Genomic DNA, 72,089 nt, shown 5'->3' on the forward strand with positions numbered 1-72,089 from the left:
CAGCCATCGCGCGGTGGGCGGGGTGAGCGGCGTGCCGGACCAACCGTGTGGGGGTGCGACGCGAACACGGCAGGCTTTTCCTTTTGAACTCGTAACTTGTAAATTTTGGTTCTGCTCCATGGCGCGACCGATAGATAGAAAATAACGATTTTGCATAGAGTAATGAGAAGTTTGGTTCTGGCGCTGTTCATGCATGGAGTACGTACGAAAATTATGAAGTTCATGCGAAAGGTAAGATAATTACTGTAGTATCATATACTACTACATGGATTTGACGGAAAGGTAAAAATACATACGGATCCATCAACGACATCCTCACGCCCTAGTGCGCCGGGTCACCAACCGACATGTGAGGAGCAGCGGCGTTGGCGGCGAGCTCAACATGCTTCTGAATAGTGCCGTCCGAGGTTGCCCTGTGGTCCAAGAAGGCCAGCGTCCTATTGTCCTCCTCTTGTATGTAGTAGTCCTTGTGGATGATTTCCGCGTAGACGTGGGTGATTATGTCGATGGTGTCTTGCTGCGCCAGGCGCTGCGCGGCGAGCGCGACCTCGAGGTGGACATTCTCCGGCGCGACGGTGGGCAGTCGCAGGGCCACCAGTGCGTCGAAGAGGTTGTCACCAAAGTGGCCGTTGAGGGTGGCGGGCATTGTAGAGCCTGGGCGCGTCGGCTGGAGGCTTATGTCAAAGTCGTCCACAAGCTTCTTAACGACGGTGAACTTGTCAAGGAAACCGACGAGGACCTCGTCGAACAAGGAGACAAAGCTGTCGTCCAAGCGTCCCCTCGCCCTAGCGGCCTCAAGGAATACTACCTGGAGACATTCTTCGGTGCCGAGCCACAGGCCGGTGTCGTGGACCATCTGGCACAGCCGGCTGATGCTCGCGCTCATCGCCTCCATGGGTCTAGATTAGCTTCTAGTCAACCGATCTTGCGATTCGAGTGATCAATCTTGCCCTTGGTTAGTGTGCCTAGGTGCGTAGGATTTCGTACTACTCCTCAGCCCTGTACTGCACCTGCCTTTGGCTGTATGATAGGTGGGCCAGCCACCCCCTGGGCCCACGTGTCATTCACCCAAAGGCAGTTGCTGTAAGTCAATGAAGCTGCGCCCCCCTCCGTGCCGGTGCAGTATAGTCATCTCACCGGACCTCTAGTTGGGGCCAAACGAGAGAACTTTGATGTTTACTTGTTTATTGGTCCCCTTTGCATTTTGAGCCAAGTTTTGACCTTTGATTTAACTAATAAAATGGTAATGCATGTAAACAAAAATGTTGTGTAAGTCACCTTACGAAAACCAAATAATCCCAAAATACTTAGGCACGGTGCATTAACTCCCTCCTTGTTTCTTATTTCGTAACATATCAACCAATGAGAGATGTGGGCCGTGCATGCTTTCAATGACTTGAGACTACCAAACATGACATGCAGTGTTTAGTTCATTGCATGTAATCCTATTAGTACTCTAGTTAGCAAAAAAAACATTAAGTTCTCTAGCCGATAGGAATAAAACACCATGTATTTATTTACAGAGGGAGTAGTACATTTTTTGTGACATGCATTACTAGATATTGCTAGTCGAATACTAAAATCCAGATGGACGTGGTAGTACTCCTAAATCTAGATGGTGGTGCTACTAGTACTAGTAGTAGTACTACCAATGTAGTAGTACGAGTACTAGCACTGTACTACCCGTTGGTCAAATTATTACGTGCTGCTCCTCACAGTGAAGTGACAAGACCCTGCGCTGAAGATGACACCTGAGTATAGGCGCCGTGTTCGGCATACCATAGTCAGCCTCACCATCTGCAGTCACTATCATCATGGCTGTAGAGCTAGCCTGCTTACAACTAGCCCTGTTCGACATAATTTCCCGTGCATAGATGCCCGTGCATTGCACGGAACACCAAGATTGGGGGTGGATGGCTCCGGCAGCGGCCATCGCGCCAGATTTTTCCACGGACTTCTAGATGTGGTGGGGAGGAGATAAGGCTGATTGTGAGAGACAAGGAGTTGTTTGTAAATAGGGAACACGTGCGGGCATCTTTTTTGCAAAAATGGAGAAGCTTGGTTCGTATGCGTCAGATCTAGATCCAACGGCTATTGGTGAAAGATGGGAGGCACAACATCATCACCAACTCAGGACCTGTTTGATTCGAAGGATTTTGAAAATGCTGGAATAGGACACGACAATATTACAAGTTTCAAACTGATATTACAAATGTGAGGAGTTATGCTGCACCTACGAAGAGGGAATTACTAGGAAGTTCATGTAAGAACTTTCGTTACTTTAGGTGGATGCAGCATTATCGTACAAACTAAAATCCACCGCCCTGACAAGTCACTAATGGGCAAATAAGTTTTCGAGTCTCTGGCCACTTGATGTTTCAAAAACAAATTCAACTTCTACGGAGACTCTGTCATTTAGGCTTAGACGCTTGCGGTGATCAGCACGCCATTCATTGTTGCGCCAGAGAACGCCAAACCTCATTACCTTGAGCACACTTGCCTCCAGAACAAAGAACCTGGCCAATTTAATCTCAGATGTGCTGCCTCGGTAGTCGATCGAATCAATTTATGTAAGATGGAGATCAAGGCATTCGATGAGATTGTTATAGTGCAGCACATTTTTCACTTTCGAGTCTTTTTTTATCTGCAAAAGAAGAGAACATATTAGAGTAGCTGGGTGCATAAGATTGCCGTGTCATCAAGAGGTACCAATATCATTCGCTCATACGATAGGGTTGACTGGCTAGTGATATTTTTTCACTCTCTCTCTCTCTCTCTCTCTCTCTCTCTTTCTGTTTCCTCTCATTTAACTAGGAGCACGTGAAGAGCTTGGGAATTTGTTGCCTTCCACCATGTGGTCGATGCCATATTTCACAAAAGTATGCCACATAATACGCATTGATGTCAAATCAAAAGATTTTGGCACCGCTCTCGCGATGTGAGAGAGTTGGCACCGCTATGCACACAGACCTACATGTATAAACAAATCAATCAAACCAACTACACCAGCCTCTCACTCTCCCAAACAAGTGTTTTTTATTGCCTCAGTCCTCTCTCTCTCCCACCCAGTGTTTTTTCATTGCGTGAGTTAATTTGGCACCGGAGCGAAGTATGTGATCCAGATTGGGGCACCAGGTCAGCAATGGAGGGGCATCGATGCCAAATGCATCACAAGTGAATTTGGCACATGTTTTCGCCTACATAGCCCACTTTTGTACTCCCTCCGTCCCAAAATTCTTGTCTTAAATTTGTCTAAATACAGATGTACCTATTTACATTTTAGTGTTAGATACATCCGTATCTAAACAAATGTAAGACAAGAATTTTGGGATGGAGGGAATACTACCTCGTATTTAGTATAAAATTTTGACCATAGATTTACCTAAGAAAATGCCAATGCATGTCACTAAAAATTACACCATTTGAAATTATGTTCAAATACGAATCCAACGATATAGTTCTTAGTGACATGCATTAACATTTTGTCAGTTAAATCTATGGTCAAATTTTGATACTACAAAATTGGAAGAGTAAACCAGGACGGAGGTAGTACTTGCTCTTAGGGTAACCATAGAGTTACTGGAGTAGTCTAAGTTACTTTCCACTATGACTAGCCTAGGCTACTATAGTAGTACAACATAAAAACGATGCAGGTGATCACGTGAGAAAAAAATACTAAAAACATTTCTTTCGGTGCAGTGCGTAGATGCAGTTTTGAACACTACATTGTCATCGTAATTTGGGAAAATTACGAAAAAATTGAGCTACGTTGTGATTACCATTTACTTATAGGAAAGAAGTTTCACCTCGATGAGTAGCTTCTCCGTGCACGGAAAGCATGTAAGAAATCGAACAACTTGATCTAGATTGCGGCCGATAGATTTTAGTGCTAAGATCTTCACTGTGCGCATGGACTGGGTCAAGCTTGTGGGAATCATTTTCTGGAAGACGGTCGTAAATACATCAAGAAGAAATTTAAAAATGTGAATTTCAAGAAGACGGAGAAGAAGATGAGTGATGTACCTGAATGATTACGGATCCAATAAAGAGTTTGGAAAATTTGGCAGACGAGTACACCAACGCTGTCAATTTCGCGCGTCAATGACCCTGATTTTTGTTGGACCTTCTAGATCTGATACAAGAAATCTCTCAAGGAAAGGCGCATTCTCAATGACCATAACATGGAACAACTGGAGTGATCTCTTCCTAATTGATGTCTTGTTGCGGGGCCAGCAAGACACATGATGAGTAGCATGTCGTCGGGGAGGCTGCTGATGAAGTCCAGGCTCGCCGGATGCGGTTTTGGCTCGAGCCGCCTCCACTTGTTGGCTGCCTCGCCGTCCATCTCAACCGGCGGCGACGCCGGTGTACACATGTGCTGGTGTTTGTTGTGTGCTGGGTGTGCGCGAGTGTGTCCTTCTGTGCATGCCGCCGCGCAGTGGTGAATTGTGCGCGAGTGCGTCCCTCACGCGCAAGAAGTTTGTCCTCAATACGCCCACAATTTACTAGCGTGCAGGGTGCTACCCCGAGTGGTTTCAACTTTGTTTACTTCACCGCGTGTCAGATGGGCCTCTAGTTTACTTATTTTCACCCACTGCCACATGGGCCAGCACACGAAGATACAGAACACGAGCTGAGAAGGCAGCATGTGGATTGGTTGACCGGTCAACTAAACAATATACGGAGCTAAACGCTGACACAGTGAGTGTATAATCCGTTGGTATAGAGAGTTCGAGAGAGAGGGGAGCCCATGAGAGATAGCAGAGAGAGAGAGAAAGAGCTACTCCCTCCGTTCGATAATGTAGTTCCAACATTTTTTTAAGTCAAACTTTGACCAAGTTTATAAAGAAATTACTTATATCTACAATACCGAAGATAAATGATAGTATGAAGTAAGTACATGTTGTGATGAATCTAATGATCGTTCCAGATGTAAATGTTTTTCTCCATATATACCTGGTCAAACTTTTCTGAGGTTTGACTTTTCAAAACATCCATATGCTTATGGATATGATAGAGTCCCTAACTAGAGAGAGAGTGTGTGTGTGAAAAAAGTGTGTGTGCGTGTGTGAAAGAGACATGGACAACACACGATAAAAGTAGAGAAAAAGCATGCGTGTCTTATGCAAACATATCACACATGCATCTTCGACAACAGAGGCAAGGTGAGGAGATAGTGTGTGGTTGTTTGGAACCGAGAGAGCAAGACCCCTAGCACGTGGCCAAGAGGGGTCTAACAAATAAGGGAGAGAGGTCGAGAGAGACGTACGGAGAAAATGCAGACATGGGGAGGAGAGAGTGTATGTTTGTCATAGAGAGATCCCCTGGAGATCGTGATGGGACTACATGGGTGGGAGATCGAGTGACAAGGTGTGTGCGCAATAGAAGATGCCCCGAGAGATATCGAGATAGACGTATGGATGGAAGGAGACAATACGTGTGTTCCTGATGGCTAGTAAGAGATAATCATACTTAGGAGGGGGGAGTGCTTGCGCCTATGATGGAGTGAGGGATTATGGTACTTAGGGGGGTGCGTGTCACATGGAGAGAGAACAAGGGCGGAGAGTGTTGGATGGGTCTATATGTATAGCGCGAGCGAGACATGTGTATGTGTGAACCAGGGAGATATAAGGCCAGTTTGGCTTCCGTCCTGGGCATCTTTTGCCTGGCCTGGGGTTGTGGCTGGATTTCATGCACGCTTGTTTGGTTGCTGCCCTATGAAAAAGAAAGCCCGCCGGGCCTGGGTTCCCTTGCACTTTAATTAGCCTGGCTGAACTCCAGACACTGCAAGTAGCCTGGCCCAGGCGACGGATTTCGAACGCCTGGCCGTGCCTGGTCGTGTGGCCACGACGCTAACAGCAACATGGATGGATATTAGCATTAAATAATTGATGCATGGACTGATTGATGGGACGTTGATGCTTTGCCTGGCCAAGGCATGAACCAAACACTTCAGCACCACACAAGCCTGGCCAGGCAGAAATATTTTACATTTCACGTCCACACCAAGCAGTACCGGCCATCAAGGCATGAGGGTAGGTCACGAAACAAACTGACAAATAAAGTTTGAGAGAGATTGAGGAGCCCTGATAAGGCTGAGTGGTGCATCAGATAGCTGAGAGGGGGAAAGAGATATTCCATCTGCTCGATAATGCAGTGCATGTAAAAATTTTAGAAGTCAAACTTTGGAAACTTTGATCTGGTTTACGCAAATGTTATTTGTATCTACAATACCAAAGATACATCATACAAAACTACATCTCATGGTGAATCTAATGGTATATGTTTGCCGTACATGGTCAAACTTTGTGATGTTTGACTTTTCAATAAATCTATATGCTATGGACCGAGGAGAGTGCCTCAGTTGAGATAGATCAAGTGCGTGTGAAGGAGAATGAGTAAGTGTGCAAAAAGAGTATGTGTGTGAAAGAGAAAGTGACAACAAATGATAAATTAGAGAGAGTGTGTTTTTTTCGTTTCTTATGCGAACACATCATGCATGCATCTCCGAGATGGAAAAGCAAGGCAAGGAGATACACGAAGATAGCTAGTGTGTGATTGTTTGCAACGGAGAGAGACACCCCTGTAGCACATGTCTAATAGAGGTCTGGCCAACAAGTAACAAAGGTCGAGAGGGACACATGGATGGCATGGACACATGGGGAGGGAGAGAGGGTGTGTTTGTGATAGATAGATCCCGTCGAGATCGTGAGGGGACTATATGGGTGGGAGATCGAGGGAGTGCGTGCGCGATAGAAAGATGCCCCGAGAGAAATCGAGATAGACCATGCACATGTTTGTGATGGAGACTAAGATTAGCTAGTCATATACATATAGGGGGGACTGCATGTGCCTACAATTGAGTGAGAGACCATCATACTTGGCTAGTTGTGCATGAGATTGTGTGTGTGCGCGTGTGAGATGGAGAGAGAACGAGGGGGAGAGATAGAGTTTTAGATGGGCCTATCGAGTGCGAGTGAGCTATGCATGTGTATGTGTGACCCAGGTGGATGGAGAGTTTGAGAGAGGGGGGAAGAGCTCCGAGATGACATAGTGGTGCGTGAGAGAGTTACGGGCAAAGAGCCAAAGAATTTGTGTGCGTACGATGAGTGCACCAAAGATATCTAGCTTGGACTAGCTAGAGTATCATGCATAGTGTGCGAGAGAGACCTATAGATGGTGTATATATGCATGCGAACTAGAAAGACCCCCCCCCCCCACACACACACAATGAGAGAGAGAGAGGAGAGATGGAGAGAAAGGGAGAGGGACCAACAAGGTTTTTGTGTCGGATGTGTGCGACAGAATTGAAGATTGTCGGCGAGAGAGAGAGAGAGAGAGAGAGAGAACAGGAGTCTGGGAGAGGGGGAGGTCGCGTTTTATGCATCAAAGACTGATATAAGCCATGTTTCAATATAAACTTGCATTCAAATATTTAAATTAGAGAACATGTTGTCTGCAATCCAGACATGAACGGATATATGCGTATATCAAACAAGTTCATTAATTTGACTTTCAACATGTTCATGGAGTACTATAATACTGTACAACATGCTACTCGATTGAGGTGTTCAATTTTGGATTTAGTTCACTATTTTGACCTATTGAACGAGCTATTTCATTGAATCGAGATATTTCATTTTGGGTTTGATTCGTGTTTTTGAGTGGGTCAACTATTTGTCATATAGTAAATCGCTAGCAACGAGCATGTAAAAACAGATTACTCCAGAGCATCATCTCTCCATCTAAAAAAGAAGTGGCAAGCTAATATTTCAAAATTTGATCCGAATCGACTTGGTAAGGTAGACGTGGATGCTCGTTCTCCCAAAATTTGAATGAACCGTTAAACATCCTCTCCGCTCGGTGGAATTCGCCCGAGCAAATAAATGGGAGAAGCGAAATTACCGCCCCCCCCCATTCATACCTCATGGGCGCCAAATCACCTTCTCCCCGGGAAGCTCCCTTCTCCTGAGCAGCGAAACCTCAGCCCCACCTCCATGGCGCCCCCACCGCACCAATTTCACAGCCGCCCTCCTCCCTAATGTCGGAGACGCTGTCCATTTGCCGTCGTGCACTTGGCCGTGTGCCTCTTACTCCGTGCTGCTAGTGCTGCCTCGACGACGGCCGCGCGAACCGTACCGGAGCCGATTCACCCCCACCGTTGTTCACGGCGCTAGAGCGGCTCCAACTTCGGATCCGTCCAGAGTCCTGGCGCTGCTTCTGCGTAGCCATCGACCGTCAGGACATCGCTCTTTCCCTACCGCAGGTCACCACCGCAACCACGCCGGCATCACCGACTCGGCAGCTGGACCTGCCTACTTCACCATGCCGCCATATAGGTCGCACCGTCATGTCAAATCACTTTATTTAGGCGTTAGTTGTTTGAATTTTTATTCTGGGCCAATCGATTCCCAATGGGAAGCAGCACCCCTCGAGGCGGCGGAGCTCCTAGGCTGCCGGTTGGCTGGTGTCTAACGTAAGGGTGCGGGGCCGCAAGTTCGCCGCGAAAGCAGCGCTTAGATGGCTATCTTTTAGAGTTGCGTGGGTTGAAGGTGCTGCCGCCGCCAGATCTAGATGACGGGGAGTCTTTGTGGATTGGCTCGGGGGCGGCACAACCACGGCAGTGCGGTGGGGCGAGGAGCGGGGTTTTAGCCGGGGCCACGGACGGCGGAGGCAGGCTGCTCTGTCATTGGTCGCTGGCTCTTCGGGAAAGATTCCGAACAGTGTCAGTCGGGAGGCACAAGACGGCCAGCCATCCGGTGTAGATCGGACAGTACCATAATAAAATAAAATCGTGTGACCCCAATTTAGTCTTCAGTCAACAGACATGTGACCACTCTCGTACCTTGCTGTTGATCTCTTAGTGTATTTCTTCATATCAAAGAGATATGTCGTTCTTAACATTATGCGTTTTCCGCATCTTCAGACACACCGTCTTCCGACTCACCGCAGCTGCTCCAACAAGGGAAGCATACACCAGAAGGGAGCTATAGTCCCCACTCAACAGTTCCCTGCATTGAATGCGCGTGCCCGACATGGACAGCCACAACAACTGCAGGGCCATCGACAAGTCAGCACATGATGCTCACTCCTATGGATGGCAGCCAGATAGGTTGTACCCTCAACTTACTTGTGTGCAACATTTATGGCTTTGGTATTGATCTAAGCATGGAAAATAGATCATCACGTTTCACTGTATATTCATGCTGATCTCTTACGAGTCTTGTTCAGGAGTTAACGCTGTTCCATAGTTCAGCTAAGATACTTGTTCCTTAGGTAACGTTGTTCCATAGTTATCATCCATCAGCCAATGCTATCCCACAGGCTGGTGATTATAGTATTATACCACTTCTAGTACTACCTATGTTGTTCTTTAATACTTTTGTGTGCCATCTAGTTAATCTCGAGTACAAACGATACATATTCTGTAGCTTTCATCTGTGTTCTCCCTTTAGTTTATGTGACCTGTTGCTGCTAGTTAACCCCAGTCCTACTATTTATGTCGTCTCCTATAGGCACTCATTACATAAATCTAACTACTAGTTGTCTTCCATGCATGTCAAATATAATTGCACACACTGATATATCCACAAGAACCTCACGGAGCAATGTAAAGGCCAATAAACATGATGTCAATGATACCCAATATGATGGAACATGTAAAGGCAGTTCTTCAGAAGACTTGCAGAAAGATGATGAATCCTCCTCACCCCACAAGGTCCTTGCTCTAACTTGTCCTGTGATATGGGTAAACATGCATATAATGTCCTGGAGTGTATCTACTCTATTGCAATGCCATGTGCTTAGCATGCTGATCATGCATGTAAATATGTCATGCCTTCCTGTTTTTCAGTACCTATTCGATTCATGATAACATGTTTTCAAATTCAAGTACTGTCATTCTACTCTATCGCAATGCCATCTGCTTAATTTGGACATCATGCTTCTGAATATCTTATGCATTGTTATTCATCAGTATGTACTTCATCTATCTACCATACCATGTTTTTTTACATTGAAGTGTTGTTCTAGTGCTCTGTTGCAATGCCATCTTATTTTCCCAATCATACACGTGTATGTTGCCTTAGTTATTTCTGTAGGTATTCCGCTAGCATACAGTTTTACATTCAACTAGTGTTTTTTTGCTGTGTTGTCCTGTCATATCCCTAGCTCGTACACCATACTCCCTCCATCCGGATTACATGTTGCTGAAATGGATAAAAAAGTATGTATCTAGAACTGAAATACGCCTAGACCCATCAATTTTTTTCCGGATGAAGGGAATACATGTCAATATGTCATGCCTTTCTATTCTTCAATACCTATTCCATCTCTCTGTTGTCGCATGTTTTATAGTTAAAGCACCATTCTTCTATACAAGGCACGCAAGGGGAAGACGACTATGTTAGAATCTGAAGGGTTACAAACAAGGCCTTTGCAAAAGATCCAAACGCCTGGAGATAATAAACCAACTCCAGTTTTTATAGATACTCCTCCAGCACAGAGAAACCCAACTCCTACTGATAATAAGCAGATTCTAGTGGCCAAAGAACTAGTCCGCTCCAGTCCAGCAAAAATATGTCAACTCAATTCTAAGAAGCGTCTGCGTATCCTTGCATCATGAAATTTTATAGCATGCTGATCATATTTTCTACATGTTTCTTACCCATCTCTCTTTTAGAAATAAGCTTAACAGATAGAAGAATTTCTGCAATGGTATCGTTTATGAGGAAAGATTCTTGCAGGAATTCTATGTGCTCCAATGTAGATGTAAGTACCTGTTGTATATCACTATATTTTTACATCAGCATGTATTTTGTTAATCGGCATGAATCCAGCCTTTATCTGATCTAAATTTAGTTGTAGCAAAAAGTATGATTAATGGCCACAATGTTGATTTTTGCAAGGAAAACTGCCTAGTAGTTTTGCATCCTGAGCTGCATGAGTGTACTATCTCATATCAGTGGGTTTGAATACTTTGGTTCTGTAGTGGGGTTTTTAGTGTTTTTTTACTGTGTTGTCCTGTCGTATCCCTAGCTCTTACATCATACTCCCTCTGTCCGTATTAAATGTCGCAGAAATGGATAAAACTAGATGTATCTAGAACTGAAATATGCCTAGACCCATCCATTTATTTCCGGATGGAGGGAATACATGTCAATATGTCATTCCTTTCTATTCTTCAGTACCTATTCCATCTCTGCTATAGCATGTTTTATAATTGAATCACCATTCTTCTATATAAGGCATGCAAGGGGAAGACGACTATGTTAGAATCTGAAGGGTTACAAACCAGGTCTTTGAAAAGATCCAAACGCCAGGAGATAACAAACCAACTCCATTTTTCATAGATACCGCTCCAGCACAGAGAAACGCAACTCCCACTGATAATAAGCAGATTCCAGTGGCCAAAGAACTAGTCTGCTCCTGTCCAGCAAAAGAATGTCAACTCCATTCTAAGAAGCGTGTGCGTATCCTCGCATCATGAAATTTTATAGCATTCTGATCATATTTTCTACATGTTTCTTACCCATCTCTCTTTTAGAAAATAAGGTTAAACGATACAAGACTTCCTCCATTGGGATCGTATTCGAGGAAAATATCTTGTGGGAATTCTCCGTGCTCCAATGCTGATGTAAGTACCTGTTGTATATCATATATTTTTACATCAGCATGTATTTTGTTAATCGGCGTGAATCTAACCTTTATCTGATCTAAAATTAGTTGTAGCAAAATGTTAAAGGCGCCAATGTTGATTTTTGTAAGGAAAACTGCCTGGTAGTTTTGCATACTGAGCTGCATGAATGTACTATCTCAAATCACGCACATTACTGAATTGTAGTGCTTCTCTGGTTGCCCATTCATTCATTGTGTCAATGTTGCTTTCGTATTACCTTACCTGGCTAATGCTAGCTGTGCCATATTGTGTTAATTTGGTGTAGGATAGTTTCCCAAATGTTCGTTGTGTCAATGTTGCTTTCCAATTATCTGACTTGGCCAATGATAGCAATGCTAGTGTGTTAATTTTGTGCAGGTTGCTGAAGATAAGAAGACAAACTCTGTAAACAACAAGGCAACCCCATTGTTTCTTTCCAGTAAATCTAGGCTAGGTAATATGGCAATAACTCATGATTAATCTGTTTGGTTCCCATCCTAATCTATGTTATGATGCAGTGGTCGAGACACTCTCCACTATCAATAATACAAGCCTGCCAAAATCGCCATCTGAATCTATTCAGTATCCTCTGTCTCGAATGCAACGGAATAAATGTATGTTTGTGAACCAATTAATGGCTGAAGCAATGATGGAAATGGTGGATGAATCAGAGGTGCAGAGTCGTGCGACACAACAACTGATCAATGTTTTCAGAGACAGTGTAGCAAAGCAGCAAGAACTTGCCCACATGCTTATGGGCGTCATCTGTGCTGAGGTTGCAGATTGTGATGTTGTAGATGGTTAGGTTCTGCTCATTTATTTGCACTAGCGTCATTCTTTGATTGCCCAGTGGATGTAATTTCCTATAATATATGCTGGATGTGCAACGTTATTCCCTGTATGCCATACCTTTGCTTGATCGGTTTTGGTCCTGTGCATAATTGCTCGTCGTAATGGGCTCAAATTATCTAATTTGGCCTAAAGACATGAACGAACTTTAGTGGGCCCATTAAGTTAATGGGCCGTTACTAGGACAAAAGTAATGGTCGGCCCTCTTACCTCCCAGGTCGTTAACAGGCCGACATCGAAGCGGGCAACAGGTGGCCCCAATTTTTTTCACGGGCCGTTAACAGGCCGTTACTAAGTTTGGGCTACATATGGCCCAACTATACTATAGGCCTTTAGCAGGCCGAAAGAGACAGCGGGCTTGTACTGGACCATGAAGAGCATGGGCCGCTAAGAGGCCGAAAGTCAGGTCGTATTGTAAACGGCTCAACTGTGTTGTGGGCCTTTAGCAGGCCGAAAGAGAAACCGGGCTGGTATTGTACCATGAAGGGCATGGGCCGTTAAAAGGCCAAAACTAAGGTCCGACTACAAATGGCCCAACTCATTGATGGTCCGTTAACAGGCCGAAAGGCACACAGGGCCGGGAATTGGCCCAACACTTAAATGGGTCGCTAAAAGGCCAAAACTCAGGTCCGACTACAAATGGCCCAACTGATTTATGGGTCGTCAATAGGCTGAAAGTGACACCGGGCCAGAAATTGGCCCAACACTTAAATGGGCTGCTAAAAGGCTGAAACTCAGGTCCGACTACAAATGGCCCATCAGATTTATGGGCCGTCAATAGGCTAAAAGACACACCGGTCCAGAAATTAGCCCAACATTTAAATGGGTCGCTAAAAGGCCGAAAGATGTACATCCTGAAAATTGGCCCATCCATTAAATGGGCCGTTAACAGGCCGAAATCTCATCAGGCCGATATTGAGCCCAAATATATAGCGGGCTCTTAACGGGCTCGAACTGACGATGGGCTGCAATGGTGTCAAATCTTTAATGGGCCGTTGACAGGCCAAATTGGCACATCTCGTATGGGCCGTGGGCTTAAATGGACCTGACACAAGTAGGCCTTATATGGGTCGGTCTACTAATTTTTACTGGGCCAACCTTTTTCACCGGAATGGCCCACTGTCGGGCCGTGCCATGTGTCGGCCTATCATAGACGCCTCCTGTCCAATGAGTGGATGACATCTGTCCCAATGGTGAGGCAACACGTGTTTCCTTCGGCCAATCAGAATTTTACACGTGGAAATTTCCCATTGGTCAGGGCTGTTAATGGGTTATCGGATCCAAAATCTGACCCGGTAGCTTAACGGTGTTTCATTACGGTGGATGCCACGTGTCGGTCACCCTTGACGAAAGCACTTCTGTGACGGCGATTTATCGTCATGGAAGTGGACACTTCCGTGATGGTAATTTTGGTAATGTCATGGAACACTTCTACGACAGCACAGGTATGACTATCTTGATTCTGTCATAAAATCGTCATGGATGTACATGCATGACAAAAAACGTGACCTACTGTGACAAACATGTATCATCATGGAAATGTATTTTTTGTAGTGATTGCTCCAAATCCCTCAACCACTTTCTCATTCCAAATATGTCAAAACCCTAAACTCCAACTTGGCCCCATTGATTCATCCTATCCGGAGCCACCAAGTTCATATGACATAGCCAGAACCAGAAACCCTAACAGTTCAGTCACACCGATATGGATATCGGTCTCACCAAGATGGCCTTGCCAACTCTTTGTTTCCTGTTGCAATTATTTCGGTCTCACCGAAATAGCGATTGGTCTCACCGAGATGGCTTGACCAACTCTTAGTTATCTTGTTGCTTCACTTTGGTCTCACCGAGTTGATGCAATCGGCGCCACCGAGTTGAGGTTTTTCCTAATCCCTAGCACATCGATCCCACCGAGTTGTTCCAGTCGGTGCCACCGAGATTACTAACGTTCACATTTTGAACTAAAATGGTGTCACTGAGTTCATCTATTCGGTATGACCGAGTTGGGTAAAATGTGTGTAATTGTTGGATTTTGTGTGGAGGCTTATATATAGCCCTCCACCCCCTTCTCCATTTGTGAAAGAGCCATCAGAACATTCCTACACTTCCAACATACATTTTCTGAGAGAGAACCACCTACTCATGTGTTGAGATCAATATATACCAATCCTACCACAAGAATATTGAATTCTAGCCTTCCCCAAGTTGCTTTCCTCTCAAATCATCTTTCCACCATATCCAAATATGTGTGTGAGAGAGAGTTGAGTGTTAGGGAGACTATCATTTGAAGGACAAGAGCAAGGAGTTCATCAACACACCATCTATTACCTTTTAGAGAGTGTTGTCTCCTAGATTGGTTAGGTGTCGCTTGGGAGCCTCCGTCAAGTTGTGGAGTTGAACCAAAAAGTTTGTAAGGGCAAGGAGATCGCCTACTTCGTGAAGATCTACCCGAGTGAGGCAAGTCCTTCATGGGCAATGGCCATGGTGGGATATACAAGGTTTCTTCTTCGTGGACCCTTCGTGGGTGGAGCCCTCTGTGGACTCGCGCAACCATTACCCTTCGTGGGTTGAAGTCTCCATCAACGTGGATGTACGATAGCACAACCTATCGGAACCACGCTAAAAATCTCCATGTCTTCATTGCGTTTGCACCCTCCAAACCCTTCCCGCTACCTTCATATGCAATGTTTTACTTTCCGCTGCTACACTCTTAGAATTGCATGTGTACGTTGATTGCTTGACTTGTGCTAGTTGCTAAAATATTCCCACGACTAAAATTGGGAAAAGGTTAGATTTTTATTTGGTCAAGTAGTCTAATCACCCCCTCTAGACCTACTTTCTATCCTACATATTATAACAACAACAAACTTTATCATAAATCTCTATCATATAACTTCTCATGAACAAGTAACAATTCATCACAACATCAAAGTAAGAAAGCATAAACTTTTTTGAAAAGCAACAAACTAAGTTCTCGGTCAACTTTCCAACTACAATTCATCATATTGTCAGGAAGGGTCACGTATCGGAGCCTTTTGGCAAGTCCAAATACTCAACCATCATTTAATCTTCTATGGTTGCTAACACTCACAACATATGTATGAGCAAAAAATTTCAACCACACACATAGAAAGATAGGGGCTTATAGTTTCACCTCCCAACTTATTCACCTCAAGGGTGATGTCAACAATAATAACTCATGATCACTCAAATCCAACTGGATATATGTGCCCAGATCTTTCCCCACCACATGATTCTTGCCAAAGAGAAAAATAAATAAAAAGGATAGAGGAAAATACTTTGACTCTTGCATAAAAAGTAAATACATAAAAGTAAAAGATAGGCCCTTCACAAAGGAAGCAGAGGTTGCCATGCGCTTTTTTGGTTTGTATGCACAATCTCTTGATGCAAAAGAACATCATGTTATATTGCCCCTTATGATAGGAACCTTTATTATGCAGTCCGTCGCTTTTATTACTTTGCCATCACAAATTCATACAACGCTTAATTTCTCTTACACTAAATGATCAAACACATTTAGAAGCAATTTTTATTGCCTTATTGCAATGATGACAACTTACTTGAAGGATCTTACTCAATCCATAGGTAGGTATGGTGGACTCTCAAAACAAGAGTTTGGGTTTAAGGTTTTTTGTGTGCACAAGTAGTATCTCTACTTAGTGTGGAATTTTGGCTAGCAAAGATATCGAGCAAGCACCACATGTTGAAGGATCAATGACAATATAACTTCTATGTGAATATGAACAAACATAAATCATTACATTGTCTTCCTTGTCCAACATCAACAGTTTGGAATAAGATATTTAGTGGGGGCTCACAATCATAAAAGATGTCCAAGATAGTGTATTTGCATGTGAATCTTCTCTTCCATTATTAATTCTTTCATGAATTGCATTATTGACTAATGCTATGGTTGTCAACTTTCAACAAATTTTACCACTTATAATTTTCCGTATGTGATGTCATTACTTACCATAAGATTAACATATGATCCTTTTTTATTATTTCCTTTTATTTTGATTGAAACATAAAAGTAAGGAAGCAAAAACTCAAACTAAACTTTATTATATAACTCTCACTCGATTACATAGATAGATAGATCATGAAAGTAGCACTCAAAAATAGATCATACTAAACTTTTATTCAACTAAATCATGAAATAGCTAAAGGTCGAACTAAGATAGGTAAATATAAGAAAAGTGAAGGTGATATGATACGGTACCGGGGCATCTCCCCCAAGCTTGGAAAAATCCAAGGGGAGTGTCCATACCCGTGTACTCAAGCCTCCTTTGGTGGGGAAGATGATGATGGTGGTGATGGTGATGAGGTAGTAGTGTTCTTCTTCCTCAACTTACGCTTGAGGATGAAATCCCCCCCTCAAGCCTTTGATCTCTTGCTCGAGCTTCAATATCTTTTCGCATAATGCCTGCTTGTTTTCTTGCAGAAGACGAAAAAAGATAAACTGGATCTTAGGTTTCTTCGCTTTGTTAGGGAGACTTGACTTCTTGAATTCCACATGCATCTCCCCAGGTTGAGGTAGTGGGACCTCGTCCTCATCCGAGCTTGTCTCTTATGTTCCCTTCAAGTCATAATCTTCTTCTTCCTTCGTGGTCCAGCCGTAGCGCTCCACATCCCCATAAACCTTTGGGTTTATGATTTAGTCTGCGACATAGCTCTCTCCATCCGAATCTTGAGACGACACATTTTCATATCTGTCAAAAAAACAACACGAAACAAGAACATAGGATTTCTCCGTGATATGGTGGTCAAATCGTCCGGGAGTATATATTATTTTTTATCATGGGAAACAAGCATACGGAAGGAAAACAGAATCGGGAAGGGCCCAAGGGGCCCACCACCCACCAGGGAGCGCCAGGTGGGGCAAGCGTGCCCTGGTGTCTTGTGGGTACCTGGATTGCCTTTCCAGTTGTTTCTTATTTTCCTATTTTTTCAAATATTTCAAAACTAACAAAAAATATTTTTGCGGATTTTTCGGAGTCTGTTTACTTACCATATCATGTGCCTCTTCCTTTTTAGGGTTCTGGAGTGTTCTAGAAGGTTTCTTTTATGTGTTCCTCCCGTGTCATGGTTTGAAAAATATTGGTTTCAACATTAATAGGCGTACCTGAGATATAGTGCTTAATTCTTTGCCCATTGACCACCTTCAGGTTAGTACCTTCGGCATTATTGATCTTAATAACTCCAGAGCGGTAAACTTCTTCAATGATATATGGTCCTTCCTGATGTGGCTAGAGACCGTGTCAGTATTTCCCCAAAGAGCAAGCGATGATGCAGCATAGCTACGGTAAGTATTTCCCTCAGTTGTGCAACCAAGGTATCAATCCAGTAGGAGAACCAAGCAACGCTGTGTAAATGGTACCTGCATACAAAGAACAAAAACTTGCAACCTAACGCGTAAGAGGGGTTGTCAATCCTTCCTCGGTAAGAAGATAGATAAATTTGTATGAGTTGGGTAAATTGATCTCGATAAAACGCAAAATAAAATAAGTAAAGAAAAAGTACAACATGTATAATTTGGGTTTTTGGAAATATAGATCTGAAAATAAACGTGGAAACAAATAGATCAGGAAGGCAAATATGATAAAGGATAGACTCGGGGGCCGTAGATTTCACTAGTGGCTTCTCTCGAGAAATAGCACACGGTGGGTAAAAAAATTACTATTGGGAAATTGATAGAAGAACAAATAATTATGATGATGTCCAAGGCAATGATAATGTATATATGCATCACGTCCAAGATTAGTAAACTCACTCCTGCCTACATCTACTACTATTACTACACACATCGACCGCTATCCAGCATGCATCTAGTGTATTAAGTTCATGGAGAAACGGAGTAAAGCAATAAAAACGATGACATGATGTAGACAAGATCTATTCATGTAGGAATAAACCCCATCTTTTTATCCTTAATAGCAACAATACATGTGTGCCTCACTGTCCCTTCTGTCACTAGGAGAGCACACCGCAAGATCGAGCCCATCACAAAGCACCTCTTCCCATTGCAAGAAAAATCAATCTAGTTGGCCAAACTAAACCAAATATTTGGAGAAGAAATATGAGGCTATGAAGATCATGCATATAAGAGAAGAAAACTCAAATAATATTCATGGATAGAAATATGATCATAAACTCAAACTTCATCGGATCCCAACAAACACACCGCACAAAGTCATTACATCAAGTAGATCTCCAAGAGACCATTGTATTGAGAATCAAAAAAGAGAGAACAAGCCATTTAGCTACTGCCTACGGACCCGTAGGACTATGGTGAACTACTCACGCATCATCGGAGGAGCACCAATGAGAATGATGAACCCCTCCGTGATCATGTTCCTCTCCGGCAAGGTGTTGGAATAGGGCTCCAGATTGGATCTCGTGGTTCTGGAACTTGCGGCAACTGGAATTGTGTTTCGTAGACTCCCCTAGGGTTTGTGGAATATTTGGGTTTTTATAGAGCGGAGAGGCAATGGAGGAGACCCCCATGGGACCCACAACACATCAGGGCGCTAGGGGCCTCTAGCGCAACCTGGTGGGTTGTGGTCTCCACGGGCCTCCCCCCAGGTGCTTCCTTGGCTCTTAACTTGTCTTATGGTCCAAAAAATTCTCCAAAAAGTTTCGCTACATTCGGACTCTGTTTGATAGGGATATTCTGCGAAGTTAAAAAACAAGCAAAAAACATCAGCTGGCATTGGGCACTATGTCAATAGGTTAGTCACAAAAATGATATAAAGTTGCTATAAAATGAGTGTAAAACATCCAAGAATGATAATATAACATCATGGAACAAGAAAAAATTATAGATACATTGGAGATGTATCAGCATCCCCAAGCTTAATTCCTACTCGTCCTCTAGTAGGTAAATGATAAAAACAGAATTTTTGATGTGGAATGCTGCCTAACATGTTCATCACATATTCTTTTGTTTTGTAGCATGGACACATGGACTTTTAGATGGTTCAAAGGAATAGTCTAGTTTTGACATGAACACTTCAGTACTCAAGCATATCAATAGTCAACCATGTCTTTCAAAATATCAACACTAAAGAAAGTTAACCCTAGCCCATCATGCTCAATCATTGATCCATTCACGAAACACACTCGCATATTAGCTGCATCCAATGCTCAAGTATGATCATAGTGCTCCCTAGTTGGTGCTTTATAAGAGAAGATGGAGACTCAAATAAAAATAAAAATTGCATAAAAGTAAATAGATAGGCCCTTCGCAGAGGGAAGCGGAGATTTGTAGAGGTGCCAGAGCTCAAAGCTTAAATTGAGAGATATTTTTTTGAGAAGCATACTTTTCCCATCAACGAAAATGACCGAGTAATTCCCAACACTTTCCATGCTAGATATATCATAGGCGGTTCCCAAACATAAAACAAAGTTTATTCCTTTTTCCACCATACTTTCACACTCCATGGCTAGCCGTATCCACGAGTACTATCCATACCAACACTTTCCAAGGAATTTATTATTTGACAACGTAAAGTAAATTTCTTCTTCATTTCAGGAATGAGCATCCCTATTACCGCCGTACTCTCGTTCAATAACAAGTGAATAAACAATCATCTTGAGAATAACACATCTAGCATGGAAAATATTGGCCAACCCCCGCTGCTTCATGAACGGTATGAGCACACAAAAAGGAAATTCATTTTGAAAATTTTAGAGATGGCACATACAAATTTACTTAGAACGGCACGGAAATACCGCATATAGGTAGGTATGGTGGGCTCATATGGCAAAACTGGGTTTAATGATTTTGGGTGCACAAGAAGTATTTTTACTGAGTACAAGTGAAGGCTAGCAAATAGATTGAGAAGCATCCGAATAATTAAGCAAGAATTAAGAATAACTAACACCGAATAATGCACCACAAGTAGGATATAATTTCATTGCATAACTATTGACTTTCATGCTTGCATAGGGAATCACAAACCTTAACACAAATATTCTTACTAAAGCATAATTACTCACCAAGATGACTCATATATTACTATCATCATATCTCAAAACTATTACAAGGAATCAAGTTTAATTTGTCCAATGATCTTCATGAAAGTTTTTATTATACCCCTCTTCAATATCTATCACTTTGGGATTAATTTCATATGTTGTAATTGCTTTTGATATGCTCAAACGGATTTAAGTGAAGAACATGAGCATAAAAAATTTCGTCTCTCAAAATAATATAAGTTAGGCATGAGAGAATGATACGTCTTTAACGTATCTACAATTTCTGATTGTTCCATGCTGTAATTATCAATCTTGGATGTTTTATAATCATTTTATACTCATTTTGTATCATTTTTTGGTACTAAACTGTTGACATAGTGCCAAGTGCCAGTTGCTGTTTTTTCCATGTTTTTTACATCATAGAAAATCAATACCAAACGGAGTCCAATGCCACGAAACTTTACAGAGATTTTGTATGGACCAGAAGGCACGTAATGGGCCCAGGCTGCTCCTGGGGGGTGCTCCGAGGAGAGCACAACCCACCAGGGTGCGTCAGGAGGCCTAGGCGCGCCCTGGTGGGTTGTGCCCACCTCGGGTGCCACCGGACTTCTTTGCTCTATAAATACCCCAATATTCCCAAAACCCTAGGGGAGTCGACGAAATATTTATCTAGCCGCCGCAGAGTCCAGAACCACCAGATCCAATCTAGACACCATCTCGGATGGGGTTCACCACCTCCACTGGTGCCTCTCCGATGATGCGTGAGTAGTTCTTTGTAGACCTTCGGGTCCGTAGTTAGTAGCTAGATGGCTTCCTCTCTCTCCCTGAATTCTCAATACAATGGTCTCTTGGAGATCCATATGATGTAACTCTTTTGCGGTGTGTTTCTTGGGATCGATGAACTTTGAGTTTATGATCAGATCTATCTTTTTATATCCATGAAAGTATTTGAATTTCTTTGATCTCTTTTTTGCACAATCTCTTATAGCCTAGTGTTTCTTCTCCGATATTTGGGTTTTGTTCCGCCAACTTGATCTATTTATCTTGAAGTGGGAAGAGGTGCTTTGTAGTGGGTTCGATCTTATGGTGCTTGATCCCAGTGACAGAAAGGGAACCGACATGTATGTATCGTTGCTACTAAGGATAAAGCTATGGGGTATATCTCTACATAGATAGATCTTATCTACATCATGTCATCGTTCTTATTGCATTACTCCGTTTCTCCATTAACATAATACACTAGATGCATGCTGGATAGCGGTTGATGTGTGGAGTAATAGTAGTAGATGCAGGCAGGAGTCGATTTACTAATCTTGGACGTGATGCCTATGTAATGATCATTGCTTGGATATCGTCATGATTATTTGAAGTTCTATCAATTTCCCAACAGTAATTTGTTCACCCACCGTTTGCTATTTTTCTCGAGAGAAGCCACTAGTGAAACCTACGGCCCCGGGTCTCTTTCTCATATTATTTGCCTTTGCGATCTATTTTCCTTTGCTTTTATTTTCATATCTATTAAACTAAAAACACAAAAATACCTTGATGCAATTTATTCTTATTTATTTTATTTGGTGTTCGATCTATCAATCTACTTCAATTTATCTCACGTCCGTTTGCCAATCTTGAGGCGATGTACCCGGAAGGGATTGACAACCCCTTTAACACGACAGGTTGCGAGGATTTGTTATGTGTGTAGGTGCTGTTTACATTGTGTTGCTTGGTTCTCCTACTGGTTCGATAACCTTGGTTTCACATCTGAGGGAAATACCTACCGCTGCTGTGCTGCATCATCCCTTCCTCTTTGGGGAAATACCGAGTAGCTTAAAGCCGCATCAAAAGGAATTACTGGCGCCGTTGCCGGGGAGGATCTTCAACATATACCAAGTTCCTGATCAAAAATCTCATCTACTCGCAATTTACATTATTTGCCATTTGCCTCTTGTTTTCCTCTCCCCCACTTCACAGAAATTTGCCATTTTATTCGCCTCTCTTTTTCATTCGTCGTTTTCTTGCCGGATCTGTTTTTTGAGTGCAATATTGTTGCGTAGTCATCATGACTCAAGAGAACACCAAGTTATGTGATTTCTCAAATACCAACAACAATGATTTTATTGTCACTCCGATTGCTCCTCCCGCCACTAATCCGGAGACTTGTGATATTAATACTGCTTTGCTGAATCTTGTTATGAAAGATCAATTTTCTGGTACACCTAATGAGATGCCGCGTCCCATCTTAATGCCTTCATGGAATTGTGTGATATGCAACAGAAGAAAGATGTGGACAATGATGTGGTGAAGATGAAATTATTTCCGTTTTCTTTGTGTGATTCTGCAAAGAATTGGTTCTCTTCTTTGTCTCCCAATAGTATTGATTCTTGGAATAAGTGCAAAGATGCTTTTATCACTAAGTATTTTCCGCCCGCAAAAATTATTTCCCTTAGAACCCAGATCATGAATTTCATGAAACTTGAATATGAGCATGTTGCAAAATCTTGGGAAAGGATGAAAATGATGCTAAGGAATTGCCCAACTCATGGGTTAAATCTTTGGATGATCATACAAAATTTTAATGCGGGGTTGAATTTTGTTTCTCGTAATCTTTTAGATTCCGCCACGGGTGGTACTTCTATGGAAATTACTTTGGGTAAAGCTACCAAATTGCTTAATAACATTATGGCAAATTATTCGCAATGGCATACCGAAAGAGCTCCTACTTGTAAAAATGTTAATTCGGTTGAAGAAATTTCTTCGTTGAGTGAAAAAGTTGATGCACTTATGAAATTGGTTGCTAGTAAAAGTGCTCCTATTGATTTTAATGATATGCCTTTGTCTACTTTGATTGAGCAAAATAGTGATGCCATAGATGTGAATTTTATTTCTCGAAATAATTTCAACAACAATGCTTATAAAGGTAATTTTAATCCTCGGCCTTTTCCTAGTAATTCCTCTAATAATTATGGTAATTCCTATGGAAATCAATCATACAATAATAATAGGAATACCTCTGATCTTGAGAATAATATTAAAGAATTTATCAACACGCAAAAAGTTTTCAACACTTCCATAGAAGAAAAGTTGAGTAAAATTGACGATTTGTCTAGAAGTGTTGATAGAATTACTCATGATGTGGAAAATGTCAAGATGAAATTTTTTGTGCCTGAAGTAGATGAATCAATTAAAGCTCTTTATGTTTCAATGGATGAGAGTAAGAAAAGAACTGCTATGCTTAGAGCTAAAAGTGATTTTTTTTAAAAAGCATTTTCTAGTGATTCTTTCACAAAAGTGATGAAGATCTTAAATTGAATGGTGTTTGTTCTATTGATTCCTTGTGTAGTAATATTAAGATTGGTGAAAAAGGGACTGGAGAAGAGTCAACTTTAGCTACAAGGCGTCCTGCTATTTCGGAGGGTGAAAATCTTGTTGAGAAAATTGATGAAAGTGGGTTTGAAGAGGTCAAAACTTTAGCTAGTGTTGTGCCCACTCTTTTGGATTACAAAGACTTCAATTATGATAATTTCTCTTTGATTGATTGTATTTCTTTGTTGCAATCCATGATAAATTCACCCCATGCTTATGAAAAAAATAAAGCTTTTACTAAACATATTGTTGATGTTATGATGAAAGCTTTAGAAGAAAAGTTGGAATTAGAAGTTTCAATTCCTAGAAAATTGCATGATGAGTGGGAACCTACTATCAAAGTCAAGATTAAAAATTATGAGTTCTTTGCTTTGTGTGACTTGGGTGCTAGTGTTTCTACAATTCCGAAATCTTTGTGTGATATGCTTGGTCTTACCGATCTTGAAGAATGTTTTTTTAAATTTGTACTTGGAGGATTCTACTATTAAAAAGCATATGGGAATAATTAAGATGTTCTTATTATTGCAAATAGGAATCATGTGCCCATAGATTTTATTGTTCTTGATATTTATTGCAATCTGTCTTGTCCAATTATTCTTGGTAGACCGTTTTTACGCACTATCGGTGCTGTTATTGATATGAAAGAAGGCAATATTAAGTTCCAATTTCCTTTGAGGAAGGGTATGTAACACTTTACTAGAACAAGAATTAGGCCACCTTATGAATCAATCATGATAGCATCTTATGGATCTTTAACCAAAGATGACAAAACTTAGATCCTTGCTTTATGCCTAGCTAAGGGCATAAAACTGTAACACTTCTTGGGAGGCAACCCAATGAATAATTTTTTTTTTTGCTTTTTGCTTCCTATTTTGAGTGTTAGCACAATTATGCTCCTGTTATGATTGTGTTTTTATGTTTTAATTAGTGTTTCTGCCAAGTAAAGCCTTTAGGATCTTCTTCGGTGATAGTTGTTTGATCTTGCTGAAAAAAAACGAAACTTTTGCGCTCGTGAAAATAATTCTAATTTTGAACCAGAGAGCGATAAAATAACCATTCCTTTTTCAGTAGATCAATATAAAAATTGTTCAGGTCTTCCTAATTTTTCAGAATTTTTGGAGTTCAGAAGTTTCGAAATAGTCAGATTACTACACACTGTTCTCTTTTGACAGATTATGTTTTCTCTGCGTTGTGTGCTTATTTTGATGGCTCTATGGTTTTCTTTGATGAGTTTTTGCCATAGAAAAGTTGGAATACAGTAGATATAATGCAAAAACAAGATATGTGGTTTGGTACAATACTTATAGTAGTGATTTGCTTGCTTTTACTAACGGATCTCACAAAGGTTTTATTGAGTTTTATGTGATTGAAGTTTTCAAGTTTTGGGTTATCTTACGATGGATGATGGAATAAAGAGTAAGAAGAGCCTAAGATTGAGGATGCCCTGGCATCCCAAGCTATTATCCAAAAATGAGGAAACAACTAAGCTTGGGATGCCCCCGAGTGGCATCCCCTCTTTCTTCTAACGACCATCCGTATTTTACTCGAAGCTATATTTTTATTCGTCACATACTATGTGTTTTGCTTGGAGCGTCTTGTATGATATGAGTTTTGCTTGTTTTATTTTGTGTTTTAAGTCTTGATTCCTTGCTGGACAGACCTATTTGAGAGAGCCAAAATTATGTCATGACTTGTTAGAATTACTCTCTATGCTTCACTTAAATTTTTATGAGCTATGGACTTGCTCTTGTGCTTCACTTATATCTTTTTGAGCACGGTGTGATTTAGTATTTTTTTGCAGAAATGCTCTCTTGCTTCACTTAGTTTATTTAAGAGTTAGTAAAATTTTCAAGAAATTCTCTCTTTCTTCACTTAAATTAATTTGAGAGAAATAAAGAAATATTATGCTCATGATCTTGACTTATATTTGTTTAAGCTTATCAAAAGCAACACATAAAAATTAGTCCAAAAGTGATAGATATCCAAGAAGGATATAATAAAAACTTTCATGAAGATCATTGGACAAAATAAATTTGATTCTTAGTAATAGTTTTGAGATATGATGATGTGATATGTGAGTTATGTTGATGAGTAATTATGCTTTAGTAAGAATATTGGTGTTAAGGTTTTTGATTCCCTACGCAAGCACGAAAGTCAATAATTATGCAATGAAATTATATCCTACTTGTGGTGCATTATTCGGTGTTTATTATGCTTAATTCTCGCTTATGAGATTATACGTTTCTTGGTTGGTCTCTTCTCAATCTTTTGCTAGCCTTCATTCTGCACTAAGTATGATCTCTACTTGTGCATCCAAAAACCTTTAACCCAGTTTTTCCACATGAGTCCACTATATCAATCTATATGCGGTATTCTTTTGCCGTTCTAAGCAAATTTGTATGTGCCATCTCTAATTTTCAAAATATACTTCTCTTTTGTGTGTTCATTTCGCTCGCGGAGTGGTGAGGGGTAGCTAATATTTTCCATGCTAGATGTGTTATTCTCACGATGAGTGTTTATTCACTTGTCATTGCACGAGAGTAAGGCAAAGGTATAAAGGATGCCTAGTACCGAAATGAAATATGAATTTACTTTATGTTGTCAAATATTAAATTCCTTGGAAAGTGTTGGTATGGAGGGCAACCGTGGATACAGCTAGCCATGGAAAGTGAAAGTATGGTGGAAAAGGAATAAACTTTATTTTCTGTTTGGGAACCGCCTATGATATATCTAGCATGGAAAGTGTTGGGAACTCTAAGTCATTTTCGTTGGTGGGAAGGATACACCTCCCAAAATGTTTTTACCTATAATTTTTTTGCTTTGAGCTCTGGCACCTCTACAAATCCCTACTTCCCTCTGCGAAGGGCCTTTCTTTTACTTTGTGAAATTTTTATTTTCAATTTGAGTCTCCATCTTCTCTTATATAATCACCAACTAGGAGGTAATATGATCGTACTTGAGTATTGGGTGTAGCTAATATGCGAGTGTGTTTCATGAATGGATCAATGACTGAGCATAATGGGCTAGGGATAACTTATTTTGGCATTGGTATTTTGAAAGACATGGTTGCTTATTGATATGCTTGAGTATTTAAATTATCATGTCAAAACTAGACTACTTTGAACGATATAAAAGTCCAAATGTCCATGCTATAAAGAAAAGTAATATGATATGACATGATAGGCAACATTCCACATCAAAAAATTTGTTTTTATCACTTACCTACTCGAGGATGAGTAGGAGTTAAGCTTGGGGATGCTGATACGTTTCCAACGTATCTATAATTTTTGATTGTTCCATGTTGTTATATTATCAATCTTGGATGTTTTATAATCATTTTTTGGAAGTAACCTATTGACATAGTGCCAAGTACCAGTTGCTATTTTTTCCATGTTTTTTTACGTCGCAGAAAATCAATACTAAACGGAGTCCAAATGCCATGAAACTTTATGGAGTTTTTTTATGAACCAGAAGACATGTAATGGGCCCTAGCTGCGCATAGGGGGTGCTCCGAGGAGAGCACAACCCACCAGGGCGCGCCAGGAGGCCCAGGCGCGTCCGGTGGGTTGTGCCCACCTCTGATGCCCTCGGACCGCCTCTTTGCTCTATAAATACCCCAATGTTCCCAAAACCCTAGGGGAGTCGACGAAATATTCATCTAGCCGTCGTAGAGTCCAGAACCACCAGATCCAATCTAGACACCATCTCGGATGGGGTTCACCACCTCCATTGGTGCCTCTCCGATGATGCGTGAGTAGTTCTTTGTAGACCTTCGGTCCGTAGTTAGTAGCTAGATGGATTCCTTTCTCTCGCTGATATCTCAATACAATGGTCTCTTGGAGATCCATATGATGTAACTCTTTTGCAGTGTGTTTGTTGGCATCGATGAACTTTGAGTTTATGATCAGATCTATCTTTTTATATCCGTGAAAGTATTTGAGTTTCTTTGATCTCTTTTATGCATGATCTCTAATAGCCTAGTATTTCTTCTCCGATATTTGGGTTTTGTTTGGCCAACTTGATCTATTTATCTTGCAATGGGAAGAGGTGCTTTGTAGTGGGTTCGATCTTATGGTGCTTGATCCCAGTGACAGAAAGGGAACCGACACGTATGTATCGTTGCTACTAAGGATAAAACGATGGGGTCTATCTCTACATAGATAGATCTTGTCTACATCATGTCATCGTTCTTATTGCATTACTCCATTCATCCATGAACTTAATACACTAGATCCATGTTGGATAGCGATCGATGTGTGGAGTAATAGTAGTAGATGCAGGCAGGAGTCGGTCTACTAATCTTAGACGTGATGCCTATGTAATGATCATTGCCTAGATATCATCATCATTATTTGAAGTTCTATAAATTTCCCAACAGTAATTTGTTCACCCACCGTTTGCTATTTTTCTCGAGAGAAGCCACTAGTGAAACCTACGGCCCCCGAGTCTCTTTCTCATATTATTTGCTTGTGCGGTCTATTTTCCTTTAATTTTATTTTTAGATCTATTGAACTAAAAAACAAAAATACCTTGCTGCAATTTATTCTAATTTATTTTATTTGGCGTTCGATCTATCAATCTACTACAATTTATCTCACGTCTGTTTGCCTATCTTGAGGCGCCATACCCGGAAGGGATTGACAACCCCTTTAACATGTCACGTTGCGAGGATTGGTTATCTGTGTGCAGGTGTTGTTTATGTTGTGTTGCTTGGTTCTCCTACAGGTTCCATTGAAGTAAATATGCCCTAGAGGCAATAATAAAGTTGTTATTTATATTTCAATATATCATGATAAATGTTTATTATTCATGATAGAATTGTATTAACCGGAAACTTAGTACATGTGTGAATACATAGACAAACAGAGTGTCCCTAGTATGCCTCTACTTGACTAGCACGTTAATCAAAGATGGTTAGTTTGCTAGCCATGGACATGTGTTGTCATTTGATGAACGAGATCACATCATTAGAGAATGGTGTGATGGACTAGACCCATCCGTTAGCTTAGGACTATGATCGTTTAGTTTATTGCTATAGCTTTCTTCATGACTTATACATGTTCCTATGACTATGACATTATGCAACTCCCGAATACCGGAGGAACACTTAGTTGCTATCAAACGTCACAATGTAACTGGGTGATTATAAAGATGCTCTACAGGTGTCTCCAATGGTGTTTTTTGAGTTGGCATAGGTTGAGATTAGGATTTGTCACTCCGATTGTCGGAGAGGTATCTCTGGGCCCTCTTGGTAATGCACATCACTATAAGCCTTGCAAGCAATCTGACTAATGAGTTAGTTGCGGGATGATGCATTACGGAATGAGTAAAGAGACTTGCCGGTGACGAGATTGAACTAGGTATGATGATACCGACGACCGAATCTCGGGCAAGTAACATATCGATGACAAAGGGAACATCGTATGTTGTTATGCAGTTTGACCGATAAAGATCTTCGTAGAATATGTGGGAGCCAATATGAGCATCCAGGTTCCGCTATTGGTTATTGACCGGAGATGAGTCTCGGCCATGTCCACGCTTAATGTTCGTTGACGATCGGTACTATGAGTTTATATGTTTTGATGTACCGAATGTAGTTCGGAGTCCCGGATGAGATCACGGACATGACGAGGAGTCTCTAAATGGTTGAGACATAAAGATTGATATATTGAAAGACTATATTTGGACACAGGAACAGTTCTGAAGTGTATTGGGTATTTTCCGGAGTACCGGGTGGTTACCGGAACCCCCCGTGGGGTTATTGGGCCTCATGGGCCTATTGGTGGAAGAGAGGAGGCAGGCCAAGGTAGGGCGCCCCCTAGCTCAAACCAAATTGGACTAGGGGGCCGGCCTCCCTTTCCTTCTCTCCTCCCTCACCTTCCCCCTTCTCCTTGTTGGAATAGGAAATGGGGGGCCGAATCCTACTTGGAGTAGGATTGCCCCCCCCCCATGGCGCGCCTCCTCCCCTTGGGCGGCCTCCTCCTCCCTCCCTCCTTTATATACATGGGAGGGGGCACCCCAAAGGCACACAAAAGTTTCTCTTAGCCGTGTGAGGTGCCCCCTCCACCGAAACACACCTCGGTCATATTGTTGCAGTGCTTAGGCGAAGCCCTGCGTCGGTAACTTCATCATCACCGTCACCATGTCGTCGTGCTAACGAAACTCTCCCTCGGCCTCAGCTGGATCAAGAGTTCGAGGGACGTCACCGAGCTGAACGTGTGCAGATCGCGAAGGTGCCGTACGTTCAGTACTTGATCGGTTGGATCACGAAGACGTTCGACTACATCAACTGCGTTGCTTAACACTTTGGCTTTCGGTCTACGAGGGTATGTAGACACACTCTCCCCTCTTGTTGCTATGCATCTCCTAGATAGATCTTGCCTGATTGTAGGAATTCTTTTGAAATACTGCGTTCCCCAACAGTGGCATCAGAGCCAGGTCTATGCGTAGATGTTATATGCACGAGTAGAACACAAAGAGTTGTGGGTGATAATAGTCATACTGCTTACCAGCATGTCATACTTTGATTCGGCGGTATTGTTGGATGAAGCGGCCCAGACCGACATTACATGACTGCGTTCATGAGACTGCTTCTACCGACATGCTTCGCAGAAAGGTGGCTAGTGGGTGTCTGTTTCTCCAGCTTTAGTTGAATCGAGTGTGACTACGCCCGGTCCTTGTTGAAGGTTGAGGCACAGGTAGCGATAGTCATGAAAGAAATAGTTGGCGAGATGACAACGATGCTACGATGGAGATCAAGGTGTCAAGCCGGTGACGATGGTGGTCATGACAATGCTTTGAAGATGGAGATCAAAGGCACAAGATGATGATGGCCATATCATATCACTTATATTGATTTCATGTGATGTTTATCTTTTATGCATCTTATTTTGCTTAGTACGGCGGTAGCATTATAAGATGATCTCTCACTAAATTTCAAGTTTAAGTGTTCTCCCTAAGCATGTGCCGATGCTACAGTTCATCGTGCCGAGACACCACGTGATGATCGGGTGTGATAAGCTCTACGTTCACAAACAACGGGTGCAAGCCTGTTTTGCACAAGCAGAATACTCAGGTTAAACTTGATGAGCCTAGCATATGTAGATATGGCCTCGGAACACTGAGACCAAAAGGTCGAGCGTGAATCATATAGTAGATATGATCAACATAGTGATGTTCACCATTGAAAACTTCTCCATCTCACGTGATGATCGGACATGGTTTAGTTGATATGGATCACATGATCATTTAGATGACTAGAGGGATGTCTATCTAAGTGGGATTTCTTAAGTAATATGATTAATTGAACTTTAATTTATCATGAACTTAGTACCTGATAGTATTTTGCATGTCTATGTTGTTGTAGATAAATGGCCCGTGTTGTTGTTCCGTTGAATTTTAATGCGTTCCTAGAGAAAGCTAAGTTGAAAGATGATGGTAGCAACTATACGGACTGGGTCCGTAACTTGAGGATTATCCTCATTGCTGCACAGAAGAATTACGTCCTGGAGGCACCGCTGGCTGCCAAACCTGCTGCAGGAGAAACACCAGATGTTCTGAACGTCTGGCAGAGCAAAGCAGATGACTATTCGATAGTTCAGTGTGCCATGCTTTATGGCTTAGAATCGGTACTTCAACGATGTTTTGAACGTCATGGAGCATATGAGATGTTCCAGGAGTTGAAGTTAAGAATTCAAGAAAATGCCCAGACTAAGAGATATGAAGTCCCCAATAAGTTCTCCAGCTGTAAAATGGAGGAGAATAGTTCTATCAGTGAACATATACTCGGAATGTCTGGGTACCACAACCACTTGACTCAACTGGGAGTTAATCTTCCTGATGATAGTGTCATTGACAGAGTTCTTCAATCACTGCCACCAAGCTAAAGCTTCATGATGAACTATAATATGCAAGGGATGGATAAGACAATTCCCGAGATCTTCGCAATGCTAAAGGCTGCAGAGGTAGAAATCAAGAAGGGGCATCAAGTGTTGATGGTCAACAAGACCACCAGTTTCAAGAAGAAGGGCAAAGGGAAGAAGGGTAACTTCAAGAAGAATAGCAAGCAAGTTGCCGCTTAAGTGAAGAAGCCCAAGTCTGGACCTAAGCCTGAGACTGAGTGCTTCTACTACAAAGGGACTGGTCATTGGAAGCAGAACTGCCCCAAGTATTTGGCGGATAAGAAGGATGGCAAAGTGAAAGGTATATTCGATATACATGTTATTGATGTGTACCTTACTAATGCTCGCAGTAGCGCCTGGGTATTTGATACTGGTTCTGTTGCTAATATTTGCAACTCGAAACAGGGGCTACGGATTAATCAAAGATTGGCTAAGGACGAGGTGACGATGCGCGTGGGAAATGGTTCCAAAGTTGATGTGATCGCGGTCAACACGCTACATCTAAATCTACCTTCGGGATTAGTGTTAGACCTGAATAATTGTTTTTTGGTGCCAGCATTAAGCATGAACATTATATTTGGATCTTGTTTGATGCGAGACAGTTATTCATTTAAATCAGAGAATAATGGTAGTTCTATTTATATGAGTAATATATTTTATGGTCATGCACCCTTAATGAGTTGTCTATTTTTATTGAATCTCGATAGTAGTGATACACATATTCATAGTATTAAAGCCAAAAGATATAAGTTTAATAATGATAGTGCAACTTATTTGTGGCACTGCCGTTTACGTCATATTAGTGAAAGCGCATGAAGAAACTCCATGCTGATGAGCTTTTGGAATCACTTGATTATGAATCACTTGATGCTTGCGGACCATGCCTCATGGGCAAGATGACTCAGACTCCGTTCTCCGGAACAATGGAATGAGCAACAGACTTATTGGAAATAATAACTACTCATGTATGCGGTCCAATGAGTGTTGATGCTCGTGGCAGGTATCGTTATTTTCTAACCTTCACAGATGATTTGAGCAGATATGGGTATATCTACTTGATGAAACATAAGCCTGAAACATTTGAAAAGTTCAAAGAATTTTAGAGTGAAGTGGAAAATCATCGTAACAAGAAAATTAAATTTCTACGATCTGATAGAAGAGGTGAATATTTGAGTTATGAGTTTGGTCTTCATTTGAAACAATGCGGAATAGTTTCGCAACTCACGCCACCTAGAACACCACAACGTAATGGTGTGTCCGAATGTCGTAACCGCACTTTATTTGATATGGAGCAATCTATCATGTCTCTTACTGTTTTACCGCTATTGTTTTGGGGTTATGCTTTAGAGACAGCTGCATTCACGTTAAATAGGGCACCATAGAAATCCGTTGAGACGACACCATATGAACTGTGGTTTGGCAAGAAACCCAAGTTGTCGCTTCTTAAAGTTTGGGGCTGCGATGCTTATGTGAAAAAGCTTGAACCTGATAAGCTCGAATCCAAATCGGAGAAATGTGTCTTCATAGGATACCCAAAGGAGACTGTTGGCTACACCTTCTATCATAGATCCTAAGGCAAGATATTTGTTGCTAAGAATGGATCCTTTCTAGAGAAGGAGTTTCTCTCGAAAGAAGTGAGTGGGAGGAAAGTAGAACTTGATGAGGTAACTGTACCTTCTCCCTTACTGGAAAGTAGTTCATCACAGAAATCAGTTCCAGTGATTCCTACACCAATTAGTGAGGAAGCTAATGATGATGATCATGAAACTTCTGATCAAGTTACTATCGAACCTCGTAGGTCAACCAGAGTAAGATCCGCACCAGAGTGGTACGGTAATCCTGTTCTGGAAGTCATGTTACTTGACCATGATGAACCTACGAACTATGAGGAAGCGATGATGAGCCCAGATTCCACGAAATGGCTTGAGGCCATGAAATCTGAGATGGGATCCATGTATGAGAAGAAAGTGTGGACTTTGGTTGACTTACCCAATGATCGGCAAGCCATAGAGAATAAATGGATTTTCAAGAAGAAGACTGACGCTGACGGTAATGTTACTGTCTATGATGGCAGCTAGAACTACGTCGGTCTTTCCCTGGAGAGGGAGGGATGCTGTAGCACAACGACAGTAGAGTATTTCCCTTAGTTATGAAACCAAGGTATCGAACCAAGCAACATAACGTAAATAGCCCCTGCACAAAAATAACAACACCTCGCAACCCGATGAGTTAAAGGGGTTGTCAATCCCTTTCAGGTAATGGCGCTAGAAATTGGCGTGTGACGGGAGAAAGTTGTAAATATTGATAGATCGAATGCCAAATAAAATAAATTTCAGCAAGATATTTTGGGATTTTTGGTTCGATAGATCTAAAAATAAAAGCAAGGAAAAAGTAGATCGCAAAGGCAAATATATGAGAAATAAGACCCGGGGGCCATAGGTTTCACTAGTGGCTTCTCTCGATAAAAATAGCAAACGGTGGGTAAACAAATTACTGTTGGGCAATTGATAGATCATCAAATAATTATGACGATATCCATGCAATGATCATTACATAGGCCTCACGTCCAAGATTAGTAGACCGACTCCCGCCTGCATCTACTACTATTACTCCACACATCAACCGCTATCCAGCATGCATCTAGTGTATTAAGTTCATGGAAAAATGGAGTAATGCAATAAGAATGATGACATGATGTAGACAAGATCCATTTATCTATATGGCGGTAGATATAGATCTCATCTTTTTATCCTTAGTAGCAACGATACATACATGCCGGTTCCCTTTCTGTCACTGGGATCAAGCACCATAAGATCAAACCCACTACCGGGCACCTCTTCCCATTGCAAGATAAATAGATAGAGTTGGCCAGACAAAACTCAAATATCGGAGAAGAAATACGAGGCTATAAGAGATCACGCATAAAAGAGATCAAAGAAACTCAAATACTTTCATGGATATAAAAACATAGATCTGATCGTATAATCGAAGTTCATCGATCCCAACAAACACACCGCAAAAGATTTAAATCATATGGATCTCCAAGAGACCATTGTATTGAGAATCAAGAGAGAGAGATGAAGCCATCTAGCTACTAACTATGGACCCGAAGGTCTACAAAGAACTACTCACGCATCATCGGAGAGGCACCAATGGAAGTGGTGAACCCCTCCGTAGTGGTGTTTTGATTGGATCTGGTGTTTCTGAACTCTGTGGTGGCTAGATGAATATTTCGTCGACTCCCCTAGGGTTTTGGGAATATTTGGGTATTTATAGAGCAAAGTGGCGGTCCAGGGGGCACCCGAGTTGGGCACAACCCACCTGGGCACGCCAGGGCCTCCTGGCGCGCCCTGGTGGGTTGTGCCCCCTCGGGGAACCCCCCCTGGTGCAACCAGGGCCCATTGCCTTTCTTCTGTCCCATAAAATTATCATCGTAAAGTTTCGTGCCATTTGGACTCCATTTGATATTGATTTCCTGCGATGTAAAAAACCTGAAAAAACAGGAACTGGCACTGGTCACTATGTCAATAGGTTAGTACCAAAAAATGATATAAAAGGACTATAAAATTATTATAAAGAATCCAAGATTGATATTAAAACAGCATGGAACAATCAAAAATTATTGATACGTTGGAGACGTATCAGTCTACAAAGCTTGACTTGTTGCGAAAGGTTTTCGACAAGTTCAAGGAGTTGACTACGAGGAGACCTTCTCACCCATAGTGATGCTTAAGTCCGTCCGAATCATGTTAGCAATTGCCGCATTTTATGATTATGAAATTTGGCAAATGGATGTCAAAACTGCATTCCTTAATGGATAACTTAAAGAAGAGTTGTATATGATACAACCAGAAGGTTTTGTCGATCCAAAAGGTGCTAACAAAGTGTGCAAGCTCCATCATCCATTTTATGGACTAGTGCAAGCATCTCGGAGTTGGAATATACGCTTTGATAGTGTGATCAAAGCATATGGTTTTATACAAACTTTTGGAGAAGCTTGTATTTACAAGAAAGTGAGTGGGAGCTCTGTAGCATTTCTGATATTATATGTGGATGACATATTGTTGATCGGAAGTGATACTGAATTTCTAAATAGCATAAAAGGATACTTGAATAAGAATTTTTCAATGAAAGACCTCGGTGAAGCTAGTTGCTTATATATTGGGCATCAAGATCTATATAGATAGATCAAGACGCTTAATTGGACTTTCACAAATCACATACCTTGATAAAGTTTTGAAGAAGTTCAAAATGGATCAAGAAAAGAAAGGGTTATTGCCTGTGTTACAAGGTGTGAAGTTGAGTTAGACTCAATGCCCGACCACTATAGAAGATAGAGAGAAAATGGAAGTCATTCCCTATGCCTCAGCCACAGGTTCTATCATATATGCAATGATGTGTTCCAAACCTGATGTGTGCCTTGCTATTAGTTTAGCAAGGAGGTACCAAAGTAATCCTGGAGTGGATCACTGGACAGCGGTCAAGAACATCCTGAAATACGTGAAAAGGACTAAGGATATGTTTCTCGTTTATGGAGGTGACAGAGAGCTCGTCGTAAACGGTTACGTCGATGCAAGCTTTGACACTAATCCGGATGACTCTAAGTCACAAACCAGATCCGTATTTTTATTGAATGGTGGAGCTGTCAGTTGGTGCAGTTCTAAGCAGAGCGTCATGGCGGGATCTACGTGTGAAATGGAATGCATAGCTGTGTCAGAAGCAGCAAATGAAGGAGTCTGGATGAAGCAGTTCATATCCGATCTAGGTGTAATACCTAGTGCATCGGGTCCAATGAAAATCTTTTGTGACAATACTGGTGCAATTGCCTTGGCAAAGGAATCCAGATTTCACAAGAGAACCAAGCACATCAAAAGATGCTTCAATTCCATCCGCGATCAAGTCAAGGAGGGAGACATAGAGATGTGCAAGATACGTACAGATCTGAATGTTGCACACCCATTGACTAAGCCTCTCTCACGAGCAAAACATGATCAGCACCATCATTACTATGTAATCTAGATTATTGACTCTAGTGTAAGTGGGAGACTGAAGGAAATATGCCCTAGAGGTAATAATAAAGTTGTTATTTATATTTCCTTACATCATGATAAATGTTTATTATTCATGCTAGAATTGTATTAACAGGAAACTTAGTACATGTGTGAATACATAGACAAATAGAGTGTCCCTAGTATGCCTCTACTTGACTAGCTCATTGATCAAAGATGGTTAAGTTTCCTAGCCATGGACATGTGTTGTCATTTGTTGAATGGGATCACGTCATTAGAGAATGATGTGATGGACTAGACCCATCCGTTAGCTTAGCACTATGATCGTTTAGTTTATTGTTATTGCTTTCTTCATGACTTATACATGTTCCTATGACTATGAGATTATGCAACTCCCGAATACCGGAGGAACACTTAGTGTTCTATCAAACGTCACAACGCAACCGGGTGATTATAAAGATGCTCTACAGGTGTCTCCAATGGTGTTTGTTGAGTTCGCATAGATCGATATTAGGATTTGCCACTCCGATTGTCGGAGAGGTATCTCTGGGCCCTCTGGGTAATACACATCACTATAAGCCTTGCAAGAAATGTGACTAATGAATTATTTGTGGGGTGACGCATTACAAAACGAGTAAAGAGACTTGCCGGTGACGAGATTGAACTACGTATGATGATAACGACGATCGAATCTCGGGCAAGTAACAGACCGATGACAAAGGGAACAACATATGTTGTTATGCGGTTTGACCGATAAAGATCTTCGTAGAATATGTGGGAGCAAATATGAGCATCCAGGTTCCGCTATTGGTTATTGACCGGAGATTAGTCTCAGTCATGTCTACATAGTTCTCGAACCCGTAGGGTCCGCATGCTTAACGTTCGATGACGATCGGTATTATGAGTTTATATGTTTTGATGTATCAAAGGTAGTTCAGAGTCCTAGATGAGATCACGGACATGACAAGGAGTCTCAAAATGGTCGAGACATAAAGGTTGATATATTGGAAGACTATATTCGGACACCGGAATAGTTCTGATGTGTATCGGGTATTTTCCGGAGTACCGGGGGGTTACCGGAACCCCCGGGGGGTTTATTGGGCCTCATGGGCCTATTGGTGGAAGAGAGGAGGCAGGACAAGGCAGGGCGCCCCCCCTAGCCCAAACCGAATTGGACTAGGGGGGCCGCCCCCCTTTCCTTCTCTCCTCCCTCACCTTCCCCCTTCTCCTTGTTGGAATAGGAAAGGGGGGCCGAATCCTACGTGGAGTAGGATTGCCCCCCCATGGCGCGCCTCCTCCCCTTGGCCGGCCTCCTCCTCCCTCCCCCCTTTATATACATGGGAGGGGGGCACCCCAGAGCCACACCAAAGTTTCTCTTAGCCGTGTGCGGTGCCCCCCTCCACAGAAATACACCTCGGTCATATCGTTGCAGTGCGTAGGCGAAGCCCTGCGCCGGTAACTTCATCATCACCGTCACCACGCCGTCGAGCTGACGAAACTCTCCCTCAGCCTTAGATGGATCAAGAGTTCAAGGGACGTCACTGAGCTTAACATGTGTAGATCGCGGAGGTGTCGTACGTTCAGTACTTGATCGGTTGGATCGCGAAGACGTTCGACTACATCAACCGCGTTGCTTAACGCTTCCACCTTCGGTCTACGAGGGTACATAGACACACTCTCCCCTCTTGTTGCTATGCATCTCCTAGATAGATCTTGCGTGATCGTAGGAAAAGTTTTGAAATACTGCATTCCCCAACATCGATAACCTTGGTTTCACATCTGAGGGAAATACCTACCGCTGATGTGCTGTATTAGAGGATTTCTTCAAAAATTTACTAACTCTGAAATAAATTTAAGTGAATCATGAGAGTATTTATTCAAAAATATTAAAGAACATCATGCTCAAAAAAGATATAAGTGAAGCACTAGAGCAATTCCATAGCTAAAAAAATCAAGTGAAGCACATAGAGAAATTCTAACAAATCATAGCATAATTTTGGCTCTCACAAATAGGTGTGTCCAGCAGGGATAGGTGACACAAACTAAAAAGTAAAATAAGCAAATACTCATACAATATAAGATGCTCCAAGCAAAACTCATGATATGTGATGACTAACAATATAGCTCCAAGTAAAATTACCGATGGTTGTTAGAAGAAAGAGGGGATGCCTTCTGGGGCATCCCCAAGCTTAGTGGCTTGGTTCTTCTTGAATATTAACTTGGGGTTCCATGGGCATCATCAAGCTTAGTCTCTTTTCACTCCTTATTCCTTCATCCATCATGATCTCACCCAAAACTTGAAAACTTCAATCACACAAAACTTAATGAAACCTTCATGAGACCTGTTACTATAATAAAGCAAGTCACCACTCTAAGTATTGTTGCAAACCCATTCACATTTTGTTATTGCATTATATATACTGTATTCTAACTTTTCCATGGCTTATACCCTCCAATACAATCCATAGATTCATCAAAATAAGCACACAATGCAACGGAAACAAAACAGTCGGTGGTAATATGAACTTCTACCATACTTCCATAACTCCAAAAATTCTGAAAAATTAGGGCGTTGTAGGATTTATATATCAATCTTGTCTAAAAAATTCAGAAGTTTTCATAACTTCTGTGATTTTTGAAAATTATTTTACTGGATGCAAAAGTATGTGTTTTCCAACAAGATCAAATCAACTATCACGAGACATAATCCCAAAGGCTTTACTTGGCACAAAACTAAACTAAAACATAAAAAAACAATCATAACAATAGCACAATTGTGCAAACACTCAAAAACATAAAGAAAAAGGCAAAAATAAATTTTATTTATTGGGTTGCCTCCCAACAAGCGTTATCGTTTTTATGCCCCTAGCTAGGCATAATGCATAGATTCAAGTATTGTCATCTTTAGTTTTCGGTCCATAGGTTGCCTCATGATAGATTCATATGGTGGCTTAATTCTTGTTCTAGGGAAGTGTTCCATACCCTTTCTTAGTGGAATATGAAATTGATATTTAATATTCCCTTCTTTCATATCAATCCCGGCACCAGTAGTTCGTAGAAACAGTCTACCAAGTATGATGGGGCAAGACGGATTGCAATCAATATCAAGAACAATAAAATCTATGGGCACATAATTCGTATTTGCAAGAATAAGAACATCATCAATTCTTCCCAAAGGATTTTTAATAGTATAATACGCCAAGTGCAAATTGAGAGAACATTTTTCAATATTTGTAAGACCAAGGACATCACAAAGATATTTCGGAATTGTGGAAACACTAGAACCCAAATCACATAAAGCAAAGCACTCATAATTTTTAATCTTGACTTTGATAGTAGGTTCCCATTCATTATGTAATTTTCTAGGAATTGAAATCTCTAATTCCAACTTTTCTTCTAAAGATTTCATCATGGCATCCACAATATGTTTAGTAAAAGCATTATTTTGTTCATAGCCATGAGGTGAATTTATCATGGATTGTGATACGTCTCCAACGTATCTATATTGTTAGATTGTTCCATGCTATTATATTATCCAACTAGGATGTTTTATATACATTTATATGCTATTTTATATGATTTTTGGGACTAACCTATTAACCTATAGCCCAGTGCCAGTTTCTGTTTTTTCCTTGTTTTTGAGTATCGCAGAAAAGGAAAATCAAACGGAGTCCAATTGACCTAAAATTTCATGGAGATTATTTTTGGACCAGAAAAATCCCACGGAGTACCGGAGATGGGCCAGAACAGTCCCGAGGCCACCACGAGGGTGGGGGCGCGCCCTACCCCCCTGGGCGCGCCCCCTACCTCGTGGCCGCCTCAGGGACCCCCTGACTTGTTCCTGACTCCAACACCTCTTATATATGCCCAAACTTCCAGAAAGAAACCTAGATCGGGAGTTCCGCCGCCGCAAGCCTCTGTAGCCACTGAAAACCAATCTAGACCCGTTCCGGCACCCTGCCGGAGGGGGGGGGAATCCCTCTCCGGTGGCCATCTTCATCATCTCGGTGCTCTCCATGACGAGGAGGGAGTAGTTCACCCTCGAGGCTGAGGGTATGTACCAGTAGCTATGTGTTTGATCTCTCTCTCTCTCTCTCTCGTGTTCTTGATTCGGAACGATCTTGATGTATCACGAGCTTTGCTATTATAGTTGGATCTTATGATGTTTCTCCCCCCTCTACTCTCTTGTAATGGATTGAGTTTTCCCTTTGAAGTTATCTTATCAGATTGAGTCTTTAAGGATTTGAGAACACTTGATGTATGTCTTGCATGTGCTTATCTGTGGTGACAATGGGATATTCGCGTGATCCACTTGATTTATGTTTTGGTGATCAACTTGCGATTTCCGTGACTTCGTGAACTGATGCATAGGGGTTGGCACACGTTTTCGTCTTGACTCTCCGGTAGAAACTTTGGGGCACTCTTTGAAGTTCTTTGTGTTGGTTTAATAGATGAATCTGAGATTGTGTGATGCATATCATATAATCATACCCACGGATACTTGAGGTGACATTGGAGTATCTAGGTGACATTAGGGTTTTGGTTGATATGTGTCTTAAGGTGTTATTCTAGTATGAACTCTAGGATAGATTGAACGGAAAGAATAGCTTCGTGTTATTTTACTACGGACTCTTGAATAGATCGATCAGAAGAATAACTTTGAGGTGGTTTCGTACCCTACAATAATCTCTTTGTTTGTTCTTCGCTATTAGTGACTTTGGAGTGACTCTTTGTTGCATGTTGAGGGATAGTTATATGATCCAATTATGTTATTATTGTTGAGAGAACTTGCACTAATGAAAGTATGAACCCTAGGCCGTGTTTCAACGCATTGTAATACCGTTTACGCTCACTTTTACCACTTTTCTACCTTGCTGTTTTTATATTTTCAGATTACAAAAACCTATATCTACCATCCATATGGCACTTGTATCACCATCTCTTCGCCGAACTAGTGCACCTATACAATTTACCATTGTATTGGGTGTGTTGGGGACACAAGAGACTCTTTGCTATTTGGTTGCAGGGTTGTTTGAGAGCTACCATCTTCGTCCTACGCCTCCCACAGATTGATAAACCTTAGGTCATCCACTTGAGGGAAATTTTCTAATGTCTTACAAACCTTTGCACTTGGAGGCCTAACAACGTCTACAAGAAGAAGGTTGTGCAGTAAACATCAAGCTCTTTTCTGGCGCCGTTGCCGGGGAGGTTAGCACTTGAAGGTATATCTTTAGATCTTGCAATTGAATCTTTTTGTTTCTTGTTTTATCACTAGTTTAGTATATAAAAGAAAATTACAAAAAAATGGAATTAAGGTTGCCTCATATGCTTAATCCTTTTAATGTCTTTCGTGAAAATAAGGATTCGGATAATTGTGCCAAAGTGTTAGAAGAAGAAGGCATTAGAATGTTTGGCACTAAGTCTTAGGATGATGAGCATGATTGTAATGTTTTTAGTATGAATTCTTTGAATATCCATGATGCTAATGATATGCAAAGCCACAAGCTTGGGGATGCTATGTTTAATGAAGATGATATGTTTTGTCCCCCAAGTTTTGATGAGCAAATTTATTTTGATGATAGCATGCCTCCTATTTATGATGATTATATTTATGAAAGTGGGTTGAAAGAGTGTCAACTTTAGGAAGTAATGATCCCACTATTTCGGAGGGTGTTGATTCTTATTGTGATAATTATGAAAGTGGGTTTGGATTGGTCATGACTTTAGTTAATGTTACTCCCACTATTTTGGAAGAGTGTCAACTTTGCATACTTGTAGATCATGAAAAGAATGCTTTATGTGATGGTTATATTGTTTAATTCATTCATGATGCTACTGAAAATTATTATGAGGGATAAATATATGCTCGTAGGAATTGCAATAATATCAAGTTTCCTCTCTATGTGCATAAAATCTTGAAGTTATGCTTGTTTTGCTTTCCTATGCAAGTTGATTCTTGTTCCCACAAGTTGTTTTCTCACAAAATACCTATGCATAGGAAGTGGGTTACGCTTAAATGTGCTAGTTATATTCTTCATGATGCTCTCTTTATGTTTCAATTCTTATCTTTTATGTGAGCATCATTGAAATCATCATGCCTAGCTAGGGGAGTTAAACAATAGCGCTTGTTGGGAGGTAACCCAATTTTATTTTTGTTCCTTGCTTTTTGCTCCTGTATAGTAATAAATAATTCATCTAGCCTTTGTTTAGATGTGGTTTTATGTTTTAATTAGTGTTTGTGCCAAGTAGAACCTTTGGGAAGACTTGGGTGAAGTCTTTGCGATCTTGCTGTAAAAAAACAGATACTTTAGCGCTCATGAGATTTGCTGCCATTTTTTACTGGAGAGTGCGATTAGGTTGATTCTTTTTGCAGATGATTAATAAAAAAATTACTCAGGTCTGCCAATTTATTTCAGAATTTTTTGGTAACAGAAGTATATGTTTTATACAGATTACTATAGACTGTTCTATTTTCGACAGATTCTGTTTTCTATGTGTTGTTTGCTTATTTTGATGAATCTATGAGTAGTATCGGAGGGTACGAACCATATAGCAGTTGGAATACAACAGATATTACACCAATATGAATTTATAATGAGTTCACAACAGTACCTAAGTGGTGATTTATTTTCTTATACTAACGGAGCTTACGAGTTTTCTGTTAAGTTTTGTGTTGTGAAGTTTTCAAGTTTTGGGTAAAGATTTGATGTATTATGGAATAAGGAGTGGAAAGAGCCTAAGATTGGGGATTCCCAAGGTACCCCAAGGTAATATTCAAGGAAAACCAAGAGCCTAAGCTTGGGGATGCCCCGGATGGCATCCCCCTTTTGTCTTCATTCATCGGTAACTTTACTTGGAGCTATATTTTTATTCACCACATGATATGTGTTTTGCTTGGAGCGTCATTTTATTTTCTTTTGTTTTGCTTGCTGTTTGAATAAAATACCAAGATATGAAATTCTTAAATTTTAGAGAGTCTTCACATAGTTGCATAATTATTCGACTACTCATTGAGCTTCACTTATATTTTTCGGAGTAGTTTGTCGTTTGCTCTACTGCCTCACTTATATCTTCTTAGAGCATGGCGGTGGTTTTATTTTATGGAAATAGATGAACTCTCATGCTTCACTTATATTATTTTGATAGTCTTTTAGAACAGCATGGTAATTTGTTTGGGTTATAAAATTAGTCCTAATATGATGGGCATCCAAGATGGGCATAATAAAAACTTTCATATAAGTGCATTGAATACCATGAGAAGTTTGATACTTGATAATTGTTTTGAGATATGAAGATGGTAATATTAGAGTCGTGCTAGTTGAGTAATTATGAATTTGAGAAATACTTGTTTTGAGGTTTGCAAGTCCCATAGCATGCATGTATGGTAACCATTGTGTGACAAATTTGAAGCATGAGGTGTTTCTTTGATTGCCTTCCTTACGAGTGGCGATCGGGGACGAGCGATGATCCTTTCCTACCAATCTATCCCCTAGGAGCATGCGCGTAGTGCTTGCTTTTTGATGACTTGTAGATTTTTGCAATAAGTATGTGAGTTCTTTATGACTAATGTTGAGTCCAGGGATTATACGCACTCTCACCCTTCCATCATTGCTAGCCTCTTCGGTGTCGTGCATTGCCCTTTTTCACCTCCAGAGTTGGTCCAAACTTCGTCGGTGCATCCAAACCCCGTGATATGATACGCTCTGTCACACATAAACCTCCTTATATCTTCCTCAAAACAGCCACCGTACCTACCTATTATGGCATTTCCGTAGCCATTCCGAGATATATTGCCATGCAACTTTCCACCGTTCCGTTCATCATGACACACATCATCATTGTCATATTGCCTTGCATGATCATGTAGTTGACATCGTATTTGTGGCAAGGCCACCATGCATAATTTATCATACATGTCACTCTTGATTCATTGCCCATCCCGGTACACCGCCGGAGGCATGCATATAGAGTCATATTTTGTTCTAGTATCGAGCTGTAATCTTTGAGTTGTAAATAAATAGAAGTGTGATGATCATCATTAATAGAGCATTGCCCCGAAAAAAAGAAAAAATGCCAAATAAAAAAAGAAAAAAAAGAAAGGCCAAATAAAAAAAGAAAAAAAGAAAGGCCAAATAAAAAAAGGAAGGCCAAATAAAAAAAGAAAAAAATATAAAATAAGAAGGGACAATGCTACTATCCTTTTTCCACACTTGTGCTTCAAAGTAGCACCATGATCTTCATGATAGAGAGTCTCTTGTTTTGTCACTTTCATATACTAGTGGGAATTTTTCATTATAGAACTTGGCTTGTATATTCCAACGATGGGCTTCCTCAAATGCCTAGGTCTTCGTGATCAAGCAAGTTGGATGCACACCCACTTAGTTTCTTTTGTTGAGCTTTCATACATTTATAGCTCTGGTGCATCCGTTGCATGGCAATCCCTACCCCTCGCATTGACATCAATTGATGGGCAACTCCATAGCCCGTTGATTAGCCATGTCAATGTGAGACTTTATCCTTTTTTGTCTTCTCCACACAACCCCCATCATTATATTCTATTCCACCCATAGTGCTATGTCCATGGCTCATGCTCATGTATTGCGTGAAAGTTGAAAAAAGTTTGAGATTACTAAAGTATGAAACGGTTGCTTGGCTTGTCATCGGGGTTGTGCATGATGAGAGCATTTTTGTGTGATGAAAATGAAGCATAGCCAAACTATATGATTTTGTAGGGATAAGATTTCTTTGGCCATGTTATTTTGAGAAGACATAATTGCTTAGTTAGTATGCTTGAAGTATTATTATTTTTATGTCAATATTAAACTTTTTCTTGAATCTTATGGGTCTGAATATTCTTGCCACAATAAAGAGAATTACATGGATAAATATGTTAGGTATCATTCCACATCAAAATTTTGTTTTATCATTTACCTACTCGAGGACGAGCAGGAATAAAGCTTGGGGATGCTTGATACGTCTCCAACGTATCTATAATTTTTGATTGTTCCATGGTATTATATTATCCATCAAGGATGTTTTATATGCATTTATATGCTATTTTATATGATTTTTGGGACTAACCTATTAACCTAGAGCCTAGTGCCAGTTTCTATTTTTTTCCTTGTTTTTGAGTATCGCAGATAAGGAAAATCAAATGGAGTCCAATTGACCTGAAATTTCACGGAGATCATTTTTGGACCAGAAGAAGCCCATAGAGTACCGAATATGGGCCAGAAGAGTCCCGAGGCCACCACGAGGGTGGGGGCGCGCCCTAACCCCCTGGGCACGCCCCCTACCACGTGGCTGCCTCGGGACCCCCCTGACTTGTTCCCGACTCCAACACCTCTTATATATGCCCAAACTTCTAGAAAGAAACCTAGATCGGGAGTTCTGCCGCCGCAAGCCTCCGTAGCCATCGAAAACCAATCTAGACCCATTCCGGCACCCTGTCAGAGGGGGGGAATCCCTCTCCGGTGGCCATCTTTATCATCCCGGCGCTCTCCATGATGAGGAGGGAGTAGTTCGCCCTTGGGGCTGAGGGTATGTACCAGTAACTATGTGTTTGATCTCTCTCTCTCTCTCTCGTGTTCTTGATTCGGAACAATCTTGGTGTATCGTGAGCTTTGCTATTATAGTTGGATCTTATGATGTTTCTCCCCCTCTACTCTCTTGTAATGGATTGAGTTTTCCCTTTGAAGTTATTTTATTGGATTGAGTCTTTAAGGATTTGAGAACACTTGATGTATGTCTTGCATGTGCTTATCTGTGGTGACAGTGGGATATTCACGTAATCCACTTGATGTATATTTTAGTGATCAATTTGCGAGTTCCGTGACTTTGTGAACTTATGCATAGGGGTTGGCACACGTTTTCATCTTGACTCTCCGGCAGAAACTTTGGGGCACTCTTTGAAGTTCGTTGTGTTGTTTGAATAGATGAATCTGAGATTGTGTGATGCATATCGTATAATCATACCCATGGATACTTGAGGTGACATTGGAGTATCTAGGTGACATTAGGATTTTGGATGATATGTGTCTTAAGGTGTTATTCTAGTATGAACTCTAGGATAGATTGAACGGAAAGAATAGCTTCGTGTTATTTTACTACAGACTCTTGAATAGATGATCAGAAAGAATAACTTTGAGGTGGTTTCATACCCTACAATAATCTCTTCGTTTGTTCTCCGCTATTAGTGACTTTGGAGTGACTCTTTGTTGCATGTTGAGGGATAGTTATATGATCCAATTATGTTATTATTGTTGAGAGAACTTGCACTAGTGAAAGTATGAACCCTAGGCGTTGTTTCAACGCATTGCAATACTGTTTACGCTCACTTTTACCACTTGCTACCTTGCTGTTTTTATATTTTCAGATTACAAAAACCTATATCTACCATCCATATTGCACTTGTATCACCATCTCTTCGCCGAACTAGTGCACCTATACAATTTACAATTCTATTGGGTGTGTTGGGGACACAAGAGACTCTTTGCTATTTGGTTGCAGGGCTGTTTGAGAGAGACCATCTTCATCCTACGCCTCCCACGGATTGATAAACCTTAGGTCATCCACTTGAGGGAAATTTTCTATTGTCTTACAAACCTCTGCACTTGGAGGCCCAACAACGTCTACAAGAAGAAGGTTGTGTAGTAGACATCAGATTACAACAAAGAAATACATTCAATCAAAGGGCAACTATCATAATTAAAGTCTTTGTAATCCAAAAGAGTGGGCACAACACTAGTTAAAGATTTGACCTCTTCAAGCCCACTTTCACTAATTTTTTCAACAAGATTTTAACCCTCCGAATTTTTGGGACAACCTCTAGCTAAAGTTGACTGTTCTTCAGTCCCTTTATCATCAATTTTAATCTTACTAAATAAGGAATCAACAGAAGAAACACCAATCATCTTAAGATCTTCATCATTTTTATCTTCTAAGGAAATTAGCTTAGCGGCCATTTGATTCACTAGGGTAGCTTGTGCATTGGATATTTTTCCTAGCAAATTTTCAGCATGAGCATACTGGGTTTTTGGTGATTACAAACTTCTCTACTGATATCATCAAGTTGTTTTATTATAGCATCTAACATAGTAGAGTGTTCTTTAAGTTCCCCAGTAAATTACGTAGTCATATATTCTTTGGTACTTTTTTCAATCTTAAGAAAAATATTGGGGTAAGTAATACGATAGTACTTTCTGTGAGACATCGTAACTACACAAACAAGAATGCCAAAAAAAGATAGATCTGACGAGAAAAGGCGAATGAAAAAGAAGGCGAGTAAAGAGGCATTTTTTGTGAAGTGGGGAAGATGAAAATGAGAGGCAAATAGCAAATAATGTAAATTGCAAGGGGATGAGATTTGTGATTAGGAACCTGATAGATGTTGATGATGTCTCCCCGGCAACGGCGCCAGAAATTCCTTTAACATGGCTAGAGACCGTGTCAGTATTTCCCCAAAGAGGAAGGGATGATGCAGCACAGCTACGGTAAGTATTTCCATTAGTTGTGGAACCAAGGTATCAATCTGGTAGGAGAACCAAGCAATACTATGTAAATGGTACATGCACACAAAGAACAAATACTTGCAACCCGATGCATAAGAGGGGTTGTCAATCCCTCCTTGGTAAAAATATAAATAAATTTGTATGAGTTTGGGTAAATAGATCTCGATAAAACATGAAATAAAATAAGTAAAGAAAGAGTGCAGCAAGGTATTTTTGGGTTTTTGGAAATATAGATCTGAAAATAAAAGCGGCAAAAAATAGATTGGAAGGCAAATATGATAAAGGATAGACACAGGGGTCGTAGATTTCACTAGTGGCTTCTCTCGAGAAATAGCACACGGTGGGTAAACAAATTACTGTTGGGCAATTGATAGAAGAACAAATAGTTATGACGATATCCAAGGCAATGATGATGTATATAGGCATCAAGTCCAAGATCAGTAGACCGACTCCTACCTGCATCCACTACTATTACTCCACACATCGATCATTATCCAACATGCATCTAGTGTATTAAGTTCATGGAGAAACGGAGTAATGCAATAAGAACGATGACATGATGTAGACAAGATCTATTCATGTAGGAATAAACCCCATATTTTTGTCCTTAAAAGAAATGATACATGTGTGCCTCGCTTCCCCTTCTTTCACTTGGAGAGGACACTGCAGGATCGAACCCATCACAAAGCACCTCTTCCCATTGCAAGAAAAACCAATCTAGTTGGCCTAACTAAACCAAAGATTCGGAGAAGAAATACGAGGCTATAAATATCATGAATATATGAGAAGAAAACTCAAATAATATTCATGGATAGAAATCTGATCATAAACTCCAACTCCATCGGATCCCAACAAACACACCGTGCAAAGTCATTACATCAAATAGATCTCCAAGACACCATTGTATTGAGAATCAAAAAGAGAGAACAAGCCATCTAGCTACTGCCTACGGACCTGTAGGTCCCTGGTAAACTACTCACGCATCATCGGAGGAGCACCAATGAGAATGATGAACCCCTCCGTGATCGTGTTCCCCTTCGGCAAGGTGTCGGAATGGGGCTCTAGATTGGATATCGTGGTTCTGGAACTTGCGGCGACTGGACTTATTTTTCGTCGACTCCCCTAAGGTTTCTAGAATATTTGGGTACTTAAAGAGTGAACAGGCGATGGAGGAGACCCCCATGGGCCCCACAACCCATCAGGGCACGCCAGGGGCCTTTGGCGCACCCTGGTGGGTTGTAGTCCCCACGGGCCTCCCATTAGGTGCTTCCTTGGCTCCTAAGTTGTCTTCTGGTCCAAAAAAATCTCTAAAAAGTTTCGCTGCGTTTGGACTCTGTTTGATAGGGATATTCTGTGAAGTAAAAAAAACAAACAAAAACCAGCAAGTGGCACTGGGCACTATGTCAATAGGTTTGTCCCAAAAAATGATATAAAGTTGCTATAAAATGATTGTAAAACATCCAAGAATGATAATATAACAGCATGGAACAAGCAAAAATTATAGATACATTGGAGATGTATCACTTTCCATTTGGAAAGATGTTTTCCTGCAAAAAATCTAAAATGAGAGTTATAAAATGGGACATGTTCACCAACTTTGAATTCCCGCTTTTGGATTCTTTTATCATGGCATCTTTTAACCTTTTCTTTAAATAGTTTGGCATTTTCATAAGCTTGGGTTCTTGATGTCGCTTGAAGCTATGTCGGTATTTCCCCAAAGAGGAAGGGATGATGCCGCACAATGGCGGTAGGTATTTCCCTCAGATATGAAACCAAGGTTATCAAACCAATAGGAGAACCAAGCAACACAACGTAAACATCCCCTGCACACAAATAACAACCACTCGCAACCTGATGTGTTAAAGGGGTTGTCACTACCTTTCGGGTAACTGCACCATAAGTGGCACGTGGACGGAAGAAAGTTGTAAATATTGATAGATCGAATGCCAAATAAAATAAATTGCAGCAAGGTATTTTTGGGTTTTTGGTTTAATAGATCTGAAAATAAAAGCAAATAAAAATAGATCGCAAAGCCAAATAATATGAGAAAGAGACCCGGAGGCCATAAGTTTCACTAGTGGCTTCTCTCAAGAAAAATAGCAAAGCGATGGGTGAACAAATTACTATTGGGCAATTGATAGAACTTCAAATAATTATGACAATATCCAGGCAATGATCATTATATAGGCATCACGTCCAAGATTAGTAGACCGACTCCTGCCTGCATCTACTACTATTACTCCACACGTCAACCGTTATCCAGCATGCATCTAGTGTATTAAGTTCATGGAGAAACGGAGTAATGCAATAAGAACGATGTCATGATGTAGACAAGATGTATCTATGCGGAGATAGACCCCATCATTTTATCCTTAGTAGCAACGATACATACGTGTCGGTTCCCCTTCTGTCACTCGGATCAAGCACCGTAAGATCGAACCCACTACAAAGCACCTCTTCCCATTGCAAGATAAATAGGTCCAATTGGCCAAACAAAACCCAAATATCGGAGAAGAAATACGAGGCTATAAGCAATCATGCATAAAAGAGATCAAAGAAACTCAATACTTTCATGGATATAAAAATATAGATCTGATCATGAACTCGAAGTTCATAGGATCCCAACAAACACACCGCAAAAGAGTTACATCATATGGATCTCCAAGAGACCATTGTATTGAGAATCAAGAGAGAGAGAGAGAGAAAGAGAGAGAGATGAGGCCATCTAGCTACTAACTACAGACCCGAAGGTCTACTCACGCATCATCGGAGAGGCACCAATGGAGGTGGTGAACCCCATCCGAGACGGTGTCTAGATTGGATTTGGTGGTTCTAGACTCTGCGGCGGCTGGATGAATATTTCGTCGACTCCCCTAGGGTTCCGGAAATATTGGGGTATTTTTTTGACTGTGCACTGTAGGGAAAACCCCCATAGCCTATCTCTTTATTCCACTCCAAAAAGTTACAATATATACAAGGTTATGAAGGATAACCAAAGAAAAAAACTAACTTATACAACAAAAGTAAAGAAAATACATCAAGGGGGAAGATAAGTTACCCAATGAACAAGGCTATCCTTGAATCTAGGCTTAATCCTAAAGGAGAGTAATGATATTTCAAGCACAAAGGATCTCCTCCAATGATTAAAACTGGGTCTGACATGCCTAAAAACTTTAGCATTCCTGATCTGCCAAATATTCCAGCAAGCAGTGAAGACCACTTCAACAAAAAAGGGCTTATTGAAATGCCTTCTAGCATTAACAACAATGTCAGTCATGTTGTTACCATGGGACCAATCAATCTGAAGATAGTTCCACACATGCTGACTAAAAAGGCAATTGAAAAAGAGATGATCGCTATCTTGTCTGGTTTGCGAATGGTAGGGCACACAAGAGATCCCATCCTCAATATGCCAATGCCTTCTCTCAATCATGTCCTTAGTGTTTAACCTGTCCATAATCATCATCCAGGCAAAGACCTTGATTTTCATAGTGCAAGAGCTGGCCCATATCTAGTTGAGAAGAGGGTTGAAAGACAAATTCAAATGCATCTGGATGTAAAATCTCTTGGGGGTATAGAGCTTGTCAGATCCATTCCAGTACCACACATCCTTGGATTCAGGGTGAGCCTCATGAAGCAACAGCAGGTTTTGCAAAGAAAGAAACTCCATGTAAGCTTGCTCAGATAGAGGTAGATTATACCAGGAAATCAGGTCTGAACAATCCAAGCCCTCTTTAATTGTTGACAGAGCATCTTTGCAGTAAGAAGAGAGCCTTGGAAACCTTTGTTGCAAAGGAATCATAGAATTTCCTAACTGCCATTTTTTAGGCCAGAACAAGGCAGTATCCCCCTGATTGACCTTAATCCAAGTCACCTCTCTGAAATGATCCACCAACTTAAGAATATCCTTCTACCAAAAAGATCCACATGAAGATGTACCCTGTGGTACAACCCCATGATAGTAGGAATTCCAAACAAGATTAACCCAAGGCACATCAGCCTTATTAAAAATTTGTTCATATGCTTGAGGAGAAGAGCCACATTCTGAATGCCAAGGTTCAAGATTCCCAATCCACCTTTGTTTTTAGGCCTGCAAATAAGCTCCCAAGCAGCCAGAGAGGGAGCAGGCTCTTGCCTGTTCTTTCTCCATAAGCACTGCCTTTCTATTCTTTGCAACTGCTTCAAAATACCAGGATTAATGAGCAGACTATAGAGAAAAAATATGGGCAGAGAGGACAAAGCAGAGTTGAGATACTGTAACCTCCCCCTTGTACCAAAAAAGAGGAACTACCAGTCATCCTCCTTTCCATATAATCCCCCAAGGGCATAAGATCTATCATCTTAGGTTTGGTTGTGCCAACAGGAAGGCCCAAGTAAGTGAAAGGCATTACTCCAACTTGACAGCCAAAGATCTCAGCCAGTCTCTTTTTCTCCTCCTGAGAAACATTAATGGGTATCATGGAAGACTTATGGTAGTTTACATCCAGACCAGTAGATTGAGAAAAAACAAGCAGCATTCTCTTAAGAGCCAGCAACTGACTGTCCACAGGAGGTACAACAATCAAAGTGTCATCAGCATACTGTATAATAGGATAATCTTTGTCATGGCATGGAATTGGCAGCTATAGATCACCCTGAGCATACATCATATTAACTACTGACTGTAGCAGATCAGCAGCCAACACAAAGTGGAGAGGTGAGACAGGATCACCTTGGCTGACCCCCTTCTTGCAGAAAAACTATTTTCCAGGTACACCATTAAGCAGCACAGAAGAAGAACCAGTAGTGAGAAGCTCTTTGATCCATCCAATCCATTTATTATTAAAACCTTTAAACTTCATGATCTAAAAAATAACAGAGTGCTCAATGGAGTCAAAAGCGTTCTCAAAATCTAGTTTGAGAATGAGGATGGGTCTCTTAGATTGGTGGCACTGATGCAAACACTCCAAAGTCTAGCCAATGCAATCCTGAATTGTTGTTGATTTAATGAAGCCATACTTGTTTTTATGAATGCATTCCATAATGAGCTCTTGAAACCTATTGGCAACAATCTTTGAAAGGAATTCAACTCCCATGCCAGTCGAAGACAATGGTCTATAGTCACCCACTCCTTCTGGAGCTAAATTTTTAGGAATAAAGGTAATGTAAGAGAAATTTAAGTTAGCAAGGAGGACAGTACCATCATAGAACTCCTGATCAAGAGCATGAAAATCCTTGCTAATAATAGGCCAACATTTCTTGAAGAAAAGTCCATTAAAACCATCAGGGCTAGGGGCCTTGTCCACAGGCATATGTTTCACCACATTTTCAATCTCCTCAGTTGTGAAAGGCTTAGTTAAAGCATCTAAGCCTGTAACAGGTTGAAGGAGGGTTTGCATATCAAACCCATATTAATTCCATTAGATGTGCCCATTCTCCCCTTGAAAGCAGACCAAATAATTCCTTCCATCTGACTGTGCTCAGAGATTATAGTGCCATCTTGCAGCTGAAGACTAGCAATGGAATTCCTTCTGTGCCTTTCAGTAGCCATTGCATGGAAGAACTTTGTATTCTCCTCGCCCACTTTAATATATCTTATGGTGCACCTTTTTTCCAGTATAAAAACTGTAAATGCAACAGATGCTCCACATGCAGCTTAACAACTTCCCTAAAGTTAAACTCCTATCTAAACAAGGGCCTCAACTCCTCAAGATTATCCAAGATGATCACCATCGTATTGCATTTCTCAATCAAGAGTTTTAGCTTAGAAATCCCCAACTTCCATTTCTTAAGATCCTGCCTGAGAGTTTTCAGTTTATCAGCAATAATAGCAGAAATATGAGTTTTCATCGAAGGTTTGTCCCAAGATTGCTTCAAACACTCATAAAATCCCTCCATCTTTACCCAATAATTCTCAAACCTGAATATATTGGATTTAAGAATGTTTGTGCTAATGGCAACCACACAAAGAACATGATCAGAAGCAGTCCTTGCTAATGGCGACACCATAGAAAAAGGATAACAAGAGATCTAGTTAGTTGAGGTAAAAAATCAATCAAGCTGCTCTAAGAGAGGTGCATCCTGCATATTAGACCATGTAAAGGATCCGCCCTTCAGAGGCAATTCAAGTAAACCGAGGTGGCCAATAATCTCAACGAAAATAAAAATATCATTAAGAACCCCTCCTGGCAGATTCCTATTTTCAATGGATCTGATGAAATTAAAATCTCCTAGGAGCCAATTATCCTCTACATGGATATTCAAATGGTATAGCCAATTAACAAAAATGTCCCTAGGTTCACCTTGTCAAGGCCCATAAACAGTCACAAGAGTCCACGGTTCATTATTATGTCTGGAGGTAAAATTAATAACCACTACAAAAGGTTGAATTTCCACAAGCATGCCAAACAAAATTGTGGAGTTCCAGACCACAAGGATTCCCCCAGAAGCACCAAAAGAGGGGGCAAAGGCAAATGAGTCAAATTGTTTCGGGCAGAAAGCCCTAATGTCGGTGCACAAAAGGAGGGGTCCTATTTTGTACCCCTTTACTTGTGCGTGGGCAGTTGGAGCCGCGCCTGCGGCCACACCTAGCAGGGCAGAGAAAGGAAGCAAAGCCACAAGACAACCAGAACAACGCCAAGCCAGAAACACGAAGAGCAGAGGGGCGAGGTGGACTCCCCCGGCAAGGCCCTTGCCGGGGCGGCCTCCGCAGCCCCGGCAAGAACCTTGTCGGGGCAACTTGCCTGACACCAGCAGAGCCCCCCCCCATTGAGCCCAAGAGTTCCAACACCATCAACAACTTTGGAACCAAGGCTCGGGAGGCACCTCCATGGTGCCATGTAAATCTTTGTGGAGACCAGAAGCACACAAGACTAGATGATGACCAGAAGACGACGATCCTCGGCAAGATCCTTGCCAAGGATACCCACGAGACCCCGGCAAGACCCTTCCCAGGGACGACCACGATGCTATGGCAAGACCCTTGTCGGGGCCCCGGCAAGACTCTTGCTGAAAACATCCGCGGGGCCGCAGCCAGGCCCACGTCTGCCAAGACTCCACTGCCGTTCCCATGCAACTGCCAGCCCCACCAGCTAGGCAGGCGCCCGCATGGCGACGTGCGGCCTCTAGGCCAACTCGACAAGCACCTGCGTGGTGTCATGCAGATCTTCGTGAAGATTCAGCCACCGCACCAACTCAGCAGCCAGCCAACGTGGCACTACACACCTCGTCAGTTCAGACATGGGTCAAAGCTAGGCGAGGCGGCGACAGCTGGGACGGGCTTCCTTGCCGCCCCCGATAAAGCAAAAAGGGCACGTAAGTAGCGCATCGAATGTGTTTGTCCTACGGTGCCAGGAGATAGACTCAATTACTGTATAGCTTTCCACCTCCAATGTGCCACTATGGCAGCCCGTTGACTATAAAAGGAGGCTCGCGGCATACTGAGAGAGGATTCGGATTTTTTGGACCCTGCACGCCTTGTAGCTAGTCCAAGAACACCAGATAAACAGAAACCAGCAGGAGTAGGGTATTACGCATCACTTGCGGCCCGAACCTGGATAATCCCCCCACGTTAATCTCTCAATCCCGCTCTTTCCACAGGTCCGCGCCCGCCAACCGTAGCAAAAAGGGACTTCTCATGATCCCGTAGGTCCCCTTGCCATACAATGGGATACTTGGCCGCCCAGCGCTGGCCAAGTTCATGGCGGTGTCCCAAACGCCTACAACACGTTAAAGATGCCAGGGCTGCTGACCATCATCACCGTCCCCTCCGACCTGAAAGATGCGCTCATCTGTGTCGTTCAACTTTAACGAGAGGCAGTTGCAGCAACTGCTGCAAAGACACTTGCCCCTGCCACTGAAGCTCTAGGGAAGAAGAAGGCCGACAAGACCCCTTCCGGCAAGACCTCTTCCGGCGAGACCTCTTGCGCCCACTCTGGCAAGCACACCTCTTCGGAGTGTTGCGCTCCCATTGAGGACGTCCAGAGAGCTTCGCCGGCAAGAGCAAGAAGTCAAAAGCTGCACTACCAGAAACCAAGAAGGTGTCCGTCAAGGAGGACGGCATGGGCGGGTCTTTCATCATAAGCTCCACCCTCAACAGCAAATAGAAAAGCGCGCTCGTCGCCTTCCTGCGGGCGAATGTCGATGTGTTTGCATGGCAAGCATCCGACATCCCCGGCGTTCCCAGGGAGGTGATTGAGCACCATCTTGCTATCTGTCCTCATGCGTGGCCCGTCAAGCAAAAGGTCAGGAAGCAAGCTTTGGAGTGACAAGAGTTCATCATAGAAGAGATCAGGAAGTTGGAGGCGGCAGGCCTAGTTAGAGGAGTACTCCACCCCATGTGGTTGGCCAATCCGGTGGTGGTGCATAAGGCAAATGGGAAGTGGAGTCTATGTATTGATTACACAAATATCAATAAAGCTTGTCGAAAGGATTCTTTCGCTTTGCCACGCATCGACCAGATTGTAGATTCCACTGTCGGGTGTGACCTACTGTCATTCCTCGATGCCTATTCAGGATACCACCAGATCTTCATCAAGGTAGAAGATGAAGAGAAGACCGCGTTCATCACCCCATGCGGTACGTACTATTTTGTACAGATGCCTTTCGGGTTGAAGAGTGATACGTCTCCAACGTATCTATAATTTATGAAGTATTCATGCTATTATATTATCCATCTTAGATGTTTTATATGCATTTATATGCTATTTTATATGATATTTGGGACTACCCTATTAACCTATAGCCTAGTGCTAGTTTATGTTTTCCCTTGTTTTTGAGTATTGGAGAAAAGGAATACCAAACGGAGTCCAATTGACGTGCCAATTTTTGATGATTTTTATGGACCAAAAGAAGCCCCCGAAGTAAAAGAGTTGGTCCAGAAGAGTCCCGAGCCATCCACGAGGGTGGGGGGCGCGCCCCACCCCCTGGGCGTGGGCCCCTATCTCATGGACGACTCGGAGATCCCCCTGACATGAAACTGATGCCAAAAATTCCTATAAATACAGAAACCCCTAGAAAATAACCTAGATTGGAAGTTCCACCGCCAGCAAGCCTCTATAGGCACGAGAAATCAATCTAGGCCCTCTCTGGCACCCTGCCGGAGGGGGCCATCATCACCAGAGGGCATGGAGGAGGATCCCGGAGGGGCCATCATCACCATGAAGGCCAAGGACCAGAGGGGGAACCTCTCCCCATCCAGGGGGAGGCCATGGAGGAGGAAGCGCAAGGGGGAGAACCTCTCCTCCTCTCCCTCGGTGGTGCCGGAGTACCGTCGGAAGGGGAATCATCACCGCAGTGATCGTCTTCATCAACATCACCATCATCATCACCATCCTCATCTCTTTTATGCGGTCCACTCTCCCACACCCCTCTATAATCCCTACTTGAACATGGTGCTTTATGCCACATATTATGATCCAATGATGTGTTGCCATCCTATGATGTTTTGAGTAGATATCCTTTGCCTTTGGGTTGATTGATGATATAGATTGGTATGAGTTGTATGTTTTATTTTGATGCTGTCCTATTGTGCCCTCCATGTTGCGCAAGCGTGAGGGATTCCCGTTGTAGGGTGTTGCAATATGTTCATGATTCGCTTATAGTGGGTTGCTTGAGTGACAGAAGCATACACCCGAGTAAGGGGGTTGTTGCGTATGGGATAATGGGGACTTGATGCTTTAATGCTATGGTTGGGTTTTACCTTAATGATCTTTAGTAGTTGCGGATGCTTGCTAGAGTTCCAATCATAAGTGCATATGATCCAAGAAGAGAAAGTATGTTAGCTTATGCCTCTCCCTCATATGAAATTGCAATGAAGACTATCGGTCTTGTTAACAATTTCCTAAGACAATTCCGCACACCGATCCATCATTATTCCACACTTGCTATTTATAATATTTAGTAATTTATTCTAAATTTATGATAACAGCACCTACTTTTATATTTTATCTCTTCGATACCATGCAAAGTTATCCTCTTAATACCCACAACGTAGTTTTATTTCTCATTTCTATTTGGAAGCAAACGTTCGGTGTACATAGAGTCGTAACAGTGGCAGATAGGACTTGAGAGAATATTGACCTTACCTTTAGCTCCTTGTGGGTTGACACTCCATACTTATCACTTCCACCATTGGAAATTGCTACAATGATTCCCTGCACTTGGGGATTATCAAGCTCTTTTCTGGCGCCGTTGCCGGGGAGCAATAGCGTGGGGTTGATATTCTCGTGTGTGCTTATTTGCTTTCTTTACTAAGTAGATTTTGTTTTTCCTTTTTTGTTTCTGTTTAGTTGTGGGTGAATCATACAAAAAATATTAAGAATGAAAATACAAAAAAAATTACTTGCCTCTCATACCTAAAAAGTTTTTCAATAAGAGAAGTGATTGGAAGGTTATGCATTGGGGAAGTGAGGGTCGACCTTGAACACTTGTGTTCATGCTCATGGAAAAAATGTAAAAAAATTCATGGAAGCTTCTCTGAAAATAATTATCCCCTTGTATATATACATTGTATTATAAAAATAATGTGCCAAGCCTTGGTTTTAGGATGATTAGATTGCTTCTTTACTATGTTCAGTACAAAAACAGAAACTTTGGCTGTAGCGCGTGATTTTACATTTTTTACTGGAAAGTCAAATGGGTCTAAAACTTTTTGCACATTACTTCTGTGCAAATTTTTTAAATTTTCATAATTGTTTACAATTTTTTGGAGTTACATAAGTTTACTAAACTTCCAGATTACTACAGACTGTCCTGTTTTTGACAGATTCTGTTTTCTATGAGTTGTTCGCTTATTTTGATGAATCTATGGGTAGTATCGGGGGGTATGAACCATGGTGAAGTTGGAATACAGTAGATATAGTTATAATATGAAATTGGAATAAGTTTGAAACTGTACCCAAAGGTAGTGATTTGCTTTATTACACAAACGGATCTCACACAGTTTTTGTTAAAGTTTTGTGTGAATGAAGTGTTCGAAGATCGAGGAGCTATCAATATGAGAAGAATAAAGAGAGGAAATATCTCAAGCTTGGGGATGCCCAATGAACCGCAAGTAAATATTTCAAGTATACTCAAGCATCTAATCTTGGAGATGCCCCGGTTGGAATCCCATCTTTCTTCTTCAACAATTATCGGTATACCTTGGTTTTTGTTTTGTTCACATAATTTGTGTCCTTTGTGTTTTTGTTTTTTCCCTTTAGGAACCATGCTAGTATGAGATAGCCCTTTATTGATTTATAGAATACTTCATGTGCTTCACTTATATCTTTTCAGTATGATCTTATAGAATTGCTCTTTGTGCTTCACTTAAATCTTTTGAGTATGGTTTTATAGAATGCTTCATGTGCTTCACTTATATATTCTGAGCTTGGATATTGGTTAGTCTATATTAACTGTAGAATGCTCCATGAACTTCACTTATATCTTTTGGAGTGTGAATAATACTATAATCTAAAGTGGATTCAGAAGAAGTTTGCTCCCACTATTCCGAATGAGGAGAATTTTTCTTATGTGCAGAGTAGTAAAATTTCTATGCTCGTAGATCATGAACAGAATGCTTTATGTGCTGGTTACATTGTTGAACTAATTCATGATGCTACTGAAAATTATTATGAGGGAGGAATACATGCTTGTAGGAGTTGCAATAATATCAAGTTTCCTCACTATGTGCTTAAAGTTTTGAAGTTATACTTGTTTTGAATTCCTATGCTAGTTGATTCTTGTTCCCATAAATTGTGTGCTCACAAAATCCCTAGGCATAGGAAGTGGGTTAGGTTTAAATGTGCTAGTCATATTCTTCATGATGCTCTCTTTATGTTTCAACTCTTATCTTTTATGTGAGCATCATTGAAATCATCATGCCTAGCTAAAAGGCATTAAAGAAAAGCGCTTGTTGGGAGACAACCCTGTCGGATTTCGGGTTCCGGCAAAACCCTTGAGGTTCGAACACTAGGGTGTGCACAAATATCTCTCCCCCTCTCTAGCTTGCACTCGACACGATCTCACGGCCTAGCTCGATGAACCCAAAGAATGAGAGACACAAGATTTATACTGGTTCGGGCCACCATTGTGGTGTAATACCCTGCTCCAGTGTGGTGTGGTGGATTGCCTCTTGGGCTGAGGATGAGCAACTACAAGGGAAGAACGGCCTCCTGAGGAGAGGTGTTCTTGTGCTTGGTGAGCTTGTGTGGCTTAGGATTCTCTCTCTAGATGAGCCGATCCCCTTCTATGGTGGTGGCTAGTCCTATATATAGAGGCCTGGGTCCTCTTCCCAAATATTAGGCGGGAAGGGATCCCACAACGGCCAATTCAAAGGGGGATAGCTAGTACAAGCTATCCTAAAAAAGTAGCCTTCGCCTGCCAAAGGCTCTGGTGGTGACGCCGTCTTGGGCTCCACTGTGACCTCCGTCCTGCTATCCTGCTGGTCTTGGTCTTGTTGCACCGATATGGAAACCTTTGCCTGATGCCTCGGGACTCCTCGCCTGCACTTGACTCTTTAGCACCAAAGAGGAAACGAGGACACTGCACACGCTGGCGCCCGCCTGGCGCCAGTCGTCTTGGCTTGTGTCACGCAAACCTCGCGAGGTGTCCCTTGCCTTGATTTCTCCGCCCCTCGTGAGCCAGCCTGGTGAGGCTGCCCCTGAGGAGGTCTTGCATCGTCCGCCCCGCGAGTCTTGGCCCCTTACGAGGGTCTTGAGTGTTTGCTGGTGAAAATGGGCCATACAGGGCCGCTGGTGGAGCCACGCCACGGGCCGCAGGCAGGCAAGTCTGGGGACCCTCGTTCCCAGAACGCCTACAGTAGCCCCGGGGGCCAAGGCACGCTCGAGCTTGGCTTCAAGGCGAAGCCAAAGGGCAAGTGCAAAGTGCTATGGGCCCCAATAGCCTGCGGCCCCGCTGACGCGTGGCGATTGATTGGATGTGGGCGGCCCCGCTTCCCCATGCAGCCTTGATATCTGCCTGGCTAGGTGGCCACGGCATCCTACATAGTTATTTCCCCCTTGCTGGCGACGTACTCCCTGACTCCTCCGCTTCTTCGAACCTCAGCCTCCTCTCCATCTGACCTGAGCTCAGTCCTCTCCATAGCCATGGCGCCGAACCGGATGGAGAAAGGGAAGAAGCCCCTGTCCTCAGCCAGCTCGCCTTTGGCCATCGAGCCCGCCGTCGGCCGATCGCGGGTGCTCAATGAGGAGGCCATGGACAAGGTCCGCCTTGCACTTGCCACCAGCTTCAACGAATGGGGAGGGATGGTGGCCTGGCCTGCATCCTGAGCTTCCGTCGATAGAACAGCCACCGAGGTACAGTTCTTCATCGATGCCCTGTGGGCCGGTCTGGTCCCCCCTTCTATGCCTTCTTCAACGCCGTGCTTTCCCATTACCAGACTCATCTGCTGCACCTAGATCCCCAATCTGTTGCTTTCTCGCCGTCTTTGCCTTTGTCTGCGAGGCCATGGTGGGCATCGTCCCCTCCGTGGCCCTTCTAGACCATTTCTTCTCGCTGCACCTGACCCCCATCAATGCTCGAGGTGCCTGAGCTTCCAGGCCGTGGCGGCAACGGCCGGCTCAGGGATTGACTTTGAACTCCGGTCGTCCGCAAGCGGGTTCCGGTCGCGGTGGGTGTATGTGGATGTCAGAGTACCTCGGCCCTTTGCTCTTGCCTCCGTCTGCACCCGTTGTCCCCAGCTCCGGCTGGGCTCGCGAGATGCTTACGAGCCCCCGCCTCTCCTTCATCTGGTTCTAGCAGAGGAGGTTGAAAGACCTTGGCTTGACCACGCCCATGGTGATGAAGGAGTTCCTCTGACACCGCGTCGCCCCACTCCAGCGCCATTCCTAGCCGATGTGGGCCCTATCCATCAGCTCGGATCGCATGAGGCTTCAGGAGTCAGAGCTTCCGCTCGAGGCACAAAGAACTGTGCTCGAGGTCCTAGCGGCGAGCCCTCGACAGCCGATATGCCACCGGAGGGCTGTCTCCTGTACTGTTGCTCAAACAGGGTGGAGTTGATGGGGCAGATGCCCCCTTTGACGAATGGGGCCTGCATCTGGTTGGCCTTGAGGGGTCCCGCGAGAACCCCGTCACCGTGGTTCCCCTCCTTGTCGCCGGCGCCGAACTTGCCCCAAGAGTGGACGCTGGGGGCAAGTGCCGCCGGAGGCCGGAGGTGCGGGCGCCGAGGTGTCGAAGCCGCCCGTGGTTCCTGAGGCGTCATCTTTGGGAGCCCGTAACTCTCACGCTGAGGCGGCAGCTAAGGGGGCAACGCGACCCGCTGCTCCTGAGGCCGAAGCTCCCAAGGCCTCTGGGGGCCGTCGCGAGGCGGAACTTGATGGCTCTCCCCAGCTTGGTGCTCCTGAGGTCACCTCCTCGGGCGCTTCACCAGTCGCGGCATGCATAGGTCGCCTCGTCCAGCGCTTTGGCTAGCTCCGTGTAGACTTCGATGCGCTCCGCAAGAGGAAGGGGTCCCCAAGCTGCAGCAGGGGCGCCCTCCGGCCGTTGAAACAGAGAACGTACATCGCCATAGATGAGTAACTACCTTATCTTTGTAATTCCTCGAGTGATTCTTCCCTTTCTGACGGTGGCTCTTCAGGATCCCATCTACTAAGGCCGTGAAGCCTCCAGGGAGGCAACCTCTTCCTGCCTTGAGTCTCCCGCTGGCCTTGAGCGTCCAAGGCCAGCATGACGCCTCCGACGCGAGGTCGACCGGGGAGGCAGACGTGCTAGCCTGGCGCCTCGAGCCCGCGCTCCTGCCGTCTCTTCTTCGTGGCCTCGTCACGGGTGCGATGAGCGTGCCAACGGCTCCTCCTTTGGTTGTGGACGGTGGCTGGATGGCTCCAATCTTGGCTTCTACTTCGAGCATTGGAGCCTCCCTCGTTCAGTCCTCCGCCATGGCCCAGATGATGATCGGGGAAGTGCCAACCCCAGCCCCCTGCTGGGAAGGAGCGAGCCGCTTCAGGCCCCTTCAGCGACCCCTACTGCGGAGGACGGAATCGGTCGTGCGCTCAAGTCTGCGCATGAACGGAGTGTCTTTGTCAACGAGCTCTTTCAGGAGGCGATGGGCGCAATGAGTCAGCTTGGTGGAGAACTTGCGGATGTAGACGCGCGCCTCGAGGCCGAGGGTCATCGACTGATGGAGGAGCGGCATAAACTGAAGGTGGCCATCAACCTCGGGCGGCACCATCACGATCTTGACAACATGAAGACCGAGGCGTCTCTTGCGACCTCGCGTGAGGCCTGCACTCGAGCCTTGGAAGAGGCCCGGGAAGCCGATCGTCGCCGCGAGATCGCAGAGAACTGCGTGTGGGAGCTCCAGGCCTGGAGCGCCTCCCTAGAGCAGCAAGTGGAGGCGCGCAAGGCCACCCTAGTGTCGATGAAGGGGATGCCTGCCGAGGAGGAAGAGGTCTTGAAGCGCGAGGAAGTGCTGGCGCTGGAAGCCATGGAGCGCAGCCTTGATCTTGAGCAGTTGGAGACGAGGGAGCGTCAAGTCGCCCAAGCAGAGGATGCTGTCTGTGCGCCTGAGGCCAAGGCTCAGGAGGAGGTCAACTGCCGGGTGGCCGAGGCTCGCGCGGATCTTGTGGGTAGGCATGACCTGAAGTTGAAGCTTGTGAAAGCTGAAGCTGTGGGTAGGACTAATGCATTCAGGTCAGGGTTGACTGAGGCGGAACATCGCGAGAAGGTTGCCGCAGCTACCCTGACCTTAGTGCAAGCTGAGCTGGCTTCCGCTCATGCCGAGCTGCTTTCCCTTCAGTAGTGGGTCGCCAGCGCCGAGTCCTCTGCGCAGCAGAGCCGGGAAGAAGCACTCCGGCGGCGGACGCTGGAGCGAAGCACGCCCCCATGCTCCAAAGCCTCAGGATCAGAACCAACGTGGCGCTGGGCGCCATCTGTGATGAAGATGCAACTCATCCCCACTCGAACAACTACGCAGTCACCTCCTTTTCTTCACCGACGTGGTGACATGCCTGGAGAATTGATCCAAGAGGGCTCGCGTGCTTGTTGAGGAGAGGAACCGTGGCCTGCTCAAGCGCGTGTTCTGCCGTGTCTTCAACCACCTCCAGAACACCTACCCCAACTTCGACTTCGACGCCGTCATTGCCCCTATGCCCGAGGCCATCCGGGGCGACCTGGCGCGCTGGGTAGAGGACAATGTGGATTCTCTAGTCAGGGCCTTCACCTCCGAGGATGACGCGGTGGTGGTCGCTGCGGAAGAAGGCGACGTGGTCGACGATGGTGCGCGCGATGCCGGCAATGGTGACGGTGATGCCGAGAACAAGGGCGGTGATGCCAGCGATGGTGACGATGAAGCCAGTGATGTGTCTGAGGGCGACCCGGAGGACGCAGTGAGCGATATGTCCGATTGAGCTCGTGCTTCCTTGTTGCTGACCCTATAAGTGAAAACTTGGGCATGGCCCTAAAAGTAGGAAGAGCATTTTGGGAGGGGGAGCCCCTCATGTAAACAGATTGCTGCCTCTATTCCTTAGGCCAAGCTGAAGATATGTTTTTATGAGCCTGCGAGTCACATCGCGAGCTTACTGTTGAGATTTACCTTAGTCAGGATCGGTTCTCGATCAGCTCGTGAGGTCGTGAGCTCCTGAAGGGCCTGCCGATCCATCCGAGAGGGCCTCGCCAGGAGCAAGCGCCAGCCATGGAAGGGCATGTGTGCAACGCGCGCGTGCCGCGCCCAGCCCCTACTCGCGAGGGGCTCGCGAGGGGGGAGGCAGCAGGTGCAAACTCCGATTTAGGGCAAGGAACCAGATAGCAGAAAATCGAACGAACGAGAAAAGTTACCCCCCGCACATACCAATGAAAATTCAACTTCAACTTAAATCCAAAGCCAGAAACAGGGCTATAGAAAAAAGGTCAAGGGCAAATGGCCACGTCTGGCACCTGGTCTAGTCTTCTTGTCTTCTCACCAGCGCAGAGCTAAGTGCTGCCACTTGGACGTGGGAGGGAGCCCCGAGGCCCGAGGGTGGCACTCCTGAGATTCCAGGGTGTGTACAGCCCCACTCATTATTACGTGAGAGTGTCACAAGCGGAGATCTTCACAGGTGCGAGCCTTACTTCATATCGCTAGACGAGGGGCCCGCCTTGCACCGGCCTCGACCACTGTTGGTGCGACTGGAAACCAGGACGAAGCCAAGGGGCAAAGGGGACGCCATTGGCGCCCTCGGCGACCACGGGTCCTCTACCAGTGGAAGGCTCACCAGCACCTCCCCGATAGAGGGCCTACCTCCAGGGACGCCTTGCTCCGCGCGATGCGGGGAGGGACCTGGCTCCTGGCCCCTCCCCTGCAGCCCCTAGTGCGCTCCTCCTGGTGGGAGGGAGGCCGTCGAGCTAGGGCAGTCGTCCGCTGTTGTGACCTGATCCTCCCGCGACCCATGGTTAGCATAAGCTTGCTCCCAAGAGATTAGTGGTACCATGTAGCTGTTGTCGCCGGTATGGTTGGCGAGGCTCCCGGGGGGCTCCTGGAAGGCCTCAGCTTCTAGCGCCTCCTCCTCCTAGCTTGGCTCGAGGAACGATCCAGGGTTGTCTTCCAGCGCATATACTCCTGGTCCATCATGCGGGGCACGTAGGCCTTCGGGGCTGCCGCCTCGAGGACCTCGCCGAAGTGCCCCACGCTCCATGTTGCCAGGCCCAGCAAGCCGCCTGAGGATGGTAGGGCGGCACCCCGCTGGGGCCATGGGTGGCAGCGCTCGTGCCCGCGCTCATCGGAGGTGGCGCGTGTGCGATTGGGCGTCCGGTGTTGCTAGTCGCGCCGGTGTCGATGAAGCCTCCTGGGACACCTGGCGGCACGCGGGTGCGGCGAGGCCCGTCATGCGATCCGGTTGCGGCCTGAGGTGTATGCAGGGAGCATAAGGGCGGCGCTCCCGAGGCCGCGGCGTCTAGTGGCTCGGCGACGCGCTCCAGCAATGCATCCCGGCCGCTCTCCATCAGTCGGCATCGAAGCAGCTCCTGAGCCACCGTGAGTGCGGCCCTCATGTTTGCTTGTTCCCATCGGGTGTGCGGCGTCGTGGCCGCAGCGTGGCTTGAGGCCCTTGTGCCTGCCCGCGCTTGTCGTGGAGTAAGGATGGATGGTGTCTGACCATGCCGCCGCGCCTCGTAGCGTTTTGCAGCGCGCGTGCCGCCTGGGGCGCATGGTTGATGTCTTCTTGGGCGGACGGCGCCGCCCGGGCCGGCTATGCTACCTAGCGGTCGGCGTTGATCCTTGGGTCGTCGGACATCGGAACAGCGAAGTGTCAACGGATCAGCTGGTAGAAGAGAAGCTCCGACGCACCCCTACCTGGCGCGCCAAATGTCAGATTTAGGGTTCCGACAAAACCCTTGAGATTCAAACATTGGGGTGCGCACAAAGATCTCTCCCCCTCTCTAGCTCACACTCGACACGATCTCACGGCCTAGCTCGACGAACCCAAAGAATGAGAGACACAAGATTTATACTGGTTCGGGCTATCGTTGTGGTGTAATACCTTACTCCAGTGTGGTGTGCTGGATTGCCTCTTGGGCTGAGGATGAACAATTACAAGGGAAGAACAGCCTCCTGAGGAGAGGTGTTCTTGTGCTTGGTGAGCTTTTGTGGCTTAGGATTCTCTCTCTCTCTCTCTCTCTGGATGAGTCGATCCCCTTCTATGGTGGTGGCTAGTCCTATATATAGAGGCCCGGGTCCTCCTCCCAAATATTAGGCGGGAAGGGATCCCATAACGGCGAATTCAAGGGGACAGCTAGTACAAGCTATCCTGACAAAAGTAGTCATCGCCTGCCAAAGGCTCTGGTGGTGACGCCGTCTTGGGCTCCACTATGACCTTCGTCCTGCTGTCCTACTGGTCTTGGTCTTGTTGCACTGACATGGAAACATTTTCCTGATGCTTCGGGACTCCTCGCATGCGCTTGCCTCTTTAGCACCAAAGAGGAAACGAGGACACTGCGTGCACTGGCGCTCGCCTGGCTCTTGCCTTGGGAGGTGTCCCTTGCCTTGATCTCTCCACCCCTCGTGAGCCAGCCTGGTGAGGCCGCCCCTGAGGATTTCTTGCATCGTCTGCCGTGCGAGGCTTGGCCCCTCGCGAGGGTCTTGAGTGTTTGCTGGTGATGATGGTCCGTACAGGGCCGCTGGTGGAGCCACGCCGCGGGCCGCAGGCAGGCAAGTCTGGGGACCCCCGTTCCCAGAACGCCGACAAACCCAATATTTACCCTTACTGTTTTTGTGTGTTATCATGATTAAGCTACTGTATTAATCGTGTATTATAGCTTTTGTTTCAATAAAGTGCCAAGTAACACCTTTGGGAAGACTTGGGTGAAAGTTAATGTGATCTTGCTGTAAAAAACAGAAACTTTGCGCTCACGAGATTAGCTGTCATTTTTTACAGAAGAGTGAGATTGAGTTAATTCTTTTTTCAGAAGATTAATAGACAAATTCCTCACGTGCACATATTTATTTAATAATTTTTGGAGTAGCAGAAGTATGGTTGGTGTTCAGATCATTACAGACTATTCTGTTTCTGACAGATTCTGTTTTCATTGCATAGTTTGCTTGTTTTCTAGTTTCTATGGCTTATATTTCTCAATATAAATTGTAGAAATGATATGGTACAGTAGGCATTGTGTGAGAACAATTATGAACCTTTTCTTTGACAGTACCAAAGTGAATGGTTTACTCTTTATCATTCTGACCTATCTCACGAAGTTCCGTTAAGTTTTGTGTGATTGAAGTTTTCAAGCTTTGGGTGAGATATCGATATGAGGAGAATATGGAGTGGAAAGACCCTAAGCTTGAGGTTTCCCAAGGCACCCCAAGGTAATATTCAAGGCATCCCCTCTTTCATATTCAAAACTATCGGTATACCTTACTCGGAGCTATATTTTTATTCGTCACATGATATGTGTCTTGCTTGGAGCGTATTTTCAATTTTACTTGCAGTTTGAATAAAATCATTGGATCTGAAATCTTGAATGAAGAAGAAACCTCCCATGGCTATTTAATTATTTTACTACTTAGTATTGTTCACTTATATCTTTTTGGAGTAGTTTGTCATATACTCACGTGCTTCACATATATCCTATGAGTAAAAGGTTGAATGAATTGAATATCATAAATTTGAATTTATATACGTTTCATATGCTTACAACATGGGGAGTAATGACTTCACACATAATAATTATAGTTAGTAAACTTATTGGAAGCAAATGCAGAATTGGTCACTTGAACAACTTATGAAAGAATATTGAAGGAAGAGAGATTTCACATATAAATATACTATCTTGGACATATTTTCTAATTGCGAGCACTCATTAAAATATGACATGCTGAAAAGTTGATGTTGGACAAGGAAGACAACTTAATGGGTTATGTTTTCCTATATTCGAAACGTTATATTCTCTTGGATCATCCAACATGTTGAGCTTGCCTTTCCCCCTCAAGCTAGACAAATTCTTTGCACCAAGTAGAGATACTACTTGTGCTTCTGAATATCCTTAAACCCAGTTTTGCCATGAGAGTCCACATATCTACCTATGGATTGAGTAAGATCCTTCAAGTAAGTTGTCATTGTTGCAAGCAATAAAAATTGCTCTCTAAATATGTATGAACTATTAATGTGGAGAAAATATGCTTTATACGATCTTGTGATGTGGAAGAAATAAAAGCGACGGACTGCATAATAAAGGTCCATATCACAAGTGGCAATATAAAGTGACGTTCTTTTGCATTAAAATTTTGTGCATCCAACCATAAAAGCGCATGACAACCTCTGCTTCCCTCTGTGAAGGGCCTATCTTTTACTTTTATCTTCTACCCTTATACAAGAGTCATGGTGGTCATCACCTTTCCTTTTTACACTTTTTCCTTTGGCAAGCACTTTGTGTTGGATCGATCCGGATATATATATATATATCCACTTGGATGTAGGTTCTCGTAAATTATTATTGTTGACATTACCCTTGAGGTAAAAGGTTGGGAGGCAAAACTATAAGCCCCTATCTTTCTCGGTGTCAAATTAAAACTTTGAACCCATAAATATCACATGAGTGTTAGCAATTGTGAAAGATTAAATGATAGTTGAGTATGTGGATTTTGCTGAATCAAAGCTCTTACATAGACCCTTCCCGAAAATAAGATGAATTGCAATTGTTTGATGACTAAGTGCACGGTTTGTTAGTTTTCAAGAAAGTTTATGATCTATACTTTAACATGTGAATAGCTTGTTACTTGATCATGAGAAGTTTCATGAATTGAGCTACTGTTATGGTATATAATGATGCTAGAAAAAGTGATTGGAACTATCATTGATGAAACTTATGCACTTGCTAGCATTCACACATCATAAATTATTTCTTTTATCATTTACCTACTCGAGGACGAAGAGGAATTAAGCTTGGGGATGCTGATACGTCTCCAATGTATCTATAATTTATGAAGTATTCATGCAATTATATTATCCATCTTAGATGTTTTATATGCATTTATATGTTATTTTATATGATTTTTGGGACTAACCTATTAACCTAGAGCCTAGTGCCAGTTTCTGTTTTTCCCTTGTTTTTGAGTATTGCAGAAAAGGAATACCAAACGGAGTCCAATTGACGTGCCAATTTTTGATGATTTTTTATGGACCAAAAGAAGCCCCCGGAGTAGAAGAGTAGGGCCAGAAGAGTCTCGAGCCGTCCACAAGGGTGGGGGGCATGCCCCACCCCCTGGGCGTGGGCCTCTATCTCGTGGATGACTCGGAGACCCCCCCTGACGTGAAACCGACGCCAAAAATTCCTATAAATACAGAAACCCCCAGAAAATAACCTAGATCGGAAGTTCCGCCGCCGCAAGCCTATATAGCCACGAGAAATCAATCTAGGCCCTCTTTGGCACCCTGTCGGAGGGGGCCATCATCACCGGAGGGCATGGAGGAGGATCCCAGAGGGGCCATCATCACCATGAAGGCCAAGGACCATAGGGGGAACCTCTCCCCATCCAGGGGGTAGGCCATGGAGGAGGAAGCACAAGGGGGAGAACCTCTCCTCCTCTCTCTCGCTGGCGCCGGAGTGCCATCGGGAGGGGAATCATCGCCGCGGTGATCGTCTTCATCAACATCACCATCCTCATCTGTTTTACGCGGTCCACTCTCCCGCACCCCACTGTAATCCCTACTTGAACATGGTGCTTTATGCAACATATTATGATCCAATGATGTGTTGCCATCCTATGATGTTTTGAGTAGATATCCTTTGTCTTTGGGTTGATTGATGATCTAGATTGGTATGAGTTGTATGTTTTATTTTGGTGTTGTCCTATTGTGCCCTCCGTGTTGGGCAAGCGTGAGGGATTCCCGCTGTAGGGTGTTGCAGTACGTTCATGATTCGCTTATAGTGGGTTGGTTGGGTGAGAGAAGCATAAACCTAATTAAGGGGGTTGTTGTGTATGGGATATAGGGGACTTGATGCTTTAATGCTATGGTTGGGTTTTACCTTAATGATATTTAGTAGTTGTGGATGCTTGCTAGAGTTCCAATCATAAGTGCATATGATCCAAGAAGAGAAAGTATGTTAGCTTATGCCTCTCCCTCATATGAAATTGCAATGACGACTATCGGTCTTGTTTACAATTGCCTAAGACAATTCCGCACACCGATCCATCATTATTCCACACTCGCTATTTATAATATTTAGTAATTTATTCTAACTTTATGATAACCGCACCTACTTTTATATTTTATCTGTCTGATACCATGAAAAGTTATCCTCTTCATACCCACAACGTAGTTTTATTTCTCGTTTCTAGTTGGAAGAAAACGTTCGGTGTATGTAGAGTCGTGTCAGTGGCAGATAGGACTTGAGAGAATATTGATCTTACCTTTAGCTCCTTGTGGGTTCGACACTCCATACTTATCACTTCCACCATTAGAAATTGCTACGATGATTCCCTGCACTTGGGGCTTATCAAAGAGTGCCGGTTCGATGTTTGCCCGAGCAGTCCAAATTGGTTTTGAGCCCCAACTACATAGAAATATGGAAGCCTATATGGATGATATAGTGGTTGAAACCAAGGGCAGGCCACGCTCGTACAAGACCTAGAAGAAACATTTGCAAATCTGCGTAAGATCAACCTCAAGATCAACCCAGAGAAGTGCGTGTTCGGTGTCCCGTCCGGCAAACTTCTTGGGCTCTTTGCGTCTCAATGTGGAATTGAAGCAAATCCCGACAAGATCAAGGCGATCGAGCAGATTGAGGCACCGAAGCTAGTCAAAGACGTCCATAGGCTCGGCGGCTGCATTGCCTCCCTGCGTAGATTCATCTCCAAATCTGCTGAGCACGCCCTCCTCTTTTTCAAAGTTTTGAAAAAGGCGGGTCCAGTGAAGTGGACTCCGGAGGAAGAGGCCGCACTACAATATTTGAAGAGGCATCTCTCCTCCACACCGATACTAGTCGCGCCCAAGCTGCAAGAGCCGTTACTGCTATACTTGGCAGCAACGAATCAAGTGGTCAGTGCCGCGCTGGTAGCGCAGAGGGAACTTGAGGAAGAGGCAGCAGTAGCAGCAGAGCCATCGGGTGGCGGGTCGGGGCCATCCCCGGCAGGGTCTGACGCCGGCAAGACAGAACCCACGGCGAGACCCGATCCCAGCAAGGCGGAGTCTGAGCAGATGAGCAAAGTAGGACAGAAGAAGAAGAAGAAGATGGTGCAGCACCCAGTCTATTTCATCAGTTCCCTCTTGCAGGGGGCTAGGTCGAGATATTCTGGTATGCAGAAGCTACTTTTTAGCCTCCTTATGGCCTCGAGAAAGCTGCGCCACTATTTCCAAGAACATGAGATCACCGTCGTCACGCGCCTCCTGTTGCAATGAATCTTGCACAACCCAGATGC

This window comes from Triticum urartu, chromosome 4A (assembly GCF_056163025.1).
Source record: "Triticum urartu cultivar PI428250 chromosome 4A, HENAU_Tu73, whole genome shotgun sequence".
NCBI classification, from domain to species: domain Eukaryota; kingdom Viridiplantae; phylum Streptophyta; class Magnoliopsida; order Poales; family Poaceae; genus Triticum; species Triticum urartu.